Source organism: Pinus tabuliformis, chromosome 8 (genome assembly GCF_031772625.1).
Source record: "Pinus tabuliformis cultivar Carrire ecotype Pingquan chromosome 8, CPIR1, whole genome shotgun sequence".
NCBI classification, from domain to species: domain Eukaryota; kingdom Viridiplantae; phylum Streptophyta; class Pinopsida; order Pinales; family Pinaceae; genus Pinus; species Pinus tabuliformis.
The window spans coordinates 757,272,256-757,344,344 of record NC_142294.1 but is presented as its reverse complement, the minus strand read 5'-3'; the positions used below and the strand labels follow the sequence as shown (position 1 = coordinate 757,344,344).

The following is a 72,089-nucleotide window of genomic DNA, read 5'->3' as shown; positions in this document are numbered from 1 at the left end:
TTGGATCCCAAAAATGTGGATGCATCTCAAGAGATTGTTAAGAAGAAAAGTGAAGATATTCAAGCACTTAGAAGAAATTTGAAGCTACCCACAACAAAGCATTCCCAAACACAAGAAATTGGGGAATTAGAGAAGAAGAAGGAAATTATGTTATCCTATTTAATTGAATAGAACTTGCAAATTCAACAAATGCAAGAAAGGATGGAAGAGTTGTTAAAAGAGAAGGCCCAAATTGACAGTGTAGTAATTCCAACAAAAGAAATAGATTCCACTGAAACTATATCACATAAATTATCTCCTATTAAACTAAAGGATGTCGAGATTGGCAAATTGAAAGAAAAATTGTATAGAGCTGAGATGAACAAAAATGAATCAGACAATGCACTAGTTGAGGACATAAATAAAAATGCAAATTCGCAAAAGCAATTAGAACAATATTTGAGCATTTCTAATAGTATTCAATGTTTATCATAGGCCAAAGAACAAATTTAGATAGAATTTATGTCATATGTGTATGATATTTGGCAGTCTATGGAGATTATTGTAGAACAAGAGGAATTGATTGAAAGAGCCAAGAAGTTATTAATGACATCAAAATACAATTGAGAAATAAACTTGGACAAGCAAGTCAGATAATAAAAGCTCTAAAGACAAGGTCCAGAGAAGAAATTGAAGAACTAGGAATTGTAAACATAACAAAATCAGTTATTCATACTAGAAAAGTTCTCATGAAGAAAACTATGATGCTGAAGACAAGGAAAAGTGTGAAAATCTTCTAGTGCAAATCAATAAATTCTACATAAAATTTTCTATTCTACAAGAGAGAGGTCTTCCATCTTTTTAGAATTCATATGGCTAGATTGTTACAGATCTAATTGGGGACATCACTCCCATCATCTAGATCAGTGTTTTAGGGCTCATCAAACCTTAATTTCAATTGCTACATGCCCTAAACAAGTCACCCTTTTGAATGCCTCCTTCCTAGACAGTTTCATGACTTGAAGACATCCTGAAATGGCCTTTAAAGGAACCAACGCATGTAGGCCCATGTAAGGGTGGCTGCAGAGCAGTTGAGTCCATGCTAGGGTGCTTTGCAGAGCACTTAGGCCCACTTTCACCTGCGTTGGGCAAGATTGAGCAAAATTCACATAGGGTTTGGGGAATATTCTTATCTTTTGGAGTCATCTAGAAGTTTCCCTCACTTATCAACTCCTATGAGCTCAAAAATGGATGAGGAATGAGTTAAGAGGAATCTTATCCTCTCATCCCTTCCTCCATGGAACTAATTCTAAGTATGGAAGGCCATTCAATACCCCCATTTATGACATAACCTCCTTCATCCTCCTATAAATTGAACACTCATCTAAGTGATCAGGGCTAGACTATGTTGAATTGTAAGGAGATAATGTTGCTATGAGAATTGAATTTGAGACAAGTATTGTTATGCTACAAGTTTGTCATGCTTTTGATGTGATGTGGATGGGATCCAAGCTGGAGGAGTGACTTCGAATCAGACTTGATGGTTGTAATTCCTTCTTCTATTCAATAAAGTATTTGAACCTTTTTCCCATATGCTTATCTTGTTATATGATGATATATGTGTGAATGTATATGATTCCATTTACTTGTATTCAATAGATCTTTTGCTTTAATCAGTTCTTTGTCTTTTGTTGATATTTACAGGTACTTCTCAAGCGTGTTAAGTACAGGAAGGAGCGACAAGATTGATACAAAGGAGACAAGAGGAAAGCGGAACTACAAGTAGGTCTTCGCATCTTCTTTGTCTTATCTATTGCTTATAGGAAAAGGCTAAAGTGTTTTAAACTGTTGTTCTAGATATGGCTACTTATCTAGGGAATTAGTATTTATCTGTAGATACCAAATTCTCCAAAACATAGATGGTAACAAAAGACTAGTATAAAAGATTGTTAAAGAGAGAGGTAGGGGATAGGACAATTTTTTTTGGAATTAGGGGAGAGATTAGTGGTCAGAATCTACTTCAAATGTTGGTTGATGACCTTTTCATCTGCTATGAAATAAAAGACTTCTTCATAGGAAAACATTCTTATGAGAAGTATATTGATGCAGATGAATTGTACAGGTAGATGATGGATCTCAATTACCCAACAGATGAAGAATGGAAGAAGTTGGTCAAATTTGTTCAATAAATTCAGCTCATCAATGCAACATATTAGCAACATATCACAACTATTAAGCATTTCGAGCAACACGAACAGAGAAGTTTTAAATACATTGTACTGCAATGAAAAAATCAAACGTAGTTGCAGACATTTTTGGAGCAATTTTCTATTTTAGTAAAAGAAGTGTTGCAAACATCTCGATAACATCCTGATTTTATCTCAAAATCATAATTTTTTTGCCTAGCCGATGTTTGCCAATTTTTTGCAATATTTTCCTCATTTTTACAACTTTTTGGTTTTCCATATGCTTGCCGATTTATCCCGATATCGATGTTTGCAACATTGGTTAAAAGCTATTTAAACAGTATCCAAAGCTTTGGATAACGAATACTTTGAAGGTAAACCTTTTAAGAGATATGATATTTTAATTAAATAACTCTATATATACCTTATTTTTTAACAAGAAAGGGTTGATACGTGGAGTAAGTTTTTGTAATATTGTTGTAATACTTTCAACTTGGATATAATCAAAGGCTGGTTTTCGTTCGTGATAACAATTTTGTACTTGTGAGTTCTTCTTGTAATTTCATAGTCCGTTTCTACATATATTTGAGAATAATATAGGACACTCTGAAGAGCTAGATTGTGTATCAACCTCCCTGACATCCCTCTGCAAAGTTATATTCACAACGGAGTTAGAAATTGAATAACTTGTTTAATTTATTGCCCAAAAATTTAGCTTGTTGCTTCGATGTTGTACTTGGGTATATTTGTGTTGACTATAGAGGTTCATCTATACGTCTCTGCCATTATTAGATGATTAAATGTTTAGGGAGAATGTTTAGCCTTTTAAATTCCTCTCAATTCCTCACGTTGATGCTTTGTCTCAGTTATTTGGCCGATGACTGTCTACAAAGATACAACATGGGGGATCAAGAAAAAAAATTGAGAAGCACAAACATAGGTAACATTAGATTGAGGATGATGAAGATCACAAAGAGTTACCCTAGCCGCGCGCTGCTCTGAATAGCGGAGCCGCATCAGAGCCACAGCCGCCTTCGATCGACGCAGCCATGAGCGGACCAGGGGGCGGGGAGGCCGCTCCCACCCCTCCAATCTCATCAGCAGAAGCGTTTAGTAGCCTATTAAAACAGCAAGGGAAGAAACGCAAAGCTACAGAGGCGCCAAAGTTCATTAAGAAACTGGAAGAGATACCTGAGATTGATCTCCCAGAGGAACAAACGATCAAAATCGCCCTGGCTCTGGCTGATAGAGGCCTAGTAGGACAGTTTATGGGCCGCTGGCCATCCACAAAAATCACGGACGAATGGATTCAGAGGAACTGGAGACCCCAGCTAAAAAACAATGTGATCTGTTATGCTGTGGGACGAGGCTACTTCATTTTCGAGTTTACAACCAAAGAAGATCGAGATTTGGTGTTCAGAAACGGGCCGTATTTTATGGGTAATCAAGGTCTGTACCTGAATAAATGGAGCCCCGACTTCGACCCCTCCGTTGATGTCCCTAAGGAGGCGCCGGTCTGGGTTCGCCTTCCCAATCTCCTGATACATTGTTGGAGCTATCAATCCCTGCAGAAGATCGGAAATGGGCTAGGTCGTTTCATTGATAAAGCTGACCATAAGGGCCAATATACATGCGCCAGAATCTGCGTGGAAGTCGATCTGGAAGCCGGTCTGCCCGAAGCGGTCAAGCTCTCAGTAGGAGAATGGCAGCATTATCAGAAGCTGGACTATGAGCAGCTGCCGTTCAAATGCCGAACCTGTCACGAGCATGGACATTTCCAGCGTGATTGCCCAAAAGCTTCAGCAGGTATCACGGTTGAAGAGGAAGGATGGAAAGAAATTAAAAAGGGAAAGGCTGTCCCAAAGCCACCGGGGCAGAAACCCTCTGCATCATTGGGGAAACCTCAATCTAACCCAAAGTCCAATGCTGATTTCAAAGATGGCTCCTCCTCAGGGGATTAGGTGGAGACCATGGAGACACAAGAGGAAACTGGAAATAAGTCGAAGCAAGTGAAAGATATTGAAGCCGAATCATCGGCTCCTCCAGTTGATGATGGTCAGCAGGGGAAAGAAGGAAATGAAGAGCATATCAGCCTCGCATCTGAATATGAGGAGGACTCGGAGGAGAGAGACTCTGAAACAGATAACTCGCAAGTCACTCCGATTAAATCGACAAGGGGCCGGAAATCCAAGAAGAAACAGCGGGAGGAAAAAACTTATCTAGATGTCCTCCAAGGTTCTCAAAAAACCCTCAAAGGAATGATGAATACGAGATCTGGGCGTAAGAGTAACAGGGCTCCAAAAGGAGCCTCAATCCCCCAAATCAGTAAATAATGAAATACGTCTCCTGGAACTGTAGAGGATTAGGCAGCAGGTTGAAAGAGGAAGCCGTCAAAAACATAGTGAGAATATATTCGCCTGAAATCCTTCTCATCCAGGAGACTAAGCTGGAGGAACCCCTCCTCCTCCAATCCAGTAAAGTATTTTGGCAAAAAGGTCAAGGAAGAGCGGTAAGCGCAAGAGGAGCTTCTGGTGGAATAGCCACCTTCTGGAATAGCTCCATTTATGAACTCATCCAAGAAAAAAGCAGTCCCCATTGGCTTTTCACTCAGCTCCTTCACAAAGATTCAGGTCAACAAGTAAGTATGTTTAATTTATATGCTCCCGTTTTGCCAGGGGAGAAAAATTTTTGTTGGAACTCACTTCAATCATTTCTTTCAGAACAAAATCCAGGAAATATAATCATTGCAGGGGATCTGAATGTCACCCTTGCTCTTGACGAGAAAAAGGGAGGATCCATTGTCAGGGACCCTGCTAGAGAATGGGTTGAAGACATTATGTTGGGCTGGGACCTGGAGGATATAAAACCTACTTCAGGCAAATTCACCTGGTCCAACAAAAGATTAGCCCCAAATCATATAGCTGCCCGTTTGGACAGATTCCTTGTCCATTCATCCTTCCTGACTTGCGGTCTAATGGCCACTTCTAAAATTCTTCCAAATCTCACTTCTGATCACAAGCCCATCCTCCTTGAGCTTTCACTGGATGGCAATTTAGGCCCCATTCCATTCAGGTTTAGCCCTCTGTGGATTCAGCAAGAAGGATTTCAAGATGTAGTTTCGGATGCCTGGAATAGGCTGTCCATGGTTCCCCTTTTTATGTGTGGGAAGAGAAAATCAGAGTTTTAAAAAGAAGTCTTAAGGAGTGGGCCAAAAGACTGGAAACACCTACTGCCAAAAGAAAAGAATCTCTCAACATCCTTGCTGCCCATCAAACAGCAATGGAGAAGAGTCCTGTAACTCAAAATCTCCTTCGAAAAGAAGTTGAGCTGCAAAAAAAGGTTCATAAATCCAGTAGGGAGGAGGAAGAATTCTGGAGACAGAAATCTAGAAATTTATGGTTAAAGTCCGGAGATAGGAACACCAGCTTCTTTCACAAGCAAGCCGAAGCCAGAAAGCACTTCAAAACAGTTTCTGAGATACAATACCAAAACACAGTTATAAAGGATTTTGAGGGCATTAAGAGAGCAGCTTATTCTTTCTTCAAAGATCTTTATTCGGCTCCTGAAGAAAACCCTATAGATCCCCAGACCTATCCAATGGATTTAATTCCCAAGAGCGTTAAGGATTCAGACAACGTCATGCTGACTGCTCCGATCAGCGTGGATGAAATAAAGCATATACTGGACTCTATGGAGCCTGATAAAGCCCCAGGTCCTGATGGGTTCACTGTCAGGTTCTACTTGGCCTGCTGGTCGACAATCAAAAAAGATTTACTGAGAATGGTCAAGAAATCCCAGAATTGTGCAAAGCTGGGCGGTGGCATCAATTCGGCATTTCTAGCTTTGATTCCAAAGGAGAAAGGCGCTGCCGACTTTAGCAGATTTAGGCCCATATCATTATGCAACTCTAGCTACAAACTGGTCTCCAAAATAATAGCCAACAGGTTAAAGAATATTTTGCCAGCCATCATCCCTGAAAATCAAGGTGGATTCATAAAAGGAAGAAAGATATTGGATAACATTGTGCTGGTACAAGAAGCTGTCCATTCAAGTTGTCAAAGAAAAGAGAAAGGTATGGTTATAAAGCTCGACCTGGCTAATGCTTTCGATAGGGTTAGACATGATTTTTTGTTCAATGTAATGAAGAATCTAGGTTTCTCAGACGTCTTCATAAACTGGGTGAAAGCCTGTATTACCTCACCATGGATCGCTCCCCTGGTCAATGGCCGCTCAACTGACTTCTTCCAAGCCTCTAGAGGCCTCAGACAAGGCTGTCCCTTGTCCCCTCTCCTTTATGCTATTCAGGCATCGGTCCTCAGTTTCCAGCTTGATCACAATCAGCAGACTCAAATACTTCCAGGCCTTAGAACGACTCAGAGGGTGAAGGATATCAACCATGCACAGTTTGCAGATGACACTTTGCTGCTTGGAGGAGCCAGCCTAATCTCTGCCAGATCCTTCAAGAAGGAACTGGACATTTACAAATCAATCTCAGGAAGCAAAATTAACTATCGGAAATGTTCAATCTATGGCTGGAACTGCACGACAAAGGAGTTGTCTGACATTGCAAGGCTTTTAGAAATGGATGGAAATCGTAACTGGGAGTCTTTTAAATATCTCGGGATCCCAATCTTCAAAACCAAACCCAATCTGGCCCATTGGATGCCGCTGCTCGATAAGTTAAAGAACAGAATCCAAGCTTGGGGTGCCTCATGGCTGAATAATGCAGGGAAAGTCATATTGATGAAGTCAGTCCTTATAAGTATGCCGCTTTACCAAAACACAGTTCTTCTCGCCCCCAAATCCTTTCTCAGCAAAATGGACAGTTTGTTGAGAAGATTCCTATGGGAAGGTGGGAACAACAATGACAGAAGGATCCATTTAGTGAATTGGGAGACCATCAAGAAACCTCTTCTGGAAGGCGGCCTCCATCTTCGTAACTTGGCTGCTCAAAACCTCGCTTTGGGAACCAAGATCTTGTGGAATTTAGTCTCCGGTAAATCTAGTTGGAGCAAAAGAGTCATCTGGAAGAAATACTACCAAGGACAACGTCTGAGATGCCTGGATAAGCCTCCAAGAACCTTAAAAGGATCTCCAATCTTCAACCTTTGCAGACAAGCTACGGAGCATTTCAGCCAGCAGCTTTACTGGATCCCAGGTAATGGCAGAAAAATTAATATTTGGGAAGATTCAATTCTGGGAGACCAGCCTTTGATTCAAGTTGAGGGGCTTGCAAATATCAGAGCTTGGCTCCAGTCCTCCAACTTGCATACCTTGTGGGACATTTCCTCCTGGAAGAACGATCCTGATAGGCTCTGGGATTGTTGGAATCTGGGAGAGATTCCTCATATGTTGCAGGGGGAAGCTTCACTTCTGTTGGATATGCTTCAAGGCAAATCCCCCTCAAAGGCCAACTCTAAAGACAAAAGAGGCTGGGGCTCCCTCTCAGGCTCTTACACAGCTGCCGAAGGTTACAAAAGAATTCTGGCTGTCCCTTATGCTCCTCCTAATCCAGCTATTTGGAAATTTATTTGGGATTTCCCCTCTCTCCCCAAAATTGACTTTTTTTGTTGGACTGCTGCGCACAATAGCATCCTCACCAGAGACAATTTGAGAAGTAGAGGGATGGAAGGTCCCTCCAGATGTCCCCTTTGTTTGGCTGCTGAAGATAATGTCAATCATCTGTTGTTGCTCTGCCCTTTTGCTCAGGTAGTATGGAGGGGAGTTCTGAGGTTAAACCATGTAAACTTTGTTCTTCCAGAAAGTATATCTAATCTATTCCGAACCTGGGTCATTCAATCTCCCTTTTGCCTTAAAAGAAAAAGTTTTCTCAAAATAAGCTGGATGTGGATCCCTAAGTTTATATGCTGGAAGCTGTGGTTGGAAAGAAATAACAGGACTTTCAGAGGAGAAAGCTGCAATCCTACACGGGTAATTTCTAAAATCAAAGCTCTGCTAGGCGAGGCTTTGGAGGCCAATACTATTCCCAGGAATGAATTGAAGTTGGTCAAAGAAGAGGAGCAATGGCTCCAAGAGCTGGTACCGAATCTGAACGAAAGATCCGCTCCATCTGCTCCTATCCATGCCAACTGGGAGATCAGATTGGAGGAACAGGAGTTTATAAAGTGGAGATCAACCTTAGATGAATATTGTTTGTTCTTTGATGGGGCTTCTAAAGGAAACCCTGGGGAGGCAGGCAGTGGTGGGGTTCTCTTGAACCCTGGAGGGGCAACAGAATTGAGATTCCATTGGGGCCTGGGCATCGAAACCAATAATAGAGCAGAGGCCCTAGCACTGTGGCAAGGGCTGAACCTGGCAATCAATCAAAACATCCTCTCTCTCTGTGTATTTGGAGACTCTAGGCTCATCATCCAGGCAATGTCCTCTCATAATTCTCCTCATCAGATCCATTTAGCCACTGTTATCAAAAAAATTCAACTCCTATTGCCCAAGTTCAGGAAAATCTCCTTCTTTCACATTTTAAGGGGGCTCAACTCTCAAGCAGACTTGGAGGCCAATCTTGGCTCTCGCTGCAATCGAAGAGCTCTGGTGGTTAACTCGAGGGAATCCTTCTGTCCTATTCCTTAAGGTTCTAGCTGTTCGATCTGCTGTTTCGGAACCATTGGTTTTCGATGCTCTGTCCTCCTCTGCATCCCTGGTCCTTCCCACAGGTTAGCTTCAAAGCTGTAAGAAGCCTTGATTTCAGCTCAGATATCCTTCTCATCTTGCATGAGATGTAGTGTATGCTATGTTTGAAATTGGCAATGAGAAAAATAATCTGGGTCCATCTCAACCACTCTATTGGCAAAAGGAGAGTCAGGCAAGAGTGTTCTCTTTCTCTGTCTGCAATTCATTGACAATGGTGCCTTTCTGTGCTTTGATAATGATGGAATAAGGACCTGGGCATTGGACCCTTTGCCGGTGCTTACAGTCAAGGACAAGCAATCCAATAAGCTCCTTCAGAATGATTTGCTGAGGATGTTTTCACAAAAGCGACGAAGCAGTTGAATGTTCTACCTCAGAGTGCGCTTGCTGTGGAGGTTTCCGATGACATTTGGAAGCAGTCCAGTAAGCTTTCTCCGCTTAAGTCATCTCAGATCCAGACCGAACCTATTCAGCATCCGCATATGGATTTCCGCTCAATTCTGATCATCCTTAATGCTCTTCACCCCCTGATGGAGGCACTTGCTCTGTAGTTTCAAAAATCGCATTTCTGTGCTCTGAAGATACTCAAGCCACCTGTATATCCTCCAAAGAAACCGAGGACCCTCTTAAGCTCGATTTCCATTGCATACTGGTACAGGGATGGTCTAATGAAAACAGCTGACCTCAATCGTTACAGCGGTCACAGCCGGGCAACTCCTTCATTCAAGCGGATTCTTCTATAATCAAATCAACTAATGCTTCTGTAATGAACCGCCTGTGGTGCAAAACACTGTTCTGGGTGTGAGCTTGACAGAACAGCGAGGAACTCTCTCCTTCAGACATGAACAGATATGTGAAGCTATGAACTCTCCCATCTGAAATGTAAACGCTAGCGGCAGGCTGTTTGCCGCCATAAATAAAAACCATAACCGTTAATGTCAAAAAAAAAACATTAGATTGAGAAGCAGATGTTGTAAAAGTGGATATTGTAACAACACATGCCATAATAACATGTCAATGTTAACTTTGTTGCAAATGTTGTAGCAGTTGATGTTGTAACACTCATTACTGTTGAAATTGTTGTAAAAGTTGATGTTATAAAACCTGCTACTATTGAAACTATTGAAACAATGACCATTACAATGGATGTTGTAAAAACAAATGTTGTAACAATTGAAGGGGTAGAAAGCCGTTTATTCTTTCTTGTCAAAGCTTTAAAGTGGGTAGCCAAAGAGGTGTTTCTACCACCCAACACTACATCAACACTTGAGGGATCAAGAAAACAAATTGAGAAGCACAAACATATGTAACAACGGATTGAGAAGCAAATGTTGTAACAACAGATGTTGTAATAGCAGATGTTGTAACAACGGATGTTGTAACATCAAGCCATTTTATCTTGCTTATCAAATCTTGAAAGTGGGAAGCCAAAGAGGTGTTTCTTAGTAACTTTGCATTTGTGTTATTCTTCTTCTGAGACCTGTGTAATAAAGTTGTTGGTTTCTTTCATTAACATATTTATCAATGTTATGTGAATAGTTGAGATACATGTGACTTTTATCTAAGAAACCTTAACGAATCACTTCGCAGTCTCTACATCTTATTTTCTTTCATTTCATGCTCTCTGTTGTAGATCTAATGCATAGGATTTTTTTTAGCCCTATGCTTTAAACCTCGAATTTATTTATGTTCTTATCTTCATACTACAACATCAATTTTAAAGGTTGTAATAATAGATAAGTAGGCCAGTTGAATTTATTCATTAATTTCTCCAAAAACTAGTTCACATTGCATTTATAGGTCTATCGTCACCTACCCTAGTTGTCTGATTGTTTTAGGATTAATAAGGTCTGATAGAGCTGGAATAGTGAGCAGACTTGTGTTGTAGTCTAAAATGTAGGAAGAATTATGTTTTGAAAAATCACCAAGTTGTGTGCTAACCATACTCCCCATGGGACTAGAAAAGGAAGTGTCTTACAGAGTTTAACGTCCTTTCTTTCAAACCAGACCTTCAAAGTTCAAACAGGCTCCAACATAGGCCTACATCGTAAATGTTCCTATTCTAATATCCATGTCCCTACATATCTACTTAATTCATTCAATATATATATATATATATATATATATATATATAGATAGATATCACTATAAAGCAAGTGTTTTAGACCTTAATACACCCTTCATCCTACGATATGGCAAATAATTGCTAAGACAAGTGCTAAGACTCAAGACCATCCCTAGTGCTAGCATTCATATTCATTTCTTCTCTAGGGTTTACGTCACAAACTCTAGGTATTCCTCTATTACATCACACAAGCACTAAGAACTCTCCATGACAATTATATAGATGGAATAATGAGTATAGTGTAGACAAAGACATTCTCTTCCCTCTATACAGAGTAGGTGAGGGAGGCCAACATTGGTAAAGTGGACTAATTACACAAGCAATTTAATTTAATGCACAAGATAAGGTCTCCAAGTTAAATGCTCTCTCTCCAAGGTATACACATCAAGATACCAATCCTTAGGTAGTTCACTCTCTAAGAATGGGTTGCAAGTGTCAATTTCTCTTCATCACAAGGCTTCTTGCTTTCCAAGACAATCATTCCATGCTTCTCAACACATGTATCTTAGGTCAATAATCAATCCCATGTAATGTGCTCTAAACCCAAGCATATATAATCAATCCCATGTAATGTTCTCTAAACCCAAGCATATATAATCAATCCCATGTAATGTGCTCTAAACCCAAGCATATATAATCAATCCCATGTAATATATTTTGTTGTCTACATGTTATATATATTACATGGTATTGCATCCCTCCTTTGGCCTACAGTTTTTGGAAAATGACACAATGATTGGATATTGATTTATAAGGACTTGATCATAGTGAAAGGTTGGTGATTTATAAGGGTGATATTACCAATGGGAGAACAAAAGAACTCAAGCTACACATAAATGAATAACTCAACACAAGAAATGCAAATTGACATATTAGCGTAACAATGTACAAGTAAGCTATTGAAGGTCAACTAATGATACCTTATTCTCCACGATAACAAAATCGGACCACTTTTTGTCTTGTATCATATCAAATTCCAATTGTGATGGATAATGGCCATATTGTTGCTCCTGTCAAAACATGGCAGATGGACAAGTTAAAGTAATTAATATCCAATCATTTACTTTTTTGTACAAAATTTAAAAATATATATAATTTCAAATATTAAATATACTTACAAATTTGCATATTAAGGATTCTAAACTTGTTTGGCCACTGTGATGTGTGGCACGATATTTGACAATCCTAGCCTTTGAGGCCTTGTCCTGAAACATACACTAATTCAATTTTTTTATGTGCCAGTAAAATAAAAAAATCATTTAATGAATTTGAAATAATATTATGACCAAATTTAAATACTTGTATGCTCTCCTCGTCAGACTTCCTCCATGCATCTACTCTATCATATGCTTTCACAAGCTCTTTCCATACTTTCACGCTTACATCAATTAACCTTATTTTGGCCCTTAGCTCGGGAGGAATTTGTTTTATATTTTTCATTTGGTTGCAATGGAATCTCTTACAGTTTTGAGTCATTTGTTTCTTTACTTTCTTTACTGACCAACCTGTCCCAAATTCAGTCTACATGTCATGGATGATTGCCTTTTGAAGGTGCATGGGTATATTCGATAATGGAAGATGTAGATTCTCTTTGAAGCGTTGAAGGCATGATTCCTTCAACCTACGTTTGAACACTTTCCTGGCATCTGTCATTCTAATTTCCCTAGAGACAACATCATATTCTACCTCAGTTTCATATTTACCAATGCAATATGGATAAGTACCTGTACTGGTGGTGGAATAAATTTGTGTCCCAGGAGTGGGTGGGACATTGGATATCTCTGTTCCTTGTTCCACATTATTATAGGTTATTGTGATTGATTTTTTCCTAGATCATTTGCTCGATCCAGGAGTTGACGGGGAATCAATCGATTCCCTTTGATATGGTTGCTTTGGTTGGTCTATTTCAGTGACTTTAGTATGTTCTTCCACATATTTGGCAAGCATGGACACGTCCATACCTTCTAGTTTATTCACTATTTCTACCCCCAATATAGAAGCCATTTCCTCTTTCAGTTTCTCACTGTCATGTCCTTATATATGTACAATGAATTGAAAAAAAAAAAAACCCTAATTTATTCTTTTATAATTTAGAAACTAAAAAATAAAAAAATAAAATTCAAACCTACAATGGAAACATGTGCAAATCTATAAATTGAGTATGAAATACCTCATTCTCGCAAGAATAAGATCCCTTTGCTCTTTTGCCTCTACTGCTGCTTGACATTTCTTTTCACTTTGCAATGTTGATGTGGGAGGCTTCCATGTTATTGTCATTTTTAATGAGGTTTAATTGAATACCAATATTGGATGTGCAATGTGCATAGGCACATGGGATAATAATAATAATAATAATTATTATTATTAATATTAATAAATGTGGTTGATATAAATATTAATAAATGTGCTTAATATATGCCTATCAGCATTTATCAACCACATTTTTTAATGTGGTTGTGCTAGTTGAATACCAATATTGGATGTGCAATGTGCATAGGCACATGGGATAAGCTGAAATGTTGGTTGATGTAAAGCCCTATAAATGGTGTTTTGACCCTGCAATGAAGGGTGTTTTATGTCATATTTTCCTAGCCCACTAATGAATTTGGTGTGATTTCAAAATTTCTAATTTTATTTTAATAGCCAATGACTCATAATGTAACAATCCACTAGTTATAGTCACATACACACATTTTCACCTTTAAAGGTTGTGTTGCTTAGTGATTATGTATACATGTGACATAAACATTTTTTATCCTGCCACTCACTCTTTACTCCTTTATAGGGTGGATGGTAGCGTTGAAAATATATCTCATCCACATGTTAACTTATACTAATTATTATATTATATATTGAGTTCATTTAGAAGGCTTAAAAATCAAAATTTGAAAATAGTATATTCTCTAACATATAGGGTCAAACATTTTTTTAAATTTAAATATATGAAAATACAAATATTTGGTGGTTTAAAATTATGGATGAAGGGTTTGAATTAAGTTAAATGAAAATATGAAGAAAAAAAGATTAGTCCATTAGTTTTCATAATCCTCATCTAAGATTTATAAGAGTTGTGTCATGTCAAAATATTGGGAATAGAAATTAACAAAAAGGGCATATATTGAAAATAGGGCCATTTTAGTTAGAAAGTGTTGAAGCCTCGAAAATCGTTGCTTCAACATGGGGGAAAACCACCCGGTCCGGGCCTTGGTTGGCAACTCCTTTTCTGTTTGGAGTAGTGGCTCCAACTAGGGATAATGGGACTAGTTTCCCAATCTATTTTATGATTGTGCTGATGGGGTGATATGTGATATTTTGGAGTAATGTTTAAGCTAAAAGTAATTTAAACTAAACTAATAATCACATGCATTTTATCCTAATTTAAACACTATCTAATTTTAACTATACCCGAAGTAAATTGATGTATGCGATCTACAATAATGCCTAAAAGCAATTGATAATAAAGATCATTCAATTGCAATTAGAAATGAATTCGTTTAACAATAATCATTTCGTATAAAAAGTTAGCTGAAACAATTGTGAAATATATATCGCATAAGAAATTATTCATGTATTTTGCATAATATAGATCATCATCATACAGAAGTGCAATAATGGCAACCAAGATTCAAACTTTCATACATAAACAACTTGAACAGAGATTATTGCTTGATACATAAATAAAAATAATTACGAGATAAAAGTACCATTTATAATACGTCCTACTCATGTGCTTCAACAATATTGATCTACTTTCAGTCCATTCAACACCATCTAAGAGTACAAAAGTGCAATTTCAGTAGAAGATGCTAGATCAGATAAAAATAAATCATGTTCCATTAATTTCACCAGAACTTCCTCAAAGGGACAGAAGTGCATGTTTTGAAGATTGTTTATGATAAAATTTCTCGACCTTTCTCTAAATGCATGGGAGGGGTTTAAATACTTAAACTGTAAAACTAAAAATACATTATTACAAAAATAGTTGAGGAGGTTTAAACGACCTTCCTCAAATTATGCAAAATAAAACCAAAATAGAAATGAGCATGGTGACTAATTGTTCTGCATTTGATCCTTTAGATCGCAAATGTCTGTCATGGGCTTGAGCTGTGTCGGTTGGCCGATTTCAGCTTTCAATTGTCTAGTGAATACGACATTGGTCAGTGCTGGCACCATTTTCTCCGTAGAAGTGGTTAGGCATCACAGGGTCATCCACTGGCTATGAGGTTTTACCAAATGTCACCAATATGCTTCCCAGTTTAACCTGGTCGTTTTCCTAATTGCTTCTGCTTTTTCTTCTGTTGCCTGTCTCCACTGTAGTTCAAGCTATTTTACATTAGGAAGAAAACCTGGAATAGATTTTGCCACAAGGTTGGCGCTATGTAAATTTTCATTAATATTTTCGATGACACTGTTTATTGCTGTTGTCGCGTCTGTTGTTGCCTTTTCTACCTCTTTAAGCTGAGAATCCCAATTCGCAAATAAGATTTCTTTATGCGACTCCTCTAGTTTAGGCAAGTCGGCTTTTCTCCCATCTTCTAAATTCTGCCAGGTGATGAAGTCAGAGACCTTTTTCAAGATTTCATCATATTCAAGTCTCATTTCCATGACTTGACTTGTCAATTTGTCGCTTGTTTCGCAATAAGAATTCCATTGCGAAATCTTCTGGCATAATAGTTCCTTTTGGTGCATCAGCTGGGAGTTAAGGCCAAGTGCCTCAGTAATAAACTGATCAATCTTTGGATGATATTTATGTAAATCAGTTATTCCTTGTATTTGCGCTTCCTTCTCTGCTAAGCTAGTTTGATGTTTTATTTGCATCTGCTCGAACTCTTGTTGTAGTTTAGCTAACTGTATCTCTACCTACTGGTCAGATTTTGCTTGCTGTAATTGTTGTTCAAGTGACAAAATTTTATCTTCTTTTTCTTTAAGCAACATTTTCACCTCTATTGCTTTGTCGATGGTCGTTGTAGCATAGGCACCTACAAACTGTGACAATCTAGTAAGGTTGGCAGACGGGTCGATGGGTGAGTCTTTCCATAGAACATCCATCGGTTCATTATCAGGGGTAGTAACAGTTGTAGAATCCAACTTCCTTTTCTTCCTTTGTCTTTTAACAATGACCTTGTGTTGTGGGCTATAAAACACATCTAGAGGGGGAATCTCCTCTATTCTCAAAACAATTTTTTTTTTTTTGGGGGGGGGGGGTAGCAGGGATGTGTTCTACCTCTTGAGTATTTAAAGTCTCCTCTGCTGTAATTTCCTGAGTCGTTTTCTGTTGTGGAGTTCGCAACTCTGGCGTTTATTCCTTTGTATTGAGCATTTTATTAAATTTGTCCTATTCTTCCTTTAAATCAATCACTAGGGGTTTTATTGGTTGTGTGGAGGTGGCATGGATTTTAGCCTGTTTGCTAGCTGAATTTTGCTCAGTTTTCTTCTCTATAGATTGGGCTGTATCCTTTCCCAACTCCCTGCTTCTGCTTTTCCCATTTTGTGATGACTTCTCTGATTCCCTAGTAGATTTCTCTTGTGATTCTGCTCCAGAATTAGTTTTAGAATTTTCTTTGGAGTCACCTTCTATACTTACACTAGGAGTAGGCTCCCTTATTGGTTCAATCAATAATTGGTCCAATGGGACCTTTGTTGGCCTCCTTTCTCTGTACTCTTAAAAGGTTTCAAGATCTTCACAGTCAAATTGTGTCATATGCTTCACCTCTGTGAAGGTGTTTTTCTGCAAAAAGATGTCATCAAATGCATCTTCTTCATTACTTAATACTTTTATTTTCACCATGGTGGTAAAGTCTTTGATAGTGCTGAACGGGTCATATTGCCTTCCAGGGAATTTAGGTAATTGCAGAGATAACATAATCTCTGCTTCTTTAAATGCATGTCCCAGGTCGTGTAATGCAAATGCTCCACATTGCAAAGGGAATGTAGGCTAGATGGCCTTTTTTGCTTCCTTTAATGTTTTGCTCATCCCTCCCTCACTAGCTGTTTGATAGGCTATCTCTCTAGCCATCAATTTGTCTGGAACATAGTATGGGAGGACATGGGGGGAGGTAATGTTGCCAAATACCCTGATATACGTAAATGTCTCTTCCCCAAACCATTTGGCCATTGGGAGGATATCTACCTCGACTTCTTACGAAAACCTGGGGGCATCTCGGTCATAAAGCAGTTTGTGGATAAGGAGCATAAACCCATAACAAACTTTGAAAAAATGTGGTTGAAAGTTAGATTCCCACATGTCTTTATGGTATATGTGAATGGGAAGTGGATTTTGAATAGTCCACTTCCATTCCATGACAAGAAATTTCAAACCGAAACAAATTGCATCCATTACATAGGCGCTCATAAAAAATGGACTGTAAACCCTCGAAGCAACACTTCTTTTCCTTCTATACTCCATTATTGTTCTTCCTAAATTGTCAGACAAAATTTGTGCCCAATTCATTATAGTTGTGTTAATGGCTGCATCTATTAGCAGCAACCATTCTGGGGAGAATTTAGTACTATTGGGTTTTCCAAATAGTATACATAGCATGGTCGCTGCAAAACTATGAGGGGGACAAATAGACGCATTAGTGTACATACCATTCTTGTCTCTCTTGATTTTGCCCTCATTATTTGACTAGGTCCGAGTGCAGTCTGCTGGGTCCTCGTTCTCTTTGGCAAACTTCTTGACGAACTACTTGTTGTAGATGACTTGTGGCTCTGGTAGGTGGTACATAAGTTGTAGGTTGTCCGGTGTAAAATATCCCATAACCTCTTGGCTTATTGTCTTGAATTCTCTGTCTGAGATATCAACTTCATCAATGACCCATTTAACCATGTCTGTATAAGGGATTATCTTCGGGCGCGCAGCTATGCGATGCAAAAATGAGCATGTTGTCTCAAACATAGAAGCGTCTGAGGAATCATGTCCGTCAACTATAACCTTCATTTCCAGAATCCTTGGTTGCTCTTCCTCCAGTATATTATACATGGCCTCCCATGTAGAGGTTCCTCCCTCTCTATTGCATGTAGTATCCGTAAACAGAGGAGTCATTTCTGACTTCTCAGAGACGACTGCCTTGCCTTTCTTTACCATTGCTCCCAACGATTTGCTTTGTGGATTTTCCCTGAAAATGAAGAACAACAACTATCAGATACACAAAGATGAACGTGAAATGAAATAATGCGGATAACTTGTAAAGGTGATAAAATGAGTTTTATTCGAACGCATGTAAGAAGATATCATATCATGTTAAATGGCTTTTCACACATAAATGCAGTTAAATCTTACTAAATGTCCACTAATGCTTCGTTATCCCTTAGCTTTAATGCTCATAAATGTTTGCATCGTAAATTGGGAAGAAAGCTTCTAGGGTGGTGAGCCTTTGAATTGCAATAATGGTGATTTGTGAAGCAATATTGTAGATCGCAATATCGCATTATACCTTTTCGCTTTTCTTACCTTCTCTTGTGTTTCTGAGAGATGTGAGATGCGAGTCGCTCGTTTATTGTCTCAAAACATGTTTGTCAGGTTTTTCTATGTAAAGACCTTTTTTAATGAGTGGAAGACCTAAACATTTGTTTGTGATGTATTTAAGGAGTGGGTCTAGGTCTTGATCGTGTTTCGCAATATCGTTTGATGGTAAGTTTGCGGTGTTCTTTTGAATGCTTGAAATGCGATGTGATAAAGGTTATGATGCCATCACAATTTTGCATCTCGCTTGTTTTAAGATAACCTTTTAAGGCGGGCTCTTCATAAATAGCAATATGCGATGCAAGACTTGGCTTTTGAAGAGAAAAGCTTAAGGACCTAGTTTATGTCAAAAATATGATAGTTTCGAGGTATAAAGCATAGAGTCCTCTTTAAAACGTTTTTTACTGGATTTGGTGGGTTAGCAAGGTCTTTTGATGATGCTTAATCATGCAGTATGTGGGAAGGCAAGCATTTAGTAGTTTTTTTGAAAAAAAGGGGGTTTGATTGATATCTTGCTTTATTCCAAAAATAAAAGAAATGCCTAAATGCTAAGTTTATTTTTTTTGGATGGATTTTTAAAGGGTCCCCATTTATTAATAGTAGTAGTTAATATTACATTAATAAAAGGGGGGTTGTTGAATAGCACAACAGAAAGGTGTAGCGAAAACCAACTGAGCTTAAATCAATTATGCGTTTAGCAAATTGGATGGAACAACAACGAAGTGCATAGCTGTTATGTAACTAATGTCATTATTGTGTACTACATGCAGGATCTAGAGGAGGCCATGGACGATGTAGGCCTACTAAATCAATAAGAGGAAAGTGGGTGGCCATAGAATCGAATACGGAATCTGCAGATACAATAAAGGTAAGAAGACAAATCAACCTCAACCAAAGGGGGATGATGTTTATGAATTCACAAATGCTACATCATAGACGAGATAAAGTTATATAAAATATGTTGTTTTTTCAAATCCAAAACATGATAACGATGTGTCAAATATATGAGTAAAGTGAGGTTTTGTGTTGGATAATGATTTGTTGAAATGATATAATTGGTGTGCTAAACACCATTGAATATGTTATGTATTATCGGGGCAAGATGAGGCCATGATAACATATCGTGCCATATTAAATAAGGACACAATAAATGTCACATGACATCAGATAATTATCAAATTTTGACTTAACTTAGGAAGCATTTTGTGATACGTCCATCATTTTTCACAGTATTATTAGAATTTATAGTGTATTATCCAACCTTGAAATAAATTAATGCATGTTGTTGATATTTCAGATGGAGATTGGAACAAGTGCACAGCCTAAGCATTCAACTAGCAAAAGAAAAAAAAAAAACATATGTACGTCGGTGTGGACCTAAAACTGTTAAATAATGAAGAACACAATGGGTTGAAGAGGATGTGACAATGGATAATTTATACAAAACAAATGATTCCATTGAAAAATAGGTTGGACAAGACTATAGTACATGGGATGGGATTTGTTAAGCGATATTTGTGTAGATTTGCAATTGCTTATGAAGTTTTAATCAAAATCACAAGAGACAAACCTACTCTACTACTCTATGGACATTAATTCACAATTTAGAACAAAAATTTAAGACATGCAATAAGAAATCACACACATGCAAATAGTATTTTTCCCGAGGAAAGAAAACTGTTAAAAACCTCAATGCCTACTTCCATTAATCTGATGAATAAATATGTATTACAATTGATTTTCTCAATTGAGCACAACCTACAAGTGAATAACCTATCTATCTTCTCACTGAGAATCTCTGACCCAGACTTAGTCAATTTCTGCCTCTGCTTGAGCCCCTATTTTCTTGTGCAATTCTTGAGGAAATAGGCCCCTATTAATTAGGAATTTCCTCCAAAATTCTTGCACAATTCCTTAGGGTTGATCACCTAACCTCATGCAACACCTATACACTCAACTAGTTTACAACTACTAGTTAACTGCCTTGGAAACTCCACCACAACTGGGCAACTCATATTCTTTGCATGCATGAGCTAATTATTAGTTGATTGATCATATAACTAGATGATCTCTGAGTTAAACTGATGTCCCACTACTTAATTGGGCAGCAACTAGTTCTATTAATTGTTAGAACTTGTTTAACTGATTACAACTAAAATTAACTCAACCTAGGCTCCTAAAATTTAGGAATCACTACATACAACTGAACTTCATGTTGAGAAATGGAAACAAGAAATTCCAATTTAATTTGTCCTTGAATTAAACTGTGAATTAAAATAGAATTATTTTCTCACAGCAATTTGAAAATAATTAATTAAGTTTAATTAACTTAATTAATTTAGGAAATTCAAATTGGAAGTCTTTTAGAAGACATTTATATGTTCTCCCTAACTTATAGGAGTTAAGGATGAGTTATGAATAAGTTGTAATTAGTTAAATCAGTTTATTGAGTTAAGTCCAGTTAAATTAGTTCCAATCAGTTTTAGGAACTAATAGTGAGTAAACAGTCAGTTGGGACACTAGTGACCTAATTAGTGCTACTCTAGTTAACTGAAGATTCCACCATCAGAAACTCATGCATGTTGATTCTGAGAAAGACCCATTTGAGACTAAAGTACAGGGACAATGTACTATTTATTTTAGATTTTTCTGAGTTTCACTGATAGTGCATGCATTCAGGAACTGATCCTTGAGGGATTGTGTTATTTTTAGAGGCTTTATTTCCCTTTAAATACAAGCTATCCTTCATAGGAATTACACATTGGAATAGAGACTTGGAGAGATTGTGAAGAGGCTAATATTTGGCCTTGAGCTTGCTTATGAGCTGGAGACTGAATTTGCTGAGTGCTGGGATTGTTTTAGAGAGAACAAGCATTGTAATTTCATCTTGATTTTCCTGATTAATACAAAAAAGATAGTGGGGTTTTGAGTTGTGGTTCTCCCTAGGTATTTATTGTGTTATGTGCCTTTGATTCTCTTCCTCTATTGATTATTGTTTGCTCGATGTTTATGGGCTTCCACTGTAAAGAGTAGAAATATATTCTTGTCTCTTGTTTTAGTAGATTACATGAGCTTATGAATCTACAAGATTTTCTACATGGTATAAGAGAAAGATTTTTTTTGGGCTGAGAGTTTGCAGAGAAGTTCTAAGAATTTCTATGCAAAATTTTCAGAAACAAATCATAGATTTGGATTCCTTCGGAAAAGATATCCAAATTCAAAAAACAAATCGGCCGAATCAGATTTCGGATGAGGGAGATATCGTTGATTTAAAATCAGCTCTCTAGAGGAGATTTTGAAGTTTTGAGTTTTTGGGTTACAGGTGAAAGTTTAATTTGCATACATTCTTCAGGATTAGCAGATGGCATTCCATGGGTTGAGGCTTTAGTATGCCTTGGAAGGTGGCTCAAATTTTATAACCTGGAGGGACAGGATGGAGGTTGTGCTAGAAAGTAATGGCTTGAAGGAATTCATTGATCAAGAAGTCCCCAAGCCAATAGCTACAGATGCACAGAACTTGGCCGAATGGAAGAAGTGTGTGGTGAAGGCAAGGCGAATAATCCTTGAGGGAGTTCGAGACCACATTGTCTCGAGTCTCCATGGAAAGGAAACTATGCATGCTATGTGGAAAACATTGACGGACTTGTATCAGAATAGCAGTGATCAAAGGAAGTTGGCACTGAAGGATAAACTGCATAAAACCAAGATGGAGAAGGGCGAGACAATTCCAAAGTACTTGACCAAGTTCACTCAACGTCGGGATGAACTTGGAAGTGTTGGAATAACAGTTGCTGAGGAGGATATGGTGAGCCTTGCTCTTCTTGGACTCCCAAAGAGTTGGCATAGTTACCAGGACTTTGTCAATGGCCGGGAGAAGTTTTCAGATTGGGAACGACTATGGTCGGATTTGATGTAGGATGAGATCAGGAGGAACACCAGGGATGGCTCTTCATCAAAGACTGATGATGAAGAGAACTATGCCTTAATGATTAAGGCAAGGAAGGGGAAAGATAAAATTTCTCATTCAAAATTAGATTCTTATCATGGAGGTAAGAAGAAGGACATGTCGAAAGTTAAATGCTTTATTTGTGACAAGATGGGTCACTTTGCTACAAATTTTCCATTGAAGAAGTCTAAGGAGGAGCGGTGGGTGAGGCTTTCGCCTCCCAATTTGAATTGGACTTTTCCCTCATTCCATACATGGTGTCTTCAATGATGGGAAATGTCTGGTACTTAGACAATGGAGCTTCTTTCCACATGACTGGTGACAAAGAGTTATTGAATGAATTGGAGGAGAAAGATCTCAAGATGCATATTGAGATGAGTGATGATGGTAAGTATAGTGTTACTGGTGTGGGCACTTGATCCAGATTTAAACAGGAACGCAACAAATTACAGAGATAACCATATACACAAAGATGCAGCGGAAATAATACTTCATTTCATTAATGGAAAATACTGACATATGCTTACAAACAGAAATGGCAATAAACTAGCTAGGGCGATAGTAGCTTATCTCTGAGAAGAGATGTGATGGCTACATGCCTCTGAACTGTTCTGAACTGTATTACAATGAGGCTCGAAGGCCTATTTATTGTTGAGAAACAATGGAAAACCCTTCACATACCGAAACCTAACCCTAGAAGATGCAACGCCAAATTGTGGGCCCCGTTTGGGTAAATTGGTACATCAATTTCCCGGGGTCGTAACTTTGGCATACGATCTCCGTTTGACGCGTACGATAGCTCGTTAGAAAGATCTATCCGAGTACTACCACTTTGGGAGGCAACGATAAGGCTCGATCGCCCCAGAATTCCAAAAAAACGTCGTTTAGGGCCTCAAAACGGCTCCGGAAGTTCAGGACCCGAAAAACTGCTAAAAATAGTAAACTGTGCTACAATTAAGGAAACTGAAAATGCTGAGAAAGACAATGGTGGGGGTCCAGGTGGACCTGGCAGGTGGCCACCAATATCCACCTGGATCATTCCTCCCCCCTTAGGAAGCAATGGTCCCCATTGCGTTGAGCTCCTCCATGAGATGAGGAAACCTCTGCTGAACTTGTTCCCTGGTGAGCCACTTGCCCTGCTGAAGGAGTTGGCCTGCTTTGACAACTCGATACAGTTGGATATGCTGTTGGCGAGTGTTCTTGATCTGTGTGTCCATGATCCGATCAGTTGCAGCTTGTTCCATGCAATCGGGATTTAATTCTGTGGGTTTGAGCTGTTCTGCAATGTCGGATGTGTCTAGCAATGGTGGAAAGTATGGCCGAAGGCGGTCCACATTGAACACTGGGTGCAGGCCAAGGAATGGGGGAATGCTGAGCTCAAATGCATTGTCTCCCATAGCCTTAGTAATGGTGTAAGGACCATATCGAAGTGGTCTCAATTTCCGATAGGCTCCAGTAAGGCGTTCCTTTTGCAAATGCAACCAGACTTTGTCGCCCACCTGAAACTTGTGTGGCACCCGGTGTTGATCATGTCGCTGCTTGTACTTGGCATTTGATTTCTCAAGAATGTCATGGACCTGCTGGCGAATATGTTGGATGCGCTCAATGAAGCTGGTGGCCTTATCTGTTTCGGACTGGACATGAGCTGAATTCATGTGAGTAGCTGCAAGTGGCATGGCCACATCAATGGGGCATAGTGGCTGGAATCCTAAACCCACCTGAAAAGGGCTATGGCCAGTGGAGCTGTGAAGAGCTCGGTTGTAGCTGTGCTGAACATAGGGGAGGCTCTCGTCCCATGTGCGTGGATGCTTTGAGTTATACATGCGCAGAATGTGCACAATCATCCTGTTGACAACCTCTGTCTGGCCATCAGTTTGAGGATGGAAGGCTGTGGACTTCGTGAGTTTGGTGTCCAGCATTGACCAGAGACTGGACCAAAATGTGCTGAGAAACCGACTGTCCCGATCTGAGATGATAGACTGTGGGATCCCAAAGTGCACCCACACTCGTTCAAAGAAGAGTTTAGCAGTGGCTTCTGCTGTGATATTCTTCTTGCAGGCCATCATAATGGCCATCTTTGAGAACCTGTCGACGACCACAAAAACACAGTCATTTCCATGCTTAGTGGAAGGAAGGCCTGACATGTAATCCATGGAGATGGATTCCCAAGGTCGACTAGGGGTAGGCAACGGGGTATAGAGGCCTTGCTTCTTAATGGTCGGTTTGGCAATGGCACAGGCAGTACATGATCGGATGTACTTCCCAACATCCTGTCGAAGATTCGGCCAATAGAAATAGTTTTGCAGTACTGCCACTGTTTTCTCGACCCCGAAATGCCCAGCAGCCCGACTGTAGTGTGCTTCCCAAATCATCTTGGCACGCTCGCTTGAAGGAACACAAAGGTGACCGAGGTGGCATAATAGGGCATCCTGGAGGTGAAAATCTGCAACCTGCCGACCCTCCAAGAGTGTCTGGTATGTGTGGCCGAATTCTGGGTCGCTTTTGTAGAGAAGTGGCCAATCAGAAGTCTCGTGCCCGCAAGAGTTGAGCACGGTGGTTAGCGCCATGATCGGTGGTCGACTGAGGCAATCTGCAACATTATTGGTGCTGCCCTTTTTATACTTGATATTCAAGTGAAACTGTTGCAGGTATGTAGACCACTTCTGATGGCGATCATTCTGCAATTTCCCTTGGGTCTGTATGAATTGCAGAGGTCGGTGGTCTGTGTGGATGACCGTTTCCTTCCCCAAAATGTAATGCTTCCATTGTCGGCAGGCCTGTACAATGGAATACATCTCTTTATCATAAGTGGGGTACTTCCGGACTGTGTCTGAAAGTGTTTCACTGTGATATGCCACTGGATGTCCATGTTGAGTAAGGACTGCCCCAATAGCATAGTCAGAGGCATCTGTCTCGACCTCAAATGGTTGTTGTAAATCTGGTAACGCGAGCACTGGTGCCGTGCAGAGGCGATCCTTCAACTCCCTGAATGCCTTCTGTTGAGATTCAGACCAAAAGAATTTTGCTTTCGCCCCGCCCTTGGTGACTTGACTCAAGGGCCAAGAAATATGAGAAAATCCCAACACAAACCTGCGGTAGAAGTTGGCAAGACCTAGAAAGCTGCGGAGCTCTGTTAGAGTGGTTGGAGAGGGCCAATCCCGAATGACTTGGACCTTGGCTGGATCGACATGCACCCCCTGTTCATCAATGATGTATCCCAGATACTGGACCTCGGTCATGCCAAAAGTGCATTTCTCCAAATTGGCACATAGCTTGTGTTGCCGCAGTGTTTGGAGAACCTGTCGGATGTGGTGGAGGTGCTCTTCCCAACTCTGGCTGAAGATCAGAATGTCATCCAAGTATACTACTACAAAGGAGTTGGTGAATGGCCGCAAGATGTCATCCATTAGCCTCATAAAGGTTGCAGGAGCATTCGTCAATCCGAAAGGCATGACCAACCATTCGAAGAGGCCCTCCTTGGATTTGAAGGCAGTCTTCCACACATCTGAGGGTTCAATTGGTACCTGGTGATATCCTGACTTCAGATCGATCTTGCTGAAATATTTCGCCCCCTTTAGTTGGTCTAGGAGGTCATCAATCCGCGGGATCGGGTACCTATTACGGACAGTGATCTTGTTCAGCGCCCGATAGTCAATACAGAGTCTCCACGTCCCATCCTTCTTCTGTACCAACACTATCGGGCTCCCACAGGGCGAAGAACTCGGACGGATGTGACCTTTCTGTAGGAGCTCCTGAATCTGCCTCTTGATTTCATTGTTCTCCAGAACGGAGCGCCGATAAATTGGTCCATTGGGTAGCGGCGCACCTGGGGTCAGATCAATGGAGTGCTTGACTTGACAGTGCAGAGGAACCCCTGCCGGGGAGGTGAAGATGTCTTTGTACTCCTCCACAATCTTGTCCATTTGTAGCTGCCGTGCAGAGGGACCTCGTTTGGAGGCCGCGGCCACTGTCTTCTTCTTCCCTTGAGGGCGTATCATCAGGAAAACAAATTTCCTGGTTTTGGAAATGATCTTACTGCATTGTTTTGCAGTAATCAAAGAGATGGCGGCAGGTGGTGCTACCTCTGGTATCCTGAACAACTTATTTCCCAATGTAATAATAACAGCACGGGGCCTTGATTCATACACAGCATGTCGCTTCCACAAGTATGGTTGTCCTAGTAATACATCACAAACTTCAAGGGGAGCAATGTCACACAATACCTCATCCGTGAAGGGCTTGATGTTGTATGGAAGGCGACACTGCTGGCTCACGCGAAGATCTCGCCCTTGGTAAAGCCACCCAATGGTGTATGGTTGTGGATGTGCTGTGGTCGGTAAGCCCAACCGCTTCACGACCTCTGCCGAAATGAGGTTCTTTTGACTCCCGCTATCAACAATGAACTGTATCGGGGAGCCCTTGACCCACATCTGGGAGTGGAAGAGACGCTCCTCCTCCTCTGGATCTTCGGGTTCATTTTTCTGGATCTTTGCGGTAGCAACAGTGGCGCTGGGATCCGCATCAATGATCTGCTTCCCTTTTTCATACCCCTTATCGGGTTCTGACTCAGAGTCGGAACATGCATCTGATTCTGAAACCTTTAGCTCAGCCACCAGTGACTGTTTGGCCCGACACTCACTTGTGTTGTGAGTGGAGCTCTTATGGAACTCGCACCATTTTCCAGTGTCCTTTCTCGGCTTCGCGGCGTTGCTCTTTGCTTGCAGCTTCAGCTGGTTGTCTTGGGCTGTCCCGCCTTGGCTTTGTCCTTTGTTCTGTGGTTTAGGGGCACCTTTCCCCTGCTTTGGATTCGCAGATCCAAAGTCTCGCTTCTTTTGTTTAAACTTCTGCTCGACTTTGACGGCATACCGGTATGCTGCGCCGAGCGAGGGGATGTTTAGGAACTGTATTTCTTCCTGGATGTACTTGTGCAGGCAGCCACGGTATTTGAGTATCAAATGTTGCTCCGAATCCTTGATACCCAACTTTGTGCGAAGGGTATGGAAAAGATTGGTGAACTCCGGCACATCTTGGTCCCTTCCCTGCCGCAGCGTGGTCCACTTTATGTATTCATCCTCATAGCTTCCGACAGGGTAGTACTGCTCCTTGATGGCATCCCGGAACGAATCCCAGGTGGGTGCGGCTGAAAATAGTGAGCCAGTACTTTCATCCTTCTGCTCGCAGTAGGTTTCCCACCAGTCCTTGACGTGGGGGGCTGCTTTGAGAAGAGCAAAAACAATCTTTTCCCGACTCGAAAATTCATGAACAGAAAAATAACCCTCTAGCAGATTTAACCATTTATCTACGGCATCGGCGTCTATCTGACCCTCGAATATGGGGATTTCAAAATTAACTTGTACCTTAAAGGGTGTGGCGTTTCCAGAGGAGCTGCTGGAAGCCGATGCGCCGCTTCTGGGTAGCCGCTGAAGGATCTGCGCAAAGCTGTCCATCATCGCGTTCCGTTGTCGCTCGAGCGCTTCTTCGAGCAAGATTTTGATGGGATCTCCTGCCCCCTCGTCTTTCTTCTCGTCCGCCATGGGAGGCCGTCGGGATTTGCGAGGCTGGTCTTGCAAAGGTTCAACCAGTTCAAGCCCTAACTCCTTATATCCCGACCTTGTTGGGGACATGCAAAGAAAAACAGAGAAAAAGCAGACCGCTCTGATACCACTGATCCAGATTTAAACAGGAACGCAACAAATTACAGAGATAACCATATACACAAAGATGCAGCGGAAATAATACTTCATTTCATTAATGGAAAATACTGACATATGCTTACAAACAGAAATGGCAATAAACTAGCTAGGGCGATGGTAGCTTATCTCTGAGAAGAGATGTGATGGCTACATGCCTCTGAACTGTTCTGAACTGTATTACAATGAGGCTCGAAGGCCTATTTATTGTTGAGAAACAATGGAAAACCCTTCACATACCGAAACCTAACCCTAGAAGATGAAACGCCAAATTGTGGGCCCCGTTTGGGTAAATTGGTACATCAATTTCCCGGGGTCGTAACTTTGGCATACGATCTCCGTTTGACGCGTACGATAGCTCGTTAGAAAGATCTATCCGAGTACTACCACTTTGGGAGGCAACGATAAGGCTCGATCGCCCCAGAATTCCAAAAAAACGTCGTTTAGGGCCTCAAAACGGCTCCGGAAGTTCAGGACCCGAAAAACTGCTATAAATAGTAAACTGTGCTACAATTAAGGAAACTGAAAATGCTGAGAAAGACAATGGTGGGGGTCCAGGTGGACCTGGCAGGTGGCCACCAATATCCACCTGGATCAGCACTATTACTTTTCAAAGGGAGTATGTGGCTCCACTCACCTTGAAGAATGTTATGCATGTTCCCGGATTGACGAAGAACTTGGTATCCGTTGCCATGCTTGAGGATAGAGGCTATGATGTGATCTTTTCGAAAGGAAAGGTGTTTCTTTAACGCATAGCCATGGGTCAAGTAAAGAAGATAGGTATTTGAGTTCAGAATCTCTATAAGATAGAGGTAGAGGATTGTGCTGCTTTGAGTTCAAAAGCAGAAAAGATGTTGAGCTGAGACATCAGTGAGTTGTGGCATAAGCGATTGGGCCACTTGCATCATGGGGCTTTGAAGATATTGCGGCAAATATCTACCAGTCTTCCCAAAGGTATGCTTGAGCAAGTTGATACATGCAAGGGTTGTACTTTGGGAAAATACACCAAGTCTTCCTTTGGAGACAGAGGCAGTCAAGCAGAGTCTATTCTGGAGAGTGTCCATTTAGATGTGTATGGACCATTCTCGACAGTATCCACCGTCAAACAAAGATATTATGTTATATTTGTAGATGACTATTATCATAAAAGTTGGATATTTTTTATGTAGAGAAAGGATCATACATTCATAAAGTTTTGTGAATTCAAAGCATTGGTCGAGAAAGAGTCAAGCAAGAAGGTTAAAGCTCTATGAAGTGATAATGATGGAGAATATGTCTCCAATGAGTTTAAGAACTTTTGTGCAGTGGAAGGGATTAAACGAGAGTTGACGACACCTCATAACCCTCAACAAAATGGGGTTGCTGAGAGGAAGACCAAGAGCATAGTAGGGGCAACAAGGGCGGTGTTGCATGATCGAGCCTACCACTACACTTGTGGGTTGAGGCATGCAACACAATAGTTTATGTTTAGAACCATAGTCCACATCAGATACTTGAGAGTAAAACACCAGAGGAAGCTTACTTCGGTAAGAGGCCAGATGTTGGTCACTTCAGGATTTTTCGGTCATCGATTTATTGCCATGTGACCAAAGATGCACGGAAATCTTGAGCCAACAACAGAGTTGGGATCTTTGTGGGGTACACTGATACTCCTGACAACTATCGGGTGTAGATGCAAACCAGTCAAATGACAGTGGTTCACAGGGATGTCAAGTTTGATGAGGAGAAGGCCATGTGAGTATCCATTGAGAGGGAGATTGAGCTACATGCAGAGGAGGAAATTTTAGTTCCTAAGGTTGAGGAGCCTTAGATTGATGTGGAGTAGCCACATGCAGAGATTCTGGGAGTGGAGACATCCACTCAGGCAGAGTCTTCCAAAGAGGGAATAAAGCACACTAGAGAGGCTTACAGATTGTTGGATGATGCACGGGAGAATGTGGGAGCACCCTCTTCTCAACACAGAGAAAGGAGGTCACTAGAGAGGTACACTGGATACATGGCACTTATGCGTGCATGTGTTATGACAGAGCCATCTTCCTTTCTAGAAGTAGTGTAGCAACTAGTTTAGGTTGATGCGATGGTGGAGTATGAATCCATAGTTCGAAACAGTGTTTGGGATGTGGTCCCGAGACCAGAGGAAAAGCCAGTTGTGAGCTCCCATTGGTTTACAAGGTAAAGCAAGCTGTAGATGGTAGCGTTGAGAAGCATAAGGCCAGATTTGTGGCCCGTGGCTTTTCACAAGTGGAGGGGATTGACCATGATGAGACCTTTTCTCCTGTTTCAAGGTACTCATCTATCATATCTATTTTGGCACTATCTGCACAAATGGGTTGGAGTATCCATCAGATGGATGTGAAGACTACCTTCCTCAATGGCATGATTGAGGAAGAGGTGTACATAGAGAAGCTCGAAGGTTTTGAAACCTTGGACCGTGAGTCGCATGTGTGCCGACTCAAGAGAGCGTTGTATGGGCTAAAGCAAGCACCCCGTGCTTGGTACACCAGGATAGATAGCTACTTCACTGGGTTGGGCTTCACGAAGAGTGAAGCAGATGCAAACCTATATCACATAGTGGTGGAAGGTAAGATTTTGATCATTGTACTTTATGTAGATGATCTCATACTGACAGGTGATGAGAAGCTCATAAAATCTTGCAAGGAGGACCTTGCAAGAGAGTTTGAGATGAAGGACATGGGGCTCATGCATTACTTTCTTGACATGGAGGTATGGCAGGGAGATGGCGAGTTGTTTGTCTCAAGGCAAGTATGCCAATGAGATACTTAGGAGATTCCACATGGAAAGCAGTAAACCCATGGAGACTCCTCTAGCTGGTAACTGGAGGAAGGAGGATGCTACTTCAGGAGAAGTAGTGGAAGCTACTGTTTACAAGCAACTTGTGGGTTCACTCATGTATTTGGTGAACACATGACCATATATGTGTTATGTAGTTAACTAACTTAGTCAAGTGATGGTTAGGCCTACCAAGCTATATTGGAAGGCGACAAAGCATGTATTGAGATACCTCAAAGGCACTACTCAGTTTGGCTTGTCGTACAGACGAACAGAGGGAGTGAAGCTTTAAGGCTTCACCAATGCAGATTGGGCAGGGAGTCCATCTGACAAGAAGAGCACATCAGGAGGGATCTTTAGTATTGGGTTAGTTGCAGTTTCTTGGTACAACAGGAAACATAGATCAGTTGCACTCAGTTTGGCAGAGGCAGAGTACATGGTTGCAATTTAAGCAACATGTGAGGCTATCTGGATGAGGAAGATCCTGGTTGGTTTGTTTGGTCAGCAGATGGATCCGACAGTGATTTATTGTGATAATTAGAGTTATATCAAACTCCCTGAAAATCCATTTTTTCATGATCAGTCCAAGCATATAGATATCCGATATCATCATCTCATAGATTGTGTATTGAGGCAGATCATGTTGTTAGATTACATTCCCATGGAGGAGCAAGATGCTGACATCTTGACAAAGGCATTGCCAATATGTAAATTCGAGTTTCACATAGATAGGATCAGGGTAGTGGATAATCCCTTTCTTGTTGAGAGGGAGTGTTGAGAAATGGCAACAAGAAATTCCAGTTTAATTTTTCCTTGAATTAAACTGTGAATTAAAATAGAATTATTTTCTCATAGAAATTTGAAAATAATTAATTAAGTTTAATTAACTTAATTAATTTAGGAAATTTGAATTGGAAGTCTTTTAGAAGACATGTATATGTTCTCCATAACTTATAGGAGTTAAGGATGAGTTATGAATGAGTTGTAATTAGTTAACTCAGTTTATTGAGTTAAGTCTAGTTAAATTAGTTCCAATCAGTTTCAGGAATTAATAGTGAGTAAACAATCAGTGGGGACACTAGTGACCTAATTAGTGCTACTCTAGTTAACTACAGATTCCACCATTAGAAACTCATGCCTATTGATTATGAGAAATACCGAGTTGAGACTAGAGTGCAGGGACAATGTACTATTTTTTTATATATTTTTTTGAGTTGCACTGATAGTGCATGCATTTAGGAACTGATCCTTGAGGGATTGCACTATTTTTAGAGGCTTTATTTCCCTTTAAATACAAGCTATCCTTCATAGTAATTACACATTGGAATAGAGACTTGGAGAGCTTGTGAAGAGGCTAAGATTTGGCCTTGAGCTTGCTTATGAGTTGGAGATTGAATTCGTTGAGTGATGGGATTGTTTTAGAGAGAACAAGCATTGTAATTTCATCTTGATTTTCTTGATTAATACAAAACAGATAGTGGGGTTTTAAGTTGTGTCTTTCCTTGGATATTTATTGTGTTATGTGCCTTTGATTCACTTCCTCTATTTATTATTGTTTGCTCGACGTTTATGTGCTTCCGTTGTAAAGAGTAGAAGTAGATTCTTGTCTCTTGTTTTAGTAGATTATATGAGTTTGTGAATCTACAGGATTTTCTACACTTCAGGCCCCTAACTCGAATTAAGTAGGCTAAATGAGTGACAAGAGCCATGTTTACCTCCTTAAATTTCTCGACGATATAAGCCCCGATAGTGAAAGGGAAGGCGGGCCAAGGATTTTCTTACCTTTATTCAATGTCTTTGAGAACCCTGTGGTCATCTGGTAACATACTTCCTGCTGCAACACTTTTTCCGTGATGAAACTATGGAGTGCGTGAGGAGGTTATATGAGCCAGAGACTTTGATGAACGTGCCATCCTAGATGGGAAGCGAATCTTCCACTCTGGTAATAATCTCCATAGCTTTCTTAGACATACAAGGTGGCTCCTCTCCGAAAAGCAACTGGTACAAAGGGGCGATAAATGGTTCAAAGGCATACTCCAACACACCTTTATAGCTCAGGTCCCAAAAGATCTTATAATGTAGATGCACGAGTTCTAACACACTCATTGTTCATTTATAACTGCGACCATCAAAATGACATCTTGCACATACATCATCCAATAAGTATGATTCCATGTAGAATTCCGATGGTTGATCTACCTCTGGATTCTTTGCTGCATATATGTTGGTTTTGAGCGCTAAAGCTAGGATAGTTACCCATTGGAAGATTGTGCCCCTGGTCGCGACAATGTACATGATAGGAAGCCATGTTCCGAGAAAGGTATCAATATCATATCTCTCATATAATCAATTCATCATCACAACCAAGAGTTGGTAGACCTTCCTTAGGCCTTTTGTCCTGTATACTTGGTCAGCCTTTACCCAAAACTTAGAAGGGTCTTGCCACCATGACCTTAGGATGTCCTTAGTTGGTACTGGAAAGTCTGACAACCACTTGGTGTTAAAGGTCTCTTCTTTCTCCGACAACCTGTAATAAGCGATAATGTCTACAGAAGAGATAGTTGTGAAGGCCTCACATGTGTGACTCCTTATCACCCACCGAGTTGCGTCAGTGTTCTGCAAGATCCAGTTGATAGTCTGTGCGCGAGGGAAAATATGTGGATGCAAGTCCACTTTGTGGAGCCGATACCTCTTGATATTGATGTACACATTGAAGTCTTCTTGGTTTCCAGGGATTTCCTTCTTAGAAAACTTGGCATATATGTCGAACCATGAAAGCTTGGTGGCTTTGTTTATATGGGAGGCAGTGGTCCTTGGTAGATTTATTGAGCACTTCTCTCTACGCTTTTACAGGAAGACTTGACTACTGGAGGCGCCATCTCTCTAGAGAAAGAGTAAATTGAGATGAAATCGAGGTCGTCGTCGCCTCACATATCAAACAAGAAATCCCATGATGAGAGATACGACATGAGTAATGTAGAACAAAAAGAAATTACAGACAAGGCTTTAGAATACTAGGAAAAGTTTTGGGTTGGAGTCCTGCTTAGATGGAGGTCACTGGGTCACACAACATAGGAGGTTGGAAGAAACATGGAAGTGAAAGATCAATGACTTGGCGACTTGGGTTGACTACGTTGCAAGGTCGTAGGGTTGCAAGGTTGCATACGTCACGAGAAGGAAGAGGTCAAGTGGTTGCAAGTCGCGGGAAGGGAGAGTTCACGGGGCCACAGGTTGTCGAGTCATAGTTCATGTGAACCATTTGCTGCCTATCGCGGTTTTTGGTTGGGTGACCTGTTATTGAAGGCAGCTTGGTAAGGAAAATAAGCTTGGAATGTGGTTTCTGGGGCCTCACTAGATCCAAAAAACCTAAATGACTGAGGGACAAAGGTGAATGGGCCAAAGATTGGCTAAATTTCTTGAGAAAAGGGGCGGCTAGATGGGAGAAATTTAGGCTAGAGGGTTTTAGGGCATAATGCGTTCAGAGGAGCAAATGAAGATAGATAAAACCCTCCCCATCAGGGAAGGTGCAGGGTCGGCAGGTAGAGGTGGACATATGGCAGGAAAAAATGATTATAGGGGAGAGGAAATGTCACCTACCTGGAGGAAGTCGCGTGCCCTACCCAGTCGCCCAACCTTCTCTTCTGCTCGAGCGCTCCAATGAACTGAACAAATGGACATGTGCGAGGGTGACTTAAATAGAAAAAGTTGCACGTGTGAGGCCTTTGTTAGGTTGCTAGGTCACACCGGTCATACTGTCATGTAAGGTGTCTCAAAGAAGCTTGTGACTTTGTGACCTAGCAGCCTCTAAGGTCGAGGTCATGAGGTGACTTGATAAAATGGGTCACAATTTTTAGATCCAGGGTAAAACTACATTGTGACCTAACAACCTCAGAGTGAGAGGTTGCAAAGTCACAAGACAATGAAGGTTGCAAAATTTTAGGCCAGTCAGTTTACTAAAATGTGACCTTGCGACTTTCACTTGGTTAAGAAATAACTTTTGAAAAGGAGGTCGTTGGTCCCTATTTCTATCTGAAAGAGAACCAATTTTGTGCAACCTTGCGAATTTAGCTAAAAGATGAACCCTAAGTCTCACAGAATCAGACTCTCGAGGGTACCAAGGGGAACTTGACTTACTACTAGGATGCCGAGGCATAACTGAGTTGTAGGGGAAAGGTACAAGTTAAGTGCAGGGATCCCAAAATTTTGAAAAGGCATAAATTTTGGGAGGGTTGTTGCAGCGGCTACAATAAGCTAGTAGGTTTTTTTATTTAACCCTATTCCGATGTGCTCGAGTAACCATACCAGTGCTTACCATTTCCGAAGTGCACCGCTATTTCTTTTTTAAAATTAAAAACCATATAGCGGTGCACCTTGTTCTTTATGCACCGAGGCATTAGAATACAAAAATAACACCAGTTCTTTGTGGGAGTATAACACTAAAATGGTGAAAATGAATTTTACAACCAAATTCTTTTAAATTTAACCTTTGTTTGGTGTTATCGAGTAGTATATGCATTGTGTTCTGGTTTCACCTAACGCATTGTTATTTTTTAAATTAAAAACCATATAATGATGCACCTTTTTCTTTACGTACTAGGGCGTTTCAATACAGGAATAACACTGATGCTTCGTGGGAGTATAACACCAAAATGGTGAAAATGAATTTTACGAATGACATTTTTTAAATTTAACCTTTGTTTGGTGCTATTGAGTAGTATATGCATCGGTGCTTCAGTTTCACCTAGCACACTGTTATGTTTTAAAATTTAAAACCCTATAGTGGTGCACCTTGTTCTTTATGCACTAGGGCTTTTCAATAAAGGATTAACACTAGTGCTTCGAGGCAGTATAACACCAAAATGGTGAAAATGAATTCTATGACTGTAATTTTTTAAATTTAACCTTTGTCCGGTGTTATCGAGTAGTATACACACCAATGCGCCTAATATAGATAGCACACCATTGTTTTTATTTGTATAAAAGAAATACATGAAACGATGTACCAAGTTCTATTAAGCACTAGGTCCTTCAGTTCAATGAATAACATTGGTGCATAGAGTATTATAAGTGCATTGCTATTTTTAAGTTAAAAAACCCACAACAACGCGTCATATTGTTTATGCACCGGGGTGTTCGTATACAGGTTTAGCACCGGGGCTTTGTGAGAGTATAGCACTGGATTGGGAAAAATCAATTTTAAAACCAACATTTTTTACATTTAGCCCTTTTTCGGTGCGATCGAGTAGTATATGCACTGGTGTGCATTACGTATTTAGTGCACCATTATGTTTTTATTTTTATAAAAAAATTAACTCTGTCATGGTGCACCATATGCTTTTAAGCACCGATGCGTATAATTGTATAAGTGCATTAAAAAAAATCCGCTCGCCTAACTCCACTAGTGTCCTCCACTAAAAATGAATTTTTAGGCTATATTTATAGGGGCTTCCACAAAAACCTTTGCTAGAGTGTATTTTCCTTATAATGAAGAGAGAGTGAGCCTCTAGAAGAAAAGCAATAGTACTATCCCAAAAGAGACACCCAAGAGCATGGAAGGAATCATTAGTTAACCTGTAAAGCATTTCACAAGATAACAATGATCATAAAATCAAGTAATAATTCACATTCAATAAGATGCATACCAAAGCCAACGAAATAGTTCATTTTCATTAGTATGTGTTATCATAAACATACACCGCAAACAATGAAATAATAGTCTCAAAATCATTCACGACATATGCATGAAAGTGCACCGGCTCTGAGAGCTTCATATATTAAGTGAAAGTCCCAAGATACACGATTACAATGTTTCCACACTAGCTGCAATAGTGGAACATTGAGTCACTACTTGCTTCTCCAAAAAAAGATATTATATCCTATACCGAGCTAGAGAAACCAAGATGAAAATTTCAAAGTCCCTTCTCTTGATCTATGAGGGTGTATTTATAATAAATGATGTGACTCTCCATCTCTCATGTGACTCTTGACCTTCCCTCATGACTCTTTAGCTCCCATGTTACTTTTCAAATATCTATGTGACCTTTGAGCTTTTATATGAATTTAGAACTTTCTAGTGACTTTTCACATTCCATGTGGGACCCTTGGGCTTCCACGAATTTTACATTTTCTCATTATTTGAAAATGCAATAATTACATTCCACAAATGATGTGGCTAAATATGACTCTTGTGGTGACACTTTGAGAAGCCATTACTTGGCGATGGTGACATAATATTTCATAGTACATAAAGGCCAAGCTCTTTTCTTTCTTGTCGTGTCTTTAAATTCTTCTTGATATAATTTGCTTGTACTCTATCTTCGCCCTCCAAACGGTATGGAAAAGCGTTAGAACCTTCTGAGTCAGCATGAGATGACACCATTTTGTCATGGTCCAATATTTCTTCATGTCATCATGATAGTTCTTCTGGTGATTCTTGTTTGTGAGTGCTTTCTTGTAACTCCTAATTGACACCTCCCTTAAGCATCACCCTGCCATGTTTAGATGACAACACCTGCAGATGAAGTCCACTCATGAAAAGTCAACATCAATCTAAAAACCACCTATTCTACCTTTGCTTGCTCATGGAAAATGCTGATTGTGTTGAGGCAACAGGCAAGGGATTTGAGAGGAAGAAGCTAAGAATTGCGCAGTTGAGGGCTACAAGGACCCGGGGATGACCATATCGTCTTATGGAACTGCACAACACACAATTAGGGAAGGATTATTGAGTCTCTGCATAGTGGGGAGGTCCACGAGACAAGGTGGTAGGCATATTGATTATGGATGCGCAATGCACAATGCTAAAGAAAAAGGAGATATATATTGCGCAATTGAGCATCATAGGGGCTGATGGATGACCTCATTGTCCATTGTAACTGCACAATGCACAGTAGGAATCAAGATAGGACAAGGTACCACACAGTGAGGGATTTTATTCAGTAAGAGGGACAAGACTAGCCACTATAACTACGAAATGCACAATGATTGAGTGGCAGACCCCAAGGATTGCACAATTCAGGGTTGTAGTGACATAGAGGTGACATACTGTCTACTAGAACTGCACAATGCATAGTAGGATGTCCATTAGATGAAGGAATTGCACAATTGAGCAAGTTAGAGAGACAAGGAGTCAGGTTAGGGCATTGTAAATGTGTAATGCACAGTAGATGAAGGGGACTGCATAGTTTAAGGTGCAACACATGCAAGAGTGCAAACAATTGTGACAGTAAGAAAAAGTGAAAATGACACTTGCAAAATCTAAAGAAAGTGAAAGCGAGACATGCTAAAGTGAAGAGAAAGAAAAAGTGACACTCGTGAAAACAAAAGCAAGCAAACATGACAGTCGTGAAAGTGAAAACAAAACTTGTGAAAACCAAAGCATGCAAAAATGATAGTTGAGAAAAATCACTCAGATGATAATATAGTTGCAACTAAGAGTAAGAGAGTTTGTTAACCAAAATTTCACATTGATTGTCCATATGGATTGTGCAGTACATTGTCCCTGTCAACTACGCAAGCATTGTTAGCAAGGGTCGCACGATATTCAAGAGATGCACAATGCCTACCCTTAAGGATTGCACAATCACTGTTTCGAGAGACTGTGCAAGCATTGATGATCTCAAGGACTGCGCAATACTTGAATTTAAAGATAAACATCGACCATTAAGATTTTTTGAAAGAAGTGTGTTTGTAGACGCATTGAAAGTTAAGCATGTGCAAGCAAGTGACTTCAGTAGTTCAGAGTCTCAGAAGAAGACTTAAGCACTTGGAAAACATCAACTGAAAATGAAGTGACAACGGAAAACTTAAAATGAGAGACAATAAGATCACAAGGAGGCTCCAAAATTCAAGCATAGGCAAAATTTTGGAGGGTGTTTTTCACAGCGACACCATGTACATAATCATTTAACTACATTGATATCATATATAGTTTAAATGATCAACACGGGTGTAGAGTAATGTTGGTTCTCACAAGTAGAGGTGATCAACAATTGCATAGTACATGTTACTCCATGTTACAAAGTTTCAAAGTCTTCAAATAGGAAACAAGGATTTTTAACGGAAAACTTCAAATAAAAGTCTAAAAAGGGTTTTAATATTAATATAAAATTGTCAATTGTGGTGAGTGGTTAACTACTTAGTTGAGTTGATAGAAAGAGTACCATAGGGAAGCTTTGAGTTGTATACATAATGAACATGGATGCTAGTTATGTAGCTATATTAGCGTAGATCCATCTTAACCATGTATCTATTAAGCATTGAGACAAATAATAATTAAATTGAGGCTCAATCTTTTTAGTTTAAAAGATTCAGAATAAGATGGTTTATTTTATTACTATATTCCTTTTTTATATTATTGTGATCATTTCTATTGTTATGGTCGACATTTTTTTCCACTTTAACATTATGGATGTCAACTTCTCTACATTTTAATTTATTAGTGCAACTTAGTAGTGCAATGTTGTGTTAGACATATCATTTGCATTGGGCTACAATCCATATCACTTTCTTAGTGCATTTAGTCCCTTTATTTTAATAGTGAGATCTAATAAGCTAATTACAAATCAAGATGAAGTATTACAATCAACAAGGGAGAAATATGAGTTTGGACATTGGACACAGAAAAAATCAAGTCTAATTACTAATTTCTAACACTTATGATGGTATGCATCCATAGTTTAACAACCTAAAACTTCTGTTTTTATGTATCAACCTTGGAGATGCATTCACAAAATATTTAGTAGTCCTCCCATATAAGTCATGCTTTTTAGTACATCATATGTTTGAGAAGCACATTTTACATCTCAATATAGAAGGGATGAATCACAAGTGAGAGAGAGTGCAACATTAATGTCTCATCAAGTTTTTACATATAAAAAAATATAGTTTTAATAATAATAATAAGTTGACAATTTAATATGTCAATGAAATATATATCATCTTTGATCTATGTTAACTTTAGATTTATAAAATGTAGAGTGAGATCAAATATTTCGAGATATGCACTTTTCCTCAAGTTTTTGCACATTAAAAAAGAGGTTTGTGCTTCAAAGAATTTGATCCCGATATAAATAAATTTAAAATTAAATCAATCTTTATATCATCAATAAATCCCCATGCTTCTTATTTCTAACTCCATGCCAATAATTGACGGAGTTCAATGCAATATACAACACGAGACCTTACTTTCTCATCCACACACTTAATTGTCTTGGCACTTGAGAAAGCTATTCGAGGGTAGTTATAATATGAAAAGTCCTCAACTAAGCATGCAAATTAGTTTTGATGTTGAAATATTATTGATGTGTATTCATTGTGGCTAAAATACACTTTACATAGATCTATCTTAACTTTATATCAATTAAACACCTAAAATAAATAAAAAATACAAATCTTTTAATGGTTAAAAAATCCTATATTAAATGAATGTATGTTGGTGTTTTTTTTTGTGTGAACATGTGTTTTCCAAGGAAAAAATTATAACTTTTATTCAACACTGAATGGAAAAATTATGTTTCAATTGCCAAAATAAAAATAAAATTGCACAAGTAGATTTGCTTATGGCCTTTACCAACCCGAACATAAGATTATTTCCTAGCACAAAACTAAAAACAATATAGGAAATATTATAGTTCCAGCTACGAGATAATTTCCAACGTAGATCATCTAAAGCTTGCAATGTAAACATATACAAATTATACAAAATACAGAACAAAAAATTAGTCGAAATAACTAAACATGTGGGAAAGAAATGATATCTTTCTCTTAAAACAAACATGAGGAAGATATCTTTCTAATTTGCGATTTTATATTAATATTATTTATAACTAGCAATTGTCCCAAAAGGTACAAAGAGAGGCCGATAGGATTATTAAATTGGAATTGTTGAATTTTTCTAGAAGAGTTAATTGGTTTGTGGAAAACCTTGTTTTCTTGGACTGGATCACTCATAGAGAGGTAAGAGGAAAGGACAACACTGTCTACAAATCCTCCATGTCTCCGAAGGAGATGAGGAGCATCCCGTGACCCATTAATGCATTGTCTTCTAAGGAGTGCGAGGTAAGACTAAAGAAAATCACTAGCTATGGATGTTTCATGTCTCCATAAGGCCTTGATAAATCTTCGTTTATTTTGTAAATACAATAATTTGATTGCATTTTAACAATGTAAATACTAAAAATGAACCCATAAAGAGCAGATAATCAAGAAGGAAACGCTTCAATCACAGACTGGAAATCAGGAATGGTGATTATTTTATAACGACCGAATCCACCTTCTAATAAAATCTTCTTCCATTCTTTCTTTGTTCCTTCCTTCCCACCAGAGCAGTGCGCCACCATTACCAGATCAAATACTAGAACTAAATTAGGATCCAGAACCGGCTTCTCTTTCTGGCCACCATTATTATTATCACCGCCTCTGTGATTAGAGTCCAGCGCCACTACGTCAACAATAATGAGCTTCCCCGTCGTCTCTGGGATCGCCTTCCTACAACTCTTCAATATCTTGATATAGTCCTCATCGCCCCAGTCATGCATGATCCACTGATGAAATCACACAAACAAATTGTATAGTCAAAATGCGCTCTCAGCTCATTCTAATTGAATTACATGATAGCTCAGCAAGTTCAAGACTTACCTTCATGAATATGGCATCCGCAGAGAGCACGGTTTCAAACATGTCTCCGCTCATGTGCTCCACACCTATTTACATACATTTATATGTATAAGATTGTTATGCGTATATACCATTGATGAAGCAAAGGTGTTGTTAGGAACCTGGAAGATGGGGAGCAGTGGCCACGACATGAGGGAGGTCAAAATAATAAACAAAAACGGTTTAACCTTCCTTGCTATATCAAGAATATGGCAAAACAGCCACAGCTCCCTGCAACAAAATAAGTTAAAAATGCCATGGTGCATATATAGAGGACAATACTGAACAAATTAATCAATTAATGTTAACCTTCATCTTCTACCAGCTTAACTGTTTACTTGGGCATTCTCATCTACCTATTTGCATGGGTCATATTCATAAATATAGGTTCTGGACATTCAACTAATGGTATTGAGCAAAATGACAAGTAATTAAATAAGAAATGATCGAGTTGATAGAATTTGCAGAGAGTGAACCGAAAATGACCGAATGATTTCTCTCTTTGAGAAAAGAAGAATCGCTACTCACCTTACCTAATAAAATGAATGCCGCAAAGTGGTGTACGAACATCCTTTTGCACGCGTATTATTGTCCTGCGTGTTGTTTCACCTGTCCTGCTTGTTTTTTCACCCGTCTAGATTCATGGCAGGCCATTCAAATAACGTGTTAGAAAGATTTGAGAGACAAAATCCGCATCTGCGGCAGATTTTGACGGATAAAGAAATAAGAAACAAGTGAGAGAAAAGAAAATAGATTCAGAAATCGAAGCTTCTCGTCTTATAATATCCCTCCATGGCGAACTCTTCTCTTCCCCTGTTGCAAAATTAATAGGCAGGGCAAAACCATTCAGCAAAAACTGCCAAATAAAATAAAAGCACTATCTCTACGGTTAAAGCCCTTGCGATTTTTCCACGGCTTCACCGTAATAAAGAAATAATGGATTGAAACTGTTGAAAAAACTAGGTTCCATGCATAGCCATTATCTACCACGTTCCTTTTCCTTGTACAAATTTATTAATAAAACTCATAGATATTGAAAACCAAAAGCATACCTGCTTCTATCCATATTTTCTAGGTGTCAATTCATTTCAAACCATCCAAGGTTAAACATACACCATGTACACCAGATTTCATGAAACACCCAAAATATATGGTAAACAATTTTAGAGTAATCCAAATGGAGTAATCCCATTTTCACCTAGTTATTTAGCCTAATTGATTCAATCTTAATATAACATTGATATGAAACATTTAATAATAATAATAACATGGACTATAAATAAAGTATTTCACTAGGTAAAATAAAATAATATTGATATTTATTTAAAAATGTATTAATAACCAATAATCATTTTAATATGAGCAATGTCATATATATATATATATATATATATATATATATATAGATATCTAAGTAATTTCACTATTTTTAGCTAATTAGTTTTTTAGTAAATTTTTTTAATATTTAAAAAATAGTTTTTGGAATTGCAAATTTTAGTGGTGTACTAGTCTATATGATCTAATTGTCCAAATAGACTCTCAAAGCATTGTATCTATCTCAGTATTCAAAAAACCATGAAAATCTATCTCAGTATTAAAAAAACCATGAAAATTCCAAACCAGTATACCTCATTTCTAGAATTATAAACTATTTTTCTAATTTTGCCATCTTAAAAAAGTTTGATTATCCCAAGTTCTAAAAAAAATATATGCAAAAAGTTTATGGCGTAAAATGAAAAAACTTGAATTAAATTATTACAAGTTTTTTAAAATAACAAGAGAAAAGAATAAGACATTTTCTATTTCTTTTTCTTTTTGAGTAGTTTGAATACCATATAACTTGCACGACCTGTCATTCAACACCAACACACTAGCGCATAGTGATACACAAAAATATTTAAAAACTTCTATATGATCAAAATTTTGGCACGTTTTTCCCACAGTGAAGATCAAGTTATGAACATCTTTCTTGAGTTCTTTTAAGCATCTAGTTTCTCGCACTTCAAACAAAGTCAAGGTCATACATTTCTTTCCTGATATATGTTTAATGTTTTGCTATCCTAAACTAAGGGGCCTCATTGAAAATTTTGAGTCATGCCATGCATTGGCCGCTCTCACGCTGCCAAGCTCCCATTACCATCCACCGTTTCATCTTCTTGCCTGTTTTATTTTCCTGTAAAAACCTCAGACAATCAATCACGGAGGTTATCAGGGGATAGGAACATCATGTTATTAAAATGAAAAAAGACCACTATTAATATAATTGAATCAGCAGGTGTAAGCGGAAATTTATTAGCATACCTAGTATGCTGTACCTAGTTGCGTTTCAACCATTCCTCTGCGGTCTTTTGTGTGTAAGGCATTCATAAACATACATAATAAAATGCTGAAGACAGCTGTGCATACAACCTCTTCTGGGAATCTTATGGCTGTGCCTTTTCTTCATCCTCTCATCCTCAAACGGTTGATTTTCCTGGGCACTCTGAGATGATATGGTGGGTGTAACAATCAGCTCCCCAACACCAGCAGACATGGATATGATGGATCACACATCTATCAGGTCAAGGCCGGCATCCACAGCCGATTCCTGTCGTGGACTCTGTTCATCAAAGCTAAAGATCTCATCTGCTGTTTTGGAATGGTGGTCAGAAGCATTGCTAAAGCATCCCTGGGACTTTCTCCCAAGATTTTTCTCATAATTTCAGAGTCTGTAGATGTCGACAACTGTGAGCAACAAAGAAAATAAACTTGAACAAGAAACAAGGCAAGCCAATGCAATGCAGAAAGTGAGAACGCCCTTTGTGAGATACTTAATACTAATCAGTGCTTGCCAAAAGCCAGGGAAAAGTCAGGGAAGAAGAACAGCAACAACAACTGGCAGGGAAAAAGCAGTAAAAATATCTTCAAGAGTGAATGGGAAAAAGCGGTAAGGCAACTCAACCAATATTTGGAAAAAGCAGTGACACTTCAAATCAAAGGTTGAAAGTGTCTCACTTGATCCAACGGAGCAAAGTAAAAGTGTTGACGATTGTTGATGCATAGGAAGGCCTATCGGCCTAAATATGGAGGTTATATTATTTCTCTATATTATTATTATTATATTTTATTTTATATAAATGTGGTGTGAATTTATCTTAACCTTATTCTTATCAAATGTTGAAAGAGATTAAATTTATGGAGATGAAAACATTTTTAGAAAACAAAATTTGAGGAAGCCTTGCACTTAAATAGATTAGATATCTTTCTCTATGATTGATGGAACTAGAAATAAGATTAATATAGGTTAATCAACATATAATGCACTTATTAACAACGTTACAAAATTTTTTGTCTTATTTTGTATAACCATTCAAAGTAAAATAATATTGTGTGGTGGTTATTAATATTGATAATGAATTATGAATAAGATTGAAAAAATATACTTAAAGTATTTATGTTTGAATGTTACCAAAATGAATGAATTCAACCAATTGTGTTTACTCGTTGTGTTACAAGAAACATAGAATCAAAGAAGAGAGAACCAAATGCAATATTGGTGAAGAGAATGCCTTGTGATTATTATTGGGAGGAATTTAAGTCATGGAATTAATGGATGGAATGCACTGATTACTATTTAGAGGAATTCAATTATACTTAAATGGGTGAAGTGGACACTGACATTCCTGTTATCAAGTAACTTTTGTAATCTATAGATATGTATGTTAAGACTCAGAATTGACCAATTTTGACCTTATATTGTTGCCATAATATTATCCTTTTTCAGTCATAGGTTGAAAGCTTTTGATTGTATAATGACTTAATCACCCCAAGGTACGAAGTAACTTTCCGCATATCTATATGTTTAATTGTTCATTGCATATTCATGAATATCTTTATATTTATCCTTAGAAAAGTTAATTAAGTTGCCAAGTAATCGCTGGACTGTCTAAAGTCTGCAGGAATTATAATTCACAGTTGCTGTAACACCAGAAACAGCAACTACGTAGTTACTCCAACACCAGAAGCAGCAACTACGCAGTTGCTACAGCCAGCAACAGCAACCATCTAAAGCAGGAGAATGCTATTTTTGCAACAACTGGAAATAACAAACGACAACTATCTGGAGATTGCTAGAATTCCACGATGACGCGGCATAATCAGCAACTACCCAAAAAGGGCAAAACACAGTTACGATTGCTAAAGTATCAGGAACAGCACGGGATTACTAATTTAGCAACCATGGGGAAACGGCGAAGGATAATATGAGGATCCCAAGAGCACGGGCGAAGTTCGGGTACCAGCTGTGTAACAGAAATAAACTCAAGGAAGAATACATTGTTGCACTGTTATAACAGCATTCTGTAATTCTTATTTTTGGCTAACTGAATGAACTGTGATAATCTATTGTAATAGATGTCTCCTCTATAAAGAGGAGACATCTACATTAGAGAAGGGGGGAGGTAATAGTTTTGTAAAAGGGAATTTTTGAAGACAACAGCAAAGTCTGAACTCTCATTGTAATTTAATCTTTTGGCAGATGAATAGAAGACTGTTTTGAGCATCTAATCTAGTATTTGCGCTCTGGGGAATCTTGTGAGAGGGACTGGGCCCACCTTCCTCACAAGATTCGCCCTTTTACTTTTCTGTCAAGTGTGTAAGTGTGTTCTGTAATTTCTTTATGCTGGTACTCTGTTTTGGATCCTGTAGCATCATCTCTGATAGTTTCCTTTTTGCTGGCACTCTGTTTTGTTAATCGTTTGAAATTGTACTTCACCGGTGAATTAGAATTGCAGTGTGTGTTAGCAATCTGGTTACAGGGGCAGGTGCTGAACGTCCTTGTTTAGAGGATAGGGTCCTGATCCTCTGATAACAGAGCATCCATCACTTTTCTTTTCAGATTTATAATCTTAATTAACTGCTTTCATTTTATCTTTACAGTACACTGTTATGTCATAACGTGAGAATTACGTATACTACAACTTTTTAATGCTTTTAGAGTTAAGTACATACAGTACGCAGTAGCCTTTGAAATAAAAGACTTTCCCAGGTTGACAATTTAATGTGGTACTTGATTGTTAATCAATAAACAATTCAACTAGCCAACATTTTGGCGCCGTTGCCGGGGAAGGCAACTAGAGATTTCTAAAAGCATTAATGATTTCTTTTTGAGAATAACAGGTGCATGAGAGGACGCAAGAAACCTAATTTCACAGGCGGCAAAGGCGGAGGAAGAAAAACGTATATTGACGAAATCATCTCAAAGGCTGAAACATCGCAGAGGACAAGTTCCCGGAGACCTTAGATCCAGTATTCCTCACAAACAGATCGACAGACGGAGGAAGTACTGGGACCTGAAAGGAAGCTGGAAGTACCAGAATACACTGAGGAACCGGTAGAAGAACCTGAAGAAACAGAAGATACAGAAGATAAAGCAAGTGATTTAGGAAAAAGACCAATGGAGGATAACAGAACAGAAGGAAGAGGGGAAAATTCGCTCTCTACCCTGGAATTCCCTATTGGGGAGCTCCCGAGAGGGGCAACTCCCATGAAAAACATTCCACTCTCAGCATTACCCAACTTTCATGGGTTATCCTCTGAAGACCCGGATGAATTCCTCTTTGAATTCGACATACTATGTAGAAGTTATGATTATGTGAGCCCTAATCAGAAACTAAAACTGTTTCCAGCAACACTGAAAGGGAATGCGTTAAGATGGTTTATGAGCTTAGGAGCTCAGGCAATCACTACCTGGGATCAGATGAAAGAAAGCTTTCTGGCTAAGTATCAAGATTACTGCCGGACAAGAGAAAGGAAGGAAGAATTGTTTAAAATGGTTCAGAAGGAGGACGAGAATCTGGAAGATTTTGTGGAAAGATTGCAGTATAATCTGCAGCGGTCTGACCATCCTAATATGAGTAAAGATATTCTGAAGACTATATTGCTGAAAGGGGTACGAGATGACTGCTTGGACATGTTAAACATGCTGGGAAAAGGGGACATTTCCAAAGAACCATTTGATGAAATTATCAATCTCTGCATGAGATGTTCAAGAGGAGCAGTAAGCAGATCAAAAAGCAGGGACAATGTATACTCAAGAGTTCAGAAGTCAGCAAGCGGAGGAGCAACAAGGGCTGAAATAGGTAATTTATTAGAAGAATTTAAAACTGAGATGTTAAGCTCTTTTGCTTCACAAATTGATGCTCTGCAGGTAAAGAAGAAACAGGCAGAAGCAGAAGCTGCCCTAGCTATTTTTTGTTCCAAATGCAGAGAAAAACACCCACTCAGGGAATGCCCACTAGATAAGGTACCAATCTGCACGATCTGCGAAAAGGACCATGAGACCCAGCAATGCCCCTCTCTGCCTGGAATTAAAGCAGCATTGCAGTCAACTGAAGAAGAAGTTTAAGCAGTGTACCTAATGACACAGAGGAGGCAATGGCCACAAAGACAAGGTATGAATTCTAACACAGCATTTAATCGTTGGAATAATCATTCTCCTTTTCAAACAAATTACCCACCCATGAACCAAATGCAGTACCCACCCTTTAACACAATGAATTTTCCACCTATGCAACAACCAAATCTCCCTTTTCCTGATCCTACCATATGGAATCCTTGGGCTCCCCAGCAACCATATTTCAATCAATGGAACCCAGGCTGGGCAGCCCAACAGATGCCATTTCCTCAACAACAACAGTCTCTTTCCTTACCATCTAATACTCCTCCAAATAACCAGGCAATTAGACCGCAGCTGCCTGTGCAACCCAACCCCAACCCAAATAATAATAAAGCTTTGCAAGTAATTGATATTCAAAATCAGCCTGTCTTCCCCATGCAATGTAACGATATCCATCTTCGTTCAGGGAGAATTGTTGAACCCATCATTGATGACATCACTGACTCTGATAAAGAGGAAGTTAGAAAAGAAAAACCTGCTAACAATAATGCTGAAACAGTCGAATCAACATCTAACAACATTGATCAGACAACAGATCCACCATTCCCTGAACGATTGGCTCTCACTAAAACACTGGAGCAACCTGCTTTTAACCTTTTGGGTGAACTACAGAATTTATACGTTAAAATTCCATTGTTGCAAGCGCTAAGGGATGTTCCCATTTATGCTAGGACTGTTAGAGATATCTGCATAAAAAAACCTGGAAGAAAAGCTAAGGACCCCCTCACAGTTCATGTGATGGGAGAACTGACTGCTTTAATGACAGAAAAAGATCCTCCTGTGAAATATGGTGACCCTGGTCACCCTACAGTAACAATGCAGGTTGGAAAAACTCTTGTCTCTAAAGTTCTAGTAGACTTAGGAGCTGCAATAAATATTATGACACTGGAAACAGCACAATTGCTTCAGTTAAAAAACTTTATTAGGGAAACACCAACCATCCTAGAACTGGCTGATCGCTCTACAATTAAACCTGAGGGGGTCATTGAAGATTTAATAATTTCTGTAGAATCCTGGAATTACCCAGCCGACTTTGTGGTGTTACAGACTAAAACAAAGTTGGGGGGTCATCCGCTGATTCTAGGAAGACCTTGGCTGGCTACAGCAGATGCTTTCATTAGCTGTAGATCAGGATCAATGACCATCTCTAACGGACAGGAAACAAAACAGCTTACCCTTTATCCTCATGCTACACCCATGATTAATAATGACAGCTCTGTATGGGTAGATTATGAGGATGAAGAAACCCAACCTATACTGACTATCAGACAAGCCTTAACTTTCAAAGATTCTACCGAAGATGAATTAATCAGCAGCTTCATTTCTGAACCTTCTTCGGTTAACCCAGAAATGTACAGTCATTTTTCTGCAATCTTGGAATCTGAAACTCAGCAGAACTTGGAAGATAAGAATTTATTTCAGACAGCAGTAGGCAGCCCCTCCAAAAGTACAACAATAGAAATTGAGCCTGGCAAAACATTAAATATAAATCCTAATTTAAGTGACAATGAAAAACAGCAATTAATAAAGTTACTCCAGGACAATAAAGAAGCATTTGCATGGGACTATACAGACATGAAAGGGATCTCCCCTGAGCTATGCACTCACCGGATTTATATTAAGGAAGGATCTCGGCCAGTCTGTCAACCCCAGCGGCGAATGAACCCCAATCTAAGGGAAATTGTGAAAGAGGAACTTCAGAAACTCTTGAATGCAGGATTTATATACCCTATATCTGATAGTGAGTGGGTTTCCCCACTTGTAATTGTACCCAAAAAAAATGGTAAATGGAGAGTATGTGTGGATTACAGAGCATTGAATAAAGCCACTCAGAAAGACCATTTCCCTTTACCATTCATCGATCAGGTATTGGATAATTTGGCAGGTAAGAAGTTCTTTTCATTCTTGGACGGGTTCAGTGGATATAATCAGATTAAGATTGCACCCAAGACCAGGACAAGACCACGTTTACTAGCCCTTGGGGGACCTTTGCCTACAGGGTACTTCCATTTGGGCTATGTAATGCTCCAGCAACAGTTCAAAGAGCAGTGATAGGGATTTTTTCTGATATGTTAACTGATTCATTAGAAATATTTATGGATGACTTTACTCCTTATGGAGTGACTTTTGAGGATGCACTGCAGAATCTTGAAAAAGTACTTAAGCGGTGTATAGAAGCACACCTTGCCTTAAGCACTGAAAAGTGCCATATGATGATGAATCAAGGTATTGTATTGGGTCACTTTGTCTCATTCCTAGGAATTCAAGTCGATCCAGCTAAAATACAGGTAATTCAGACTCTCCCTATCCCCAAAACACAAACTGATGTAAGAAGCTTTTTAGGACATGCTGGATATTATAGAAGATTTATTAAGAATTTTTCCAAAATAGCTTCTCCTTTATTTGTGTTATTAACAAAGAATGCTGAATTTAAGTGGACTGATGATTGTGAAAAAGCATTTAATGAACTTAAACATCAGTTGTCTGCAGCTCCCATTTTGAGAGGACCTGATTGGGCACTACCCTTTCATATATCCTCTGATGCCTCAGACACTGCAATTGGAGCTGTCTTGGGTCAGGAAGAAAATAATCTTCCCTATGCCATTTATTTTATCAGTAAGAATATGACACCAGCTGAATTGAATTATACAGTTACTGAGAAGGAATTTCTAGCAGTTATTTATGCTATCAACAAATTTCGACATTATATTACTGGCTACACTACTTTTGTGCATATTGATCACTCGGCCATTAAATATTTGATGAATGAATCAGTCACAAATGCCTGAGTCACCAGATGGTTGTTATTATTGCAAGAATTTGACACCACAATTGTAGATAGGCCAGGAAAAGAAAATGTAGTTGCTGATTTCCTTTCTCGATTAAAAACTGATGAAAATGCTCCAGTAGATGATTCTTTTCCTGATGAATACTTATTTGCAGTATCTGCTCACTCACCTTGGTATGTAGACATTGCCAATTATCTAGTTGCAGGAAAATTACCATCACACCTATCACACAGGGAAAGAAGAAAGATCATCCAGCAAAGTGCTAGGTACAGCTGGATAAGCGGGTGTCTTTTCCATACAGGAATTGATCAGGAAATCTGAAGGTGCATTGGCGAAGATGAAATTTATGATGTACTAAAAGCTTGTCATGATGGCCCTTGTGGAGGACATTTTGCAGATAAAAGAACAGCACACAAGGTACTCAGAATGGGTTATTATTGGCCATCACTCTTCAAAGATGCTAGAAAATATGTCAAGGCCTGTGATAGCTGTCAAAGAATGGGCCAGCCTAATCACAGGGATGAAATGCCACTCAATCCGCACGTAATTCTTGAACCTTTTGAGAAATGGGCATTAGACTTCATAGGTCCCATTAATCCTCCATCCAATCAAAGAGTGTACATATTAGTATGCACAGATTACATGACTAAATGGGTAGAAGCTAAGGCACTCATTAAAGCTAATGAAGAAGCAGTACTAACATTTTTATTTGAAGAAATCTTTGTTAGATTTGGACTGCCTAGAGAATTAGTCACAGATTGAGGACCTCCTTTCAACTCTCATGGCTTCAAAAATACGCTTCAGAAATATCATATTAAGCACAAAATGACTACACCTTATCACCCCCAAGCAAATGGGCAGGTAGAAAGCACCAATAAAGTCATAGAAGCCATCTTAACAAAAACAATAAAGGAGAATAGAAGGGACTGGTTTCAAAGGTTGCCCGAGGCATTATGGGCCTATAGAACTACTTGGAGGAATACCACAGGTTTTTCACCCTATGAATTAGTTTTTGGAAAGAATGTTATTTTCCCTGTAGAGTTTGAGATCAAAACTTTAAGAACTGCTTTAGCTGTTAACCTTGATTTGACTGATGCACAGACAGCCAGGTTACAACAACTTCAAGAATTGGATGAGAAAAGACTGGATGCCATCCATCAGACAACCATGATACATCAACAAAGAAGCAAGTGGCATGACAGAACCATCAAACAAAAGTAGTTTCAGAAAGGTAACTGGGCTCTACTTTATGATTCTCGTTTTGAGAATTTCCAAGGTAAGTTAAGAACAAGGTGGTTAGGGCCTTATGAAGTGGATGCTGTTTTTCCAAATGGGACAGTTAGACTTTTAACAATTGATGGAAGCAGAACACCGCTACTAGTGAATGGCTATCGACTTCGGTTATATCAGAGGCCTGTTTCTAAAGAAGATTTTAAAGCCACTTGCATGGCAATTAAACAGTATTCTTTTCCGGGGGAACTTGTTGTCCCTCAAAGCACTTAAATCTTTGTTTACTTATGCATTTTTTTTTAGATTAGATATTCTTTTTATTTAATTACTAATAATCCCTGCCAAGGGTTACCATATTATGTTTCAGTATTTTGCAGATTTGAGCTGTGGGAAATAGCTGAGAACGAAAGCTTTAAAGGAATCACTTTGCGGATTTGGAATTCCTGTTGCTGCAACACCATTTCCTGTTGCTGCAACACCGATTCCCGTTGCTGCAACACCATTTCCTGTTGCTGCAACACCGATTCCCGTTGCTGCAACACCACTTCACGTTACTACAACATCTTTTCCCGATGACGTAACATCATTCCCAGTGGCTGCAACACCGATCCCCGTTGCTGCAACACCACTTCCCGATCCCGTAATACCTTTTTAGCAAATCCTCTCATTTACAAAAACACCAGTCTTATCACTTCAGCCCCAAGAAACGAATTTTCTATAAAATAAACCACTTTTTGTGATGATTACAATCCTTCACTATCACTTCCCGTCATTATTATTAGAAATCGCCGGTATTCTCATGCTCTTAGATCCACGGTAATCATTATGATCCAGCAAAAGATAAGACAAGACTTTTTGACGCAGCAACCAAAAAGGTAAAACATAAAGGTACGCATGATTATGTATGGACATTAAATAATAGTTAATGCGGAGAAGCTGATAGGACTACCAAATAATTGTACTTCCAATCATATCACTTACGCATAGAAGGGGGGGGGATTACCAAAGTGCTTTCATAATTGCATATTATGCCAACTGCCGCCGCCCTTAACTCTCCCGGTAATATGTAAAAGTCACCTTATCACGGCATGTTACCATTTGCAATGGTTTACTCTGAACTGAATTTGGAAGCTCGGCTATGAACTGTGAAATTTACTGAAATAACAGCTATGGGAGGAAACCTCATTACACATGAACCTGGCACAACAACACTTCTTGAGCTCTATCCCGAGGTTTATCAGATCTTTCTGCAAGCGGGATGGATAGATTATTTCCGGAGACTTCCAGACTTCGACGAGCAGCAAGTCCTCGAATTTGCATGCAATTTAACAGAAGGATTCTCTGTTGTTCAAGGAGTCCAAATCCCAGTCACGGAGGAAGTCATAGCCCAAGTTACCGGGCTACCAGCTAATGGCATACGGTGGTTCAGTAGAAAGCACTTGATCCTTAATGTGCAGCAGGATTTTCTTCAACCTGGCGAGCAGGTGGAACCGAAGGGCAGAGGTGTAGCACTTCAGTCATTGCCTCAACCGTGGCCGAAAGTTGCTGAATTTGTAAAGCAATACCTGACGTGCGAAGGCCGGTACCAGGTAATTTACCAGCACGATTTCGTCTTGTTGAATCATTTGAGAAATCGTCAGTTGATAAACATGCCATATTATTTATTGGGATGTCTTAAAAATATGTCACGTTATACTGTTAATGCAAAGCGTCCGCTTCTTTCCTTGAAACACCACCGTCTAGCTCAATTGCTGATAAATAGAGGCCTCGCTTTAAATAACCCTCCACCCCCCATTAATCCCCATCAAGAGGCAGAAATTCCCCAGCCAGAACATGAAGTCCCTCATCAAGAAGAGGAAATCCTTCACCAAGCTGAAGATATACCTCAGCAAGATGAAGAAATACCTCAGCAAGATGAAGAAATCCCTCAGCAAACAGAGAATATTCCTGAGAAAATACCTGAAGAAATCCCTCAGCACGCAGACGACATCCCAGAACAAATTCCCAAAGAAGTCCTCCAGCAAACACCCCCGCAAGTTGCTAAAAATGAACAATCAACAGTAGAAATACCAGCGGAAACAACCCCATCCCCTGATAGAACCAATCCATCCATTCCCATACTTGGTATTTCTACCGATGACTCTGATGATAACATCCCTATTACCTTACTCAAACGAAAAATGCAGAGGAAAATAGAAACCCCACCAAAAAGAAGAAGAACTAGGGCTTCGGCTAAAGTAGCTGCTACTTCTACCACTGTCCCTATCTTAAAGAAAGCCGGTCTGAAAAGAAAAAAGCCTGAATTCCCTGCTTCTCTACCCAAGCAAAGGACTCGGTCGTCTGCAATAGCTGAATCTCCTAGCCATACCCCTCCCAGTTCACCGCCCATCACCCTGAAAACCCGCATTCCCACCAGCCCTCGAAACTCCTCTCCCTCACCCTCGGAAGCTGAGATGCAGAGTGTTCACAGTTTCGTGACATCATATTTTAAGGCAGCTGACACACAAGAACCAGCTGCCGACACCCAAGGTAATATTGGCCAAGAAGCTGCAACACAAGAAACAACCACTACCCCAGGTGACACACAAGAACCACCTGTCGAGGGTATAAAGGATCAAATTAATGTTGAAACACAACCTCTGCCTCCACTGGAACCTGCTGCTCCACAAGCTCAGCCCACCATATCGGCTCTGCAGGAAGAAATTGAATTTTTAAAAGCTCAAATTCAGGACTACCAGGAGGAAATTATAAGGGTCAAGGAAGCCTATCAAAATGAATTTAGCCTGCATATTTTAGCACGAGTAGCATCTGCAGCAGAAAAGAGTAAGGACAATGAATATGTGTGTACCAGTTGTGGTGACATATATACTCAAGCAGGATACAAGATAGTGGCAGAACCAATGAATGAAGACCCTGCTGTTGTGGTTGAAACAAAGGAACCTGTTGAAACACCACAACCCTCCGCTCAGAAAGAAGAACCTGTTGTCACACAAGAACCAACAGGCTCTCCAGAAACGGTGCAGGAACAGAAAGAAGAACCTGTTGTCACACAAGAACCAACAGGCTCTCCAGAAACTGCACCAGAGCAAACAGAAGAACTTACTGACACACAAGAACCAGTAAGCTCTCCAGAAACTGCACCAGAGCAAATAGAAGAACTTGCTGAAACACAAGAACCAGCAAGTTCTCCAGAAACTATGCAGGAGGTAACAGGGAATAAAGAAGAGGAAAAGTCACCACGGCCTACCCAAATTGCCATGGAACGAGAAGAAAAAGAAGTTACAGCAGGAAATGAGGAAAAAGGCATAGACTCACCCCGGCCTACCCAAGAGGAAGAAATGGTTACAGAAGAAAACAAAGAAGAAAACATGGACTCACCCAAGCCTATTCAAACTGCCATGGAAACAGAAGAAAATGAAGAAGAGAATATGGACTCACCCAGGCCTATTCAAACTGCCATAGAAAAAGAAGAAAATGAAGAAGAAAATATAGACTCACCCCGGCCTACCCAAATCGCCACAGAACAAGAAGAGGAATCAAATACACAGGAATCAGTACAGAATATAGAACATGAGGAAGAAACAGTAGCTGGAAATGGAAAGGAAGACATTGGATCATCCCGGCCTACTCCAATTATCACAGAGCAGATTACCCTTGTTGATGCCTTTACACAAACAGAACTTCCCTCTGTTAGTGATGCATGCACAGAAACAGATAGTTTTCAAGAATTAAAAGGAAAATGGTGGAGAGAATATGAGCTGTCTCAAGGCAAAGCGTTCCAACAGCAAAAGGGGATCTGGTTCAATTATGCATATAAGAACTGGGAAGCACTTGAGCAGTGCAGAGCCCAGTACAAAGAAATTAAGGAACTAAAAGCCAGATTGTCCCAGATGTTTGAGTTATTCCAAAGAATACTTGCCACAAGGAAACCCTCTTTCAATTATGCAACATTTTTGAGGGAAAGACTCACATTTTTACAGATAAAGGCTGTCAAAGAAGGTAGACCTCATCAGGTAGTTACATCGGAGCAATTTATGCAAACCTTTGCAGAGGCACCTAAAAATGATCAAAATTTGTTATGCGAACTGTATCTCCATAATGAAGCCATGACTGAAGAAAGAAACATGAATATGCTACCTGTAGTTGGCGACATACAACTGAGAGCTTTCATCTCCTTTTTAGCAAATCAACTTACATGGCAGAACGCTTTTATCTCAGCTCAACATAATGAGCAGAATTGCCTTTTGTGGATTAGGGCTGAACCTCAGAACGCAGCCACCTTCATTGCACAACATCAGAGAATGATAAGTGATCCTGAAATGAAGGACCACGTCAGGAAACTACAAGCAGTAGTCCTGAGAGACTGTCAGCACTATGTGAGAACTAAGGCACCATTGGCTGTCAAGGCAAATAATTTGTTTTGGGAAAACTGCCCCAAGGAGAGGCAGGAATACCACCCTTATAATCCACCTAATTTACAAGCAGCACTCTCAAGGGTACCTTATTATGTTAGATGCATGCAATACTGTGCTGAGAATTGGATTGGATACATATTTAAATTTCCACTTCTATGGTTATCTAGTGAACAATACAGGGGTCAATTTGGATCATCCAAAAAGGAAGAAGCAGCAGCATGGAGGCAAATACAGACTGTCTGTGGGTTCAGAGCTAAGTTTGATGCCACTTCCTATAACTATTGTCTCAGTAATCTACACTGTTCATCCCAGTACTCCGACTCAGACTCAGAGTAAGCATTGCATGAGGACATGCAATCTCTTCAGTTGGGGGGGATGTTAGGACTCAGAATTGACCAATTTTGACCTTATATTTTTGCCATAATATTATCCTTTTTCAGTCATAGGTTGAAAGCTTTTGATTGTATAATGACTTAATCACCCCAAGGTACGAAGTAACTTTCCGCATATCTATATGTTTAATTGTTCATTGCATATTCATGAATATCTTTATATTTATCCTTAGAAAAGTTAATTAAGTTGCCAAGTAATCGCTGGACTGTCTAAAGTCTGCAGGAATTATAATTCACAGTTGTTGTAACACCAGAAACAGCAACTACGCAGTTGCTGCAACACCAGAAGCAGCAACTACGCAGTTGCTACAGCCAGCAACGGCAACCATCTAAAGCAGGAGAATGCTATTTTTGCAACAACTGGAAATAACAAACGGCAACTATCTGGAGATTGCCAGAATTCCACGATGACGCGGCATAATCAGCAACTGCCCAAAAAGGGCAAAACACAGTTACGATTGCTAAAGTATCAGGAACAGCACGGGATTACTAATTTAGCAACCATGGGGAAATGGCGAAGGATAATATGAGGATCCCAAGAGCACGGGCGAAGTTCGGGTACCAGCTGTGTAACAGAAATAAACTCAAGGAAGAATACACTGTTGCACTGTTATAACAGCATTTTGTAATTCTTATTTTTGGCGAATTGAATGAATTGCGATAATCTATTGTAATAGATGTCTCCTCTATAAAGAGGAGACATCTACATTAGAGAAGAAAAAAATAATAGTTTGGTAAAAGGGAATTTTTGAAGACAACAACAAAGTCTGAACTCTCATTGTAATTTAATCTTTTGGCAGATGAATAGAAGACTGTTCTGAGCATTTAATCTAGTATTTGCGCTCTGGGGAATCTTGTGAGAGGGACTGGGCCCACCTTCCTCACAAGATTCGCCCTTTTACTTTTCTGTCAAGTGTGTAAGTGTGTTCTGTAATTTCTTTATGCTGGTACTCTGTTTTGGATCCTGTAGCATCATCTCTGATAGTTTCCTTTTTGCTGGCACTCTGTTTTGTTAATCGTTTGAAACTGTACTTCACCGGTGAATTAGAATTGCAGTGTGTGTTAGCAATCTGGTTACAGGGGCAGGTGCTGAACGTCCTTGTTTGGAGGATAGGGTCCTGATCCTCTGATAACAGAGCATCCATCACTTTTCTTTTCAGATTTATAATCTTAATTAACTGCTTTCATTTTATCTTTACAGTACACTGTTATGACATAACGTGAGAATTACGTATACTACAGCTTTTTAATGCTTTTAGAGTTAAGTACATACAGTACGCAGTAGCCTTTGAAATAAAAGACTTTCCCAGGTTGACAATTTAATGTGGTACTTGATTGTTAATCAATAAACAATTCAACTAGCCAACAATGTAAAATTTCTTTTCTCAACAACTAGAATTAGCCAAGTGAATATATACAACACTTGATATAAAGACTTGTACTAAAATAATGTATTCAACCATAGTTACATGCATAAATTTATGATTAGCTATTTATAGATTAATTAATCATTTAAACTAAGATGAATTATTAACATTGTTCTATTAATAATCCTCCTCCCAAAGTGATAGCCTAGATTTGTGACAATTTCTTTGGTCTCTTTCCTTAATTAGTATTAGCCATGGATGGAACCCATATAAGCCATTTCACTAACTTTCACCTTTGCTAGTATGTGAGTTGTAGACATAAGAGATGTTTAACACACACACACACAATTCTTACATTAAAGTAATTTACCTAAGTATGATATATATATATATATATATATATATATATATATATATATATATATATATATATATATATGCCACCTATCAACGCCACATTGAACATGAAATTACACATCTTACTCATACTAGGTTGCAGAAGTTGTCTTTGTATGCAATTATATTGGGTTGATTTATGCCACATATCACTTTAACTTTAGGCACATGCGATGCACTTCTTCCTCGTATTGCAATGTAAAATGCACCTTGATTTTCTTGGCATAGTGATAGCAGGTTGTGGGTTTTATATTGTTGCAAGTCCGATGAAGTCATGTTAGTAAAGCTACAATAGCAGGACAGGTTGTGGGTTCATCAAACTTGCAAATTTGATGAAGCCATGATTACCAAAGTTTCAATGTGCATGAAGTTGTTGGTATATAAGTTGCAAAGAAAATGATAAACCACAAAATTAGGTTATGAACTCTTGAACTATCATAATGTAAGCTTTAAATTCCAAAGCGAAGCTTCATATGTAGAAGGGGCAATGTAAACACTATAATTAAAATGGAATTGGGATTTCTTCCTCCATACTTGATGCAACACCAATAACCCCTCACAACACAAAATTTTACACAATAAAACACATTTATGTTGCAGTGATTAAAACTAAACCAACAACTCGTAAATCATCATCCCAATAAAAACATCCATTTTCACAATACATAAAGAATTCAAGTTGAAACCCTAGAGGGAAAAGCCATTCTTTAATATATTGATTTATCTCTCATATTCTTTAGTTTGCAAAATTTCTACAATAGGCTCTTGAAATTCTCACTACAATACAAAGATATCACACTACCCAAGGGAAGGCCATGGAAACCCCTTATTATTTTATTTCTTGAGCACCTCCTCATGACTCACTCTTGCTCATTCATATTTATTTCTTTGACTTACAACCACCATCAATGGTTAATATTCTCCCTTCCATCTTCTCTCCAATCCCTTCCAATTCCTTTGATGCAACTATGTGACACTCACATTGTAACAATGTTCTAGTTTTTTAGAATCAAGGTTTCCACAATTATTCATCATGTTGTTTATGTTATTTTTGTTGATAAGCTATGTCCAAGAGTGTAAAACATTTCACACTCTTTCACACAATCTATCTCCAGAAATAACATAAACAACATGGTGTTTTGATGTCACCCAAATTTTACATGATATGTTCTTATTCACCAGCTCCATCTCCTTCTTCCTTCTAGTGCTCGAGTTATCATCGTTGTGATGTACTAAAGTTTCCATGTGGGTCTCAATCAATATTCATGAGAACCCAACCTCATGAGGTGGAAAAACTTTTAGGTCTCCCTTCCTTCAATTCTTCTAGATCAAATGGAATAAAGTTTATCCTTTTGTCTCCTCCATTCCTTCCTGTTAGGTAAAATTGACTCGGGGTTTGAGTCAAGGTTGACCTGGTTAAATAGTAACGGTTTTGGGCACATGGTATAGTGTACCCATGGTATGATGGTCCGTGGTATTACATGAAATGAAGCCCATAAAAGGCTGTGAATACTTCATTGTAAGAGAGGGCCTAGAGGTGAGTGGTGAAGGCTCACTTGGCCGGATTGGCCAGGGTTTTGGCCAATGCTAATGAGATCTCATTGGGTTGGGTTTTTCCCCAAATTTGGGGTTTTCCTGGATAAATATTATGTGTATAATATTTATGTGTATTGTTGCTAGTTATTTTATTATTCCTCTCTGTAAATCTTGGTAAATCTCAGTAATAATTTATCTCTCTGCCGTAAATTTCTTAACAACTAGTATCAAAGCTAAGTTGGCTTCAGAAGGATGTTTTTTGTTGCCAAGGGTTTGTATTGGCTTGGTAGATAGAGAGATAATTAAGTTTTTCTTGCAGATCTGGATCAAAAGCCATAGATTGTGAAGCAAAGCTGCACACTATTGGGTCATGAGAGATTCAATGGATGAGGAGGATATGTGCACGTGGATTAATTAATTGATGAACCATGTACTTGAAAAGAACGCCTAGATAACTGATGGTTACAACGACTGGTGACCCATGTAATTCGGTAGATGGGTTCTTTTTATATGAACATTGATGTCATGAGTACAAAGACGACAACAAGGGTAAACAAAAAATATTATAATGGAGTGAAATTTTTAATTTGCATGTAAATGGGCACACTGTTGTAAGACCTGGTAAGGCATGCATACCCCTGGGTAATTACTGGTAAAGTCTGGGTTAGACCTAGGTAATAGGGGGATGTTGGGTTAACAAATCCCTGGTAAAAACTTTGAAGGGGGTAAGGGCTAGAGTGAGCAGGATTGTCTCACTTAGTAGGTTTTGGCTAGATTTAGTCAAGGAACCCAAGTCAAGTTTAAGGGGGGAATTGTTAGGTAAAATTGACTCGAGGTTTGAGTCAAGGTTGACCTAGTTAAATGGTAGTGGTTTTGGGCACATGGTATAGTGTACCCATGGTATAGTGGCCTATGGTATTGCATGAAATGGATCCTATAAAAGGCTGGGAATACTTCATTGTAAGAGAGGGCCTAGAGGTGAGTGGTGAAGGCTCACTTGGCCGGATTGGCCAATGCTAATGAGATCTCATTGGGTTGGGTTTTTCCCCGGATTTGGGGTTTTCCTGGATAAATATTATGTGTATTGTTGCTGGTTATTTTATGATTCCTCTTTGTAAATATCAGTAAATCTAAGTAATAATTTATCTCTCTGCTGTAAATTTCTTATTCACCCAAATTTTACATGGTATGTTCTTATTCACTAGCTCCATCTCCTTCTTCCTTCCACTGCTTGATTTATCATTCTTGTGATGTCCTAAAGTTTCCATGTGGGTCTCAATCAATATTCATGAGAACCCAACCTCATGAGGTGGAAAAACTTTTAGGTCTCCCCTTTCTTCAATTCTTCTAGATCAAATAGAATAAAGTTTATCCCTCTGTCTCCTTCATTCCTTCCAAGGGATTGTGGTCTCAAGATATGTGCATCCCTCATCTTCCTCATAAGATGGTGATGCATAAATTTAATTATTAACCCTTTGAATTGGTGATCAATATGCATCGCGTTGTAAAGCATATATAATGGTGCTGAAACAATTTCTACCCTATTGGATTATTTTTGAAAGAAAACCTCATAGGGACTTTTCCCACATTCACAGATGGCGTTTGTAATAAACTTAATGATGTGAACTAGTGTGCCTAATTTAAAGAGCTTCAAACTAAACAATTACTAGTACATAACTAGTGTAACGTCGAATAACATTAACAACAACCAATTAAAATAACTCTTTAAGCTTACAATGTTGAATGTATATATGAAAATAGACAACAATACATGTACTATGCAAATATCCAACAATACATACACTGCACAAATATTACAATAAATACCCTAAAACTCTATTCATATTGGTTACCCCTTAATATCTCTTGTATACAAACTAAGCCTATACCCACTGGGTCTTACATGAGTACCACATTAGACTAGTCCACTGACACCTTGAAGACTAAACAATTTGTTGAGTTTTCATGTGGGCCTATAATCTTTCTTGAAATCCATACAACACTTCAACCATCTCCTCTATATCAATTGTATCATATCTTTCGACATCCACATTGAAGAATGCATGTTGTGGGATGACTCTTGTCTTTTCCTTTGTCATGTCAATTTAGAGAATGAGATGATAGTATCTCAACCCCATAAAAGGCATCTTAATTTTGGTGGGAATTTTCCATGCATCACTACTTTACTAGGTTCCGCTCTGTTTCTCTTTGAGATTCGATTATAAACCTGGCTTTTGGTTCTCTTGAGAAGCTTAATCCAAGGATGTTTGCTTTTAAACAATTGAAAATTGTAATTATTTAGGAATTGAAATCATCTTGGTAAGTATTTTGTAGCATAGTCACCAAGTCCCAATTAGAATTTTATATGATAAGGAAAAAATTCAACAATTTTTTTTTTCAATTCGAAAAAATTTGACCAAAGTTCATCAATGTATTTCATCATTCGTTAGTTTTTATAATATCCTCTCTTAATTCACCTGCATCAACAAGAACTGTATACTCTTCTACTAGCATCCTCTATATCTACCACAATGCAACATATGATCCATTTAGTTTGGGTCCCACAATGCTACATATGCCCTCTTTAAATGTCCCATTTAATTTTGTTGAGGAAAGATTGCTCATTTGAAGAATGAGGGTGAGGAAAAATTGAAAATTCGAGTGGGGAGAATGAGGCATTGGAGAGAAAATTTGCTTATGCATATGATGATATATTGTTATTAATGGGGACATCACTTATTTGCTTACTTGAACCAAGAAGGGTTACCATAGCTCAAGTAAGGTTCTCTCCTTTGTTATGCAGTTATGACTATTTTATACCTAGCTCTATGAGGGGGTACATACATTAATAAGGATGACCTCTAAAATTTGTCCCTGCTATTCCAACCTTTATTCATTCATTACTCACTCTGAAAAGAGCTACTCTAACTAAATTTAAGGTAAGCATATCGAGGAGTTTGCCGTTGGTGGAAATTGGAAGCATAAGCAAGCAAAAAGGCATTTATCCAAGGAGCAACATATACCTCAACTTAGAAAGAAATCTAAAAGCATAAAAAACAATATATATATAATAACTACTTATTGATGCAACATAACATAAAATGATCTTGCAAGTACAATGAAAGGCCAAATCCACCCAACATTTTAACTCGAGCCTCATCTATTCTTTTGAGATCCCTTTATCAGAGAGAGGAATTGAATTTTACCTTAAATGAATTAACAAATTTTTGAATTTTTCCACTTATTTGACCATATATGATAAGTATTCAAATTTTATTTTATCTATGCTATCAAATTTGATAATCACTTAATTATTCTTTAAATCATTTAAACCAAATGTAGTAATTGTGTTGTGTAATTAGAAGAGAACTATACAATAGAAAATGTTGTAGTTTGTTTGTTATGTTTTTGGATCAATTTTATCCAAAATCATGTCAGGATTGTTGTGATTACGGGATTGAGTTGTAAACTTTATTGAGTTATAACCTCTATACAAGATTGAGTGGTCAAAGTTTATTTGATAACCACTTAATTATTCTTTAAATCATCTAAACCAAATGTAGTAATTGTGTTGTGTAATTAGAAGGGAACTATACAATAGAAAACTGGGTAGTTTGTTTGTTATGTTTTTTGATCAATTTTATCCAAAATCATGTAAGGATTGTTGTGATTACAAGATTGAGTTGTAAACTTTATTGAGTTATAACCTCTTGAAGTTTATTTGATAACCATTTAATTATTCTTTAAATCATTTAAAACAAATGTAATAATTGTGTTGTGTAATTAAAAGGGAACTATACAATAGAAAATGCGGTAGTTTGTTTGTTATGTTTTTGGATCAATTTTATCCAAAATTATGTAAAGATTGTTGTGATTACAAGATTAAATTATAAACCTTATTGAGTTATAACCTCTATACAAAATTAAGTGGTTAAAGTTTTTCGAAATACTAAATTCATATATTCAATTAAAAAAAAAATTAAAATTTTCAAAGTGCTAAACTATATATCCAATAAAAAATAAACAATACTAATAATATATATCCAATTTTAAACCATAAAACATCAAAATTTTATAAAAAATTGTCTAACGAATTCCAACCAAAAACTTCCAAACATGTAATACTTAAACCATGCCATAGAATATCTGCTCGGTGCATCTACTCGGCTTTGTGACTCACACCAGCTTTTCTTCTTGAATGTGCTGTTCTTGGCCACTCCATATCATGTCTTTGCCCTTCCTCCAAGATGGTCACAAACCAAAATGAACTTGCTCAATATTATTAACCCAGAATTAAAATCACGAGTGTATGACATGCAAAAATAGGGTGCCAATGAATACATTGCGGCCAAAAATGCTTGGAACTATAAGTATAATTTTTTATTTTTTATTTTTTTATTTTTTTTTAAGTAATGCTAATTTTATTAATGAAAAAAAGATGTCATACACTGAAGCCTTAGCCTGTACTTAATCATGCCAGAGGGATGACAAAACCCTGAAAGTCTAGGTCTGCACTGCCCAGAAGGGAAACCAGTCCGTAACAAAAAAGAGTTCAGAAAAATTAGCTCGCTGCCCACACATGGGAAACCAGCGAAGCATCTAGTTTGTTTTCATTGTATCTAATAAGACAAAAAACCAACTAAAGAGCCGAAAACTCTTAGTTTTTTCACCAAAACCCCATTGAAACAAAAAACTAAGAATCAGAGTCCCAAAAACCCTGAGACACGTAGCATGCTGAGTCGCAGACTGTGTGGCGGACGCGTGGCGCATTGAGAGGCAGCAAGGTGGCAGACTATGAGGCGAACACGCGGCAGCGAGGTGGCAGACTAGGAACAGGGTGGCGGGGACGGAGGGTGTTCCTCCACGATGAAGCACCTGTACTCCTCCATGTCGCCACCTGCCAGAGGTGAGGTCTCTGTGTTGCCAGCCTGCAATGCTGGGTGTTCTTCCTCGACGAGACAGCAGTAAGGGTCCATTACCTCGACTGCATGCTGAGCCTTGTTCACCTCCTTCCCTGCACGTCTCGTCTTTTGCTCCTTGTTCCGCTCCCCTGCTCCTTGGATGCTCGTCTGAGCCGTTTGGCTTTGGTGTGGCTGCATCCTTCTGTGGTGCGCCCACCACCTGCAATGTCCGGTACCCCAATTGCCTTGGTGCTGCCACCACCCATCGTTCCCTGCTCCTCAATTACATTGGTGCGTCCACCAACCTCTGTGGCCTGTTCCTCAGTGATCTGCTCCGCCTCGTGAAAGAGAATGGATATAGTGGCCGTGATGATGGGCTTGTTCAGGGTGGAGCGGAAGGTGAATTGGGCATTCTGGGATTGCAGTTGAGGAAGGGGTGGAGTGCCTCTGGGAGACGAGGCAGAAATGGATGGAAAGCTGCTGGGAGGCGAGGCAGGGGCCACCGAGTGGAGGCGTCCTCTTCCACTGCGTGTATTTGGGTAACGCCCAGGGACTTGCTCTGCCAGAGAGGAAGTGGTGTCTGAAGCAGGAGAATGCTGGGGGCGACTCAGGCTCCCTCGGCTCCCGCCCTGCGGCTGCGCATACGGTGTCACATTCTTGCCACACTGTCTGCAGGGGAAGGCGAAGTCCTTCTGGGCATTGGGCACAATGTGGTGCAATGACACAATTGAGCTTGCGGACTGCTCAGCGGAGGGATGAGCAGCCAGGGCTGAAGGGAAGATAAAATGACAATCCAGGCTATGGGTGAAGTGGATGCCCGGGCCGAAATCAATGCAGCAAAGGAGATGGCAACATCTCCCGGTGGTTGTGCGGGCGCTGGGTACAGTTGTGGCTTGAGGGTACAGGGATTGCAGTGGCAGAGGTCGCAGAGGTTGATGGGCAGAAGCAGAGGTGAAATTCTCCCGAGAATTCATGTTTGCACAGCGCCGAGGTTGGTGACGGTTAACAGGTTGGATACAGCACTCGCGTAAAGTGCATTTATGGCTGTTGTAAATGCCAATTATGGATCACTATGTCAACCTACGGGTAGCCATATCGTCTTGCCACACGCCAACCCAGTGCATTGCCACCTCACTGTCCTTGTTTATCACCCGCATCCCGGGGCTTGGAACCATAAGTTACTGTTTAGAAATACAAGCTTTTATTTACTGTCTGGCAAAAGTTGAAGCTGATATTTCTGAGTGATTTATGGAACCGAATTAGTGTACGGTATGGAAGATTGCAGCGTACAGATATTTTATCAGAAACACAAGAAAGACTCAGACTTTCTTCATGGCAATACAAATCCTAGAACACCATGTTTTGAATCTGGGTCGGAAATGACTCTGGTGTACAGTATGGAAGATTGCAGCGTACAGATGTTTTATCAGAAACACAAGAAAAACTCGGACTTTCTTCATGGCTATACAAATCCTAGAACAACATATTTTGAATCTGGGTGTGTTTCAACTCAATAAAAATTATGAATAGGACACAGCTTTTCATTGGCTGTCACAGAAGGAAAATGGGAATTTATATTAATGGTATTAGAACGCAGGCAGAAAGAAGCCAAATACCAGAACCCCGGACAAGTTTCTGTGGAATCGATAAGGATATTGGCACGTTGTGCGACGAGGGTAGGCTGCAGGAAGCGCTAGATCGTATGGATCATATGGAAATTTGTGTAGAAATCCACACTTACGCCCGTTTATTGCAAGGGTGTGTGATTACAAAAGCCCTGCCAGAAGGAAAAAGAGTACATACTCACATGATTCTAACAGGTTTTGAACCCGATATATTTGTAGGGAATAACCTCGTCAACATGTATGCCAAGTGTGGTACTGTTGAGGAAGCCCGCAAAGTGTTTGATGAAATGCCTAACCGAACTGCAGTGTCATGGAATTCTATGATGACAGGTTACGCCCAGCATGGAAAGGGTGAGCAAGCTCTGGAGTTTTTTCGCCAAATGCGAGGAGTGTATATTGGTACCAATGAGTTTACATTTGCAAGTCTTCTTAGGGTGTGTGTGAACCTAGCTATCATTGAAGTAGGAAAGCAAGTGCATGCACAAATCATGAAATTTGGGTGGGGGTCAGACGCCGTTCTGGGGAGCATTCTTGTTGATATGTATGCTAAATGCGAGAGGATTGAGGATGCAGGCAAACTATTTGAAAGAGTTCCTGATAGAGATGTCATTTCATGGACCACCATGATTTCGGCCTACGCTCAATCTGGTGATGGTGAAGAGGCCCTCAAACTATATATCAAAATGCAGTTGCAAGGAATGAAACCTAACCACTTCACATTGACCAGTGCTCTTGGGGTATGTGCAAGCGGAGGGCATTTGGAAGAAGGCAAGCAATTCCATGCCCATTTAATTAAAAGTGGATTTGAGTCCTCTGTTTTTGCCACGAATGCTCTTGTTGACATGTATTCTAAATGCAAATGCATTGAAGATGCATACCGTATGTTTGATAAGATGCAAAAACGAGATTCCATCTCATGGACTACTATGGTCGTAGGATATGCTCAGAATTCACTTGCTGACGAGGCCCTGCAACTCTTTCGTGAGATGCAATGGGAAGGGATGCAACCTGATAAGTTTGCCTTTGCTAGTATTTTGAGTGCATGTGCCAGCATAACGGCAATAGAACAGGGGAAGCATGTTCATTGTGGCATTTTGAAAACTGGGTTTGAGCAGGATGTCTGCATAGGGAATGCCCTTGTTGACATGTACAGCAAGTGTGGGAGCATACAGGCTGCGCAGAATGTGTTTGACAATATGTTTAAACTAGATGTGGTCTCCTGGACTGCAATGATTACAGGATATGCACAGCATGGCCTTGCTGAGAAGGCATTGCAACTCTTTGAGCAAATGTTACAGGCTGACATAAAGCCAAACCACATCACCTTTGTGGGTGTTCTCTTTGCATGCAGCCACGTTGGCTTGGTTGACAAAGGTTGCCACTATTTTGAGACCATGATTCATGATCATGGTATTACGGCGAGAATGGAACATTATGTTTGCATGATCGACCTTTTTGGCCGTGTTGGACGCCTAGATGATGCATTGACATTCATTAAAGAGATGCCAGTTAAACCTGAAGCTCTGGTGTGGCAGACCTTGCTTGGTGCATGCAAAATACATGGCAATATGGAACTGGGCAAGTATGCAGCGGAGCAGGTAATTGAATTAGAACCACGTGACTCGGCAGCTTATGTACTCCTATCAAACATCTATGCCACATCGGGTAGGTGGGAAGATGCAGCAAAGGTGAGGACCATGATGAAAGAGAGAGGCGTGAAAAAAGAGCCTGCACATAGTTGGATTGTGGTCAAGAACATTGTACATGCTTTTGTTGCAGGAGACAGATTGCATCCACAGGCAGAGGAGATCTATGCAACTTTGGAAAAATTGATTACACAAGTGAAAGAGGCAGGGTATGTACCTAACACAAACTTCGCGCTGCATGATGTTGAGCAGGTGCAGAAAGAAAAGTCTCTCTACTATCATAGTGAGAGGTTAGCTATCGCATTTGGGTTTATGAGTACACCCCATGGTACACCTATTCGTGTCATCAAGAACCTTCGCATTTGTGGTGATTGCCATGAAGTTGCCAAGTACATCTCCAATGTCACTCACAGGGAAATTATTGTGAGGGATGCCAATCGCTTCCATCATTTCAAGGGCAGATTGTGCTCATGTGGAGATTATTGGTGATAGAGACAATTACATTCACGAAAAACAAACATACACAATTTTGAAGACATGCTTGCAGCATTGAAATAAAACATGTTGAAAATAGTTAAATCCAAAATGGTATTGGGGACAAATACATTGAATCAAGGTGCCATAAATGTTGAATTATGTGGAAAGTTACAGGACAGTGAAGAGAACGTGGACCGTTTATAAACCATCAAGCTGATAGGACAACATCATTAGAAGTGAAAAATGAAGATGGAGTACTGTTGAAAAACCATATTTATTTGAAGCTCAAGAAAGGTAATAGAGCAAATTTTATTGCTATAGTTTATTATCTTCACAAATTACAAACTCTCTATATAATTCAAGATTATATGTTACACGTATCACTTCTTATATAAGTTTCAATGCTATGATCCGTCCTGACTACCTTCTTAACAACATTTCTTCTATGCGTACAGGTATTATGACAGTTCTCTTAGTTTTTCCTGATTTGTTCTGTAGTAGCATGTATATTGTGGATAATGGTTGCTACATATTAGTGCAATATCTCTCAGGACCGAAGAAATATGTGCACTGTGCACAAAGGCGGTGAAATTGTTTTGGCAAGGATGTGATGGGATGCTGAAAAATATGAATACTCATATTAACCTCTGGAGGAGTGAGTTGGCTTTCTCTAACCTCGTATCATTATTTGTTCATCAATCCACATGCTTGTTTTATTATCTTTTTATTTTAATGATGCAATAGATGTTTCACAGGGGCTGTGAGATCATCCAAAATACCTTGTGAGTATATTCATTGACATACACTACAAAGATGGAGGATGTAGCCCATTCGTATTGGTAGCAGGTTAGAAGTGGAAGATTCCAGTTTTAATGATTATTCAGATGTTAATATTGGGTGACTGGTTAATGAATTTTTTAATATTATTTTTAACGTATGGTGAAAAGACTGATACGTCGGAACTGAAGCACCAAATTTGTAATATGCAGGAGTTATAGCATATTCTCACAATTTTTTTCACTCTTTTTATCTTCTCTTTAGGACTGTGGTACATGTTGGGAGGCCTTTTAGGCCATGTAAACGTCATCATACATTCTTGTCCTAAGTCAAGTAAAGGACAAATGTATAAGATAATATAATAAATGGTTAATTAGAGTGCAACTCCAATCATTTTTTTTAATTGCGTAAATACTCTTGAAGAAGGAATATGAACTTGGTTGGTTAACTTTCACAAATATATCTCTGAGTATAAATGTGTGTATTTGCTGCAATGTAGTCCTTTTCTTGAATGCATGTGTGTAATCGAGAAGATTGCAACATTAGTGCCATTGCCTCCATTTTTTCTGGGTGATAGCAGCAGCTAATGAGGGTAGTTCTAACCTGAAAGAAATGACAAAATGAAGAACCTCCAAGTTGGAAGAGTTGATCTTGGATGAAAGATTTGTCTGAGGAGATGCTAGTTGAAGAGTGAAGCTTGCAAATAAAAACGAGGTAATATGGAAAATGCTTATTATTTTTTAAATTTTTGAATAGTTCTTTTTGGGAGTAACAACATACATATGTAGTCTAGAATTCTCACCGCAAGAAATATGGGCATGGTTCCCATGTATGTTAAGTGTGTGGGAACCCACATGGCTTGATTAGGAAATATGGTCTTAAATGTTGTCAACAATGACTTTGTGTTTATTCCAAAGACATTGGATTTGTTAAGTAATGATAAGAGATGTAGTCCAAGTGATGGTGCTGCAGAATCATTCCATCTCTAAAGTTGAGCTACTCTTGGGTTTTTGATTAGTTGGTTTTTTATGATGTTGCCCAAGTTTTACCATTCTCAAATTATGTGAGTGTCCAGCATGAATCTAAATATTCCACTAAGGATTGTGTTTGTGTAATCGAGTAAATTGGGACCAATGTGAATCTTGTCCATGAGAACATATACTTACAAGGTTGATGTGATAGGCTCCATGGTAGATATAAGGCGAGATGCTTCTTAGAATTGAGTTTTCTAGTTCCTAAAAAGTACATTTTAAGCAATTGCAAGAGTAGCTTCGGTCTCTAACCATAAGAGATGACAAATGTATAGGCATGCGAGATGTGAAACATGTACTTGTTGAATGTCCATGGCTTTATTGTCATGTTTTCACTTTTGAAGGGTACTTCAAGAAAACAGTTGCAAAGGGAGAGGTGCCCTTGGTGTTCTTGAAGTCAATTAGATACAACCCACTCATGATAAGTAGGACTTTCAAAGAATTGACGTCTTCATGTGCTTGGAAATAAACTTAGTTGAACATAGTGATGAGGAATCTGCAAAGCGAGCTTTCACTAGAAAGAGGTTTTGATTGTTGGAAGGTGACGAGAAGACTTGGTTGACCTTTTTGACTATTGACTATCCTGATTGACTGACTAACTACACAATAGTTAGTGGGTGGACCCAGTGCATTATGGGCAAACAAATTGAAGTGGACAACCAAAAAAAAATTGAAGCTTTTTTTCTACCTCTTCATGTGCTTGTGTTCAATGTCCAATTTGGTTGATGAGATTGCCATCCAACCCTCTATTAGATGTAAAGAAGAATTGTTAGTTTTGGTCGATCGATAAATTTCTTGGAGACAATCAATGTGTTAACTGCTTAAATCGACTAAATTGGAAAATTGTCCCAAAAGTTTCATATATCCCCATTTAAAAAATGAAAAGAAAAAGAGAAAAGAAGATAAGTCAGAATCTCTATCAAAGGCTAATATGGGTTCATGATTTAGTAGTACATAAAGGAATATGGAACCTTTGAAGTTTATATATATATATATATATATATATATAGATATGGGATAATAGTTTTAGTCAATCAATAGTTGAGTTCAAGATAATTGAATTCTTAGTCTAGTCAAAGAAAAAAAAAAGAAACAGAGAGAGAAGAAGAAATAGAGAAATGTTGTCGGGTGACTTGATTTAGTTAATGTATGATGAAATTGAGTCAATTGAGCTAGTAAGTTTGGATTGAAAGTTGGTTTCTAGCCAACACGTCGGTTCTTTGCCAACATTAGTCAATATCTAGCCGACAAAAGTTAATTGGGGTCCATAATAAAGCCTAGCCAAGCAAGAGTTTTATGTGAAACATGTAATTGAGTCTTACTAATAGTTAGATAGTCATAATAGAATCTAGTAAATGAGTCATATGTCTTAGTCAATGTTGCACGAAGCGGGAGCGAAGCGGAAGCGCGAAGCGGAAGCGCGGAGCGCGGAAGCGTCATTTTCCAAAAATCTAGGAAGCGAAGCGTCCGCGGAAGCGTCTGCTATATATATATATATTTTAATATTTTTTTGCATTTATACTCAAAACAAACATCCCAAATACCAAATTAATTGTAGAAGACATGAAAACATGCATATTTTTGCATAA

The 72,089-nt window shown here is 39.1% G+C and overlaps 1 protein-coding gene and 2 pseudogenes across 5 annotated transcripts; 2 read left to right on the top strand and 1 right to left on the bottom strand.

Annotated features, from left to right (window-relative positions):
* The first annotated feature begins 4,809 nt into the window (after positions 1 to 4,809).
* Positions 4,810 to 5,352, top strand: LOC149237806 (uncharacterized). The gene has a single exon (XM_089369396.1). It carries the CDS (start codon positions 4,810 to 4,812, stop codon positions 5,350 to 5,352), a length of 543 nt encoding a protein of 180 aa, XP_089225522.1.
* Positions 5,353 to 41,028: 35,676 nt separating this feature from the next.
* LOC149237805 (xanthohumol 4-O-methyltransferase pseudogene) lies at positions 41,029 to 41,518 on the bottom strand (annotated as a pseudogene).
* A 24,653-nt stretch (positions 41,519 to 66,171) lies between these two features.
* LOC149237804 (pentatricopeptide repeat-containing protein At2g03880, mitochondrial pseudogene) lies at positions 66,172 to 69,717 on the top strand (annotated as a pseudogene). Of its 4 annotated transcripts, XR_016246320.1 has the most exons (4): positions 66,172 to 68,986; positions 69,244 to 69,347; positions 69,448 to 69,538; positions 69,682 to 69,717. The product of XR_016246320.1 is annotated as a pentatricopeptide repeat-containing protein At2g03880, mitochondrial pseudogene, transcript variant X3 (transcript). The 4 variants fall into 4 exon arrangements; XR_016246318.1 differs by having other exon boundaries at positions 69,448 to 69,717; XR_016246321.1 differs by having other exon boundaries at positions 69,437 to 69,717.
* The last annotated feature ends 2,372 nt before the right edge of the window (positions 69,718 to 72,089 follow it).

Bases quoted from the DNA above. Each gene is read 5' to 3' on its own strand.
- LOC149237806 (XM_089369396.1), top strand. From the start codon at position 4,810: ATGTTTAATTTATATGCTCCCGTTTTGCCAGGGGAGAAAAATTTTTGT.